This window comes from Gymnoscopelus braueri (assembly GCF_963280865.1).
Source record: "Gymnoscopelus braueri genome assembly, chromosome: 17".
Classification (NCBI taxonomy): Eukaryota; Metazoa; Chordata; class Actinopteri; order Myctophiformes; family Myctophidae; genus Gymnoscopelus; species Gymnoscopelus braueri.
In genome coordinates this window covers 36479532-36550439 of record NC_137617.1, presented here as the reverse complement: position 1 = coordinate 36550439, position 70908 = coordinate 36479532, and the positions used below count along the sequence as shown (strand labels likewise).

Sequence of the window (70908 nt, the reverse complement as noted above, 5' to 3'; positions counted from 1 at the left end):
ACACACACACACACACACACACACACACACACACACACACACACACACACACACACACACACACACACACTTCAGCTCAGGAGATCAATTTGATCCAGCTCTGCACTGCTTGGCTGCGTCTTAATCCTGTAATACTCTGGGCATTCTCTCGCAATTGGAGTGGCCTGTGTATTTCTGTTTGTGTTGTGTTTTTTTCTTTTCTTATTTCTTTTTGTTTCTTTACTCAGGGAACATACTGTAAACTGCAATCAAACAACATCTTGCTTTTCACGCTCGTTATACTCACACACGGAGGGGAATTCAATCTAAAACAATCTGACACACAGAATCATCAGTCCGTGTCGTCTTATATATATATGTATCATGGAGGATGTGCTGTGGTAATGACGGACTTGTCACGGTTCAACAGAGAGATATACCAAAGGGAATGGATTCACCACGCATGCTGTAGCAAAACCCTCACAAATTGGCGTGTGTATGTCGGGGGGCCGGGAGGGGCGGGGGGGGGGGGGGTGTTAACCCATTAAGACCGTAAACACATCTGTGTCATTTTAAGATTTATTTGGCTATTCAAAAATAGCAGATATACAAGCTCATAGCGTGGCACCGAGTGCCGCGCTATGAGCTTGTAGATCTGCTTTTTTTTTGTTTTTATTGTGGAAACTTTGTGCAAATCTTTGAATATATGTTTTAAGACGAACATTTTTAACTCCGACCTGTGCTTCTGGGGGGTCCCTGGAATAACAACAATAATACATAAAATTTTGGGTGGTCCTTGACATAAAAGTTTGAGAACCACGCAACATGCGTTTTTCAGAAAACTGTTAGGATTTAGAAGACATTAGTAGAATTCCCAGAAGCAAAGATCTGAGTTGCAAATGTTTGCTTTAAAATATATATAATGTATACTCAAAGATTTGCACAAATGTTAAAGATTTTTCAAAAATAGCAGATCTACAAGCTCGTAGCTCGAGCTTGTATATCTGCTATTTTTTAATAGCCAAATAAATAAATAAATGACACAGATTCTTTCCCGGTCTAAATGGGTTAGGGGAGTGAAAGAGGTTGTGAAAATAAGTCCTCAGCTGTTTCCGTACGCAATCTTGTTTCATGTTCAAGTTGAAAATGCAATGCTTTGCCTTTTCTGAAGCCGACAGGGTCTGGGGGCCGGGCTAGATATCGCTAGGCTCCGCTTTGCAACACTCTAATGCATTTCTGAGTGCTTGAAACGGCAGTGGGTGTTCGGCCATTTCTGTCGCGTCCCCCACTTATTTTTCCTTTAGACCCCCCTCCTCTCATCCTTTTATACTGTCGTTTCCTAAATCGGTGGGATATGCCTGATTTGTGCTCCGTCGTATACGTACAGCAGAGTGTGTCGCTCGCCTTGAAAATAGCAGATCAGGACATTATCTCAAAGCCAGAGGTGTAAAGTAACTAAGTACATTTACTCAAGTACTGTTCTGAAGTACAATTTTGAGGTATTTTTTTACTTTACTGGAGTATTTCCAACTTTCTGTACTTTAACTTCTACTCCACTACATCTCAGAGGCAAATATTATACTTTTACTCCACTACAATTATTTGAAAACTTTAGTTACTAGTTACTTTGTAGATTTGGATTATTATTACAAAACATAAATTACTCACTTCAGCCCTATATACATTCAGTTTGAAAATAGCCGATTTACAAGCTCACGATGCGTCGTGATGCTTGTAGATCTGCTATTTTCATACATTTTGAACTTGTTAAATGGGACATTCTGCACAGTAAGTACTTTTACTTTTGCTTTAAGTATATTTTGATCTTATGATGTTATGATTATGATGTTATGATATTGAGTACAGTACAGAAATGTCAAAACTCCATAACGGGTCTGCCGCAGTTAAAAGCCTGAGCCTACTTTTTCCATCACTGGTTATTTTTTACCGCGTGACAACACGGTCGTACCACAAAGCAAGAACTGGGGCTTTAACTCTTAAAGCCCGGGAGAAGAATCTGTGTCATTTTTAGATTTCTTTGGGCTATTCAAAAATAGCAGATCTACAAGCTCATAGCGCGGCACCGAGTGCCGCGCTATGAGCTTGTAGATCTGCAATTTTTTTCAAATCATGAAAGTTGTGCAAATATTTTTTTTCTTTTTCTTTTTTTTGCGGACATTTGTAACTCAAATCTTTGCTTCTGGGGGTTCCTGGAACTAAATATTTTACAAATGTTCGCTTAAAAAAATATATAATCCAAGATTTTGCCACGAATTTTCACGATTTTTTAAAAATAGCAGATCTACAAGCTCATAGCGCGGCACTCGGTGCCGCGCTATGAGCTTGTATATCCGCTGTTTTTGAATAGCCCAAAGAAATCTAAAAATGACACACAGATGCGTTCCCGGTCTTAAAGGGTTAATAAACACTGGGAAAGGAAAGCAGGACATGGCTCTCAAAGCACTGGGTTCAAACGGCAGCGCGGGGGAACTGGGGCACCGTGATGATGACACAGTATAAAGGCATCAACGCTACGCAGTACGCACCCCCTGCTGCTTCTCAGTAACTACAGAGAACTAGAACAGAGCGGAGCAAGAGTCCCAGCAGGCCCTGTCTGTCTGTCTGTCTGTCTGCCTGTCTGTCTGTCTGTCTGTCTGTCTGTCTGTCTGCCTGTCTGTCTGTCTGTCTGTCTGTCTGTCTGTCTGTCTGTCTGTCTGTCTGTCTGTCTGTCTGTCTTACTCAGTGGTTCTCAATCTGTGGGTCAGGACCCCCAGGGGGTTTCCCCACATGATTTGGGGGGTGGGGGGGTCCCTGGATAACAGTGAAGTGACAATTTAAGGACTTGTAAGACCTTTGTAATACCTAAAAGAAAAGAAAAAGACCATTACTGCAGCAAAAGTAACTAGAAGGTACTGTTCCTGAAGAAACAGTGTGGGATCGCTAAGAATGTTGATGGTATTGAGTATTGATAGTGTTAGTAGAGTTAAAGGTTTGAAAGGTTTAAAGGTTTTAAAGGTTTTAAAGGTTTTAAAGGTTTTAAAGGTTTTAAAGGTTTTAAAGGTTCTAAAGTTTTGAAAGGTTCTAAAGGTTTGAAAGGTTTAAGAGGTTTGAAAGGTTTGAAAGGTTTAAGAGGTTCTAAAGGTTTGAAAGGTTCTAAAGCTTTGAATGGTTCTAAAGGTTTGAAAGGTTTGAAAGGTTTAAGAGGTTCTAAAGGTTTGAAAGGTTCTAAAGGTTTGAAAGGTTTGAAAGGTTTGAAAGGTTTGAAAGGTTTGAAAGGTTTGAAAGGTTTGAAAGGTTTAAGAGGTTCTAAAGGTTTAAGAGGTTCTAAAGGTTTGAAAGGTTCTAAAGGGTATTTACTTTAAATTATTTTTAGTCACTTTATTTACTTTAAAGTATTTTTTACTAATTTTTACAACTTTTAAGTATTTTTACTATTTTTTTCAACTTTTAAGTATTTTTACTCATGTTGAGTACTTTTAAGTATTTTTACTCAGTATAAGTACTCTTAAGTATTTTTAATCAAGGTACTTACTTTAAAGTATTTTTAGTCACTTCATTTACTTTAAAGTAGCTTTTACTAATTTTTACAACTTTTAAGTATTTTTACTCTTTTTATCAACTTTTAAGTATTTTTACATTTTTTTTCAACTTTTAAGTATTTTTTACTCATTTTGAGTACTTTTAAGTATTTTTACTCAATATAAGTACTCTTAAGTATTTTTACTCAAGGTATTTACTTTAAAGTATTTTTAGTCACTTTATTTACTTTAAAGTAGCTTTTACTAATTTTTACAACTTTTAAGTATTTTTACTCTTTTTATCAACTTTGAAGTATTTTTACTATTTAAAAAGTGAAATATCTCTAAAAGTACAAATTATTTCAAAAAATTCTAATGGTAGCCAATATAGTATTTTTACTCTTTTTATCAACTTTGAAGTATTTTTACTATTTAAAAAGTGAAATATCTCTAAAAGTACAAATTATTTCAAAAAATTCTAATGGTAGCCAAGTAGGCTGAACGTTATAGAGTTGGAACGGAGTTTCTATCTAAAAGTATGAATTTCTCCATTGAAATGAATGGGAGTTTTTTAGAAGTAAAAAGTGAAATATCTCTAAAAGTACAAATTATTTCAAAAATTCAAATGGTAGCCGACATGTCCTGAGTAGGCCGAACGTTGAAGAGTTGGAACGGAGTTTGTAGCTAAAAGTATGAAGGACTAGTTAGCCGTCAAAAAACGGTCCCAAAAGCGGTGAAGATAACAGTAGTGTGATCGCTTTAGCGATCCCACAATCAACAAACTATACTATACAAACTATACTATAGTATAAAAACTGGTCAGGGTGCCCGCTGGCCTAGCGGTCCAGGCGTATACCACAATAAGCTGGTAATCCAGCTTGACAGCGTGTCGCGGGTTCGACCTCCCGATCCCAACAACCTTTGCTGTGTGTCACCTCCCCGTTTCCTGACAGCCTACTTACTGTCTTGTCAAATAAAGGCATAACATAAAAAAAAGAAAAAAACATTGCCCAAATTGTCAAATAATGTTGGAAAGAGGCAAACATTTTGAAAATAGCTGTGAGCTTGTACATCGGCTCATTTTCACACTATTTATCCGTGTCAAACTAAATGTAATGCCTCAACTCCTACGATTCCAAATGCTTTTCAGCTTTTCAACCACTGGTCTAACTGATTGTCTGTCTGTCTGTCTGTCTGTCTGTCTGTCTGTCTGTCTGTCTGTCTGTCTGTCTGTCTGTCTGTCTGTCTGTCTGTCTGTCTGTCTGTCTGTCTGTCTGTCTGTCTGTCTGTCTGACTGTCTGACTTAACTTCACAGTCCATTACGCTGCAAAAGATGACTGCTGCTGAGGGAATGATGGCACGACACACACAGGCAGTGGTGGAAAGTAACTAAGTACATTTACAGTACTTAAGTACTGTACTTAAGTAGAATTTTGAGTTATTTATACTTTACTTGAGTATTTCCAATTTCCAGTACTTTTACTTCTACTCCACTACACCTCAGAGGCAAATATTGTACTTTTACTCCACTACAATTATTTGAAAACTTTAGTTACTGGTTAGTTTGCAGATATAAATTATGATATTATGAAACTTACATTAACCACTTTAGCCCTATATTTTATACCTAGACTATTTGAAAATAGCAGATCCACAAAGTGTTGTATCGCTATGCTTTGTGAGCTTGTAGATCTGCTATTTTCAATCATTTCAGTACTTTTACTTTTGGTACTTTAAGCACATTTTGATACTAATACTTGTGTACTTTTACTCAATACATTTTGAATTCCGGACTTTACTTGTAACAGAGTACTTCTACTTTGCAGTATTGATACTTTTACTTAAGTAAAACATTTGAGTACTTTTTCCACAACTGTGCCCACAGGCCTCAGTGATCTGATCTGATCTGATGGGATGGGTCCAGCCCAGAGCCAGGACATCTAGAGCACTGGTTCTCAAACCTTTTAGCTTGAGAGTTGAGACCCAAAAAAAATAGTTATATAATGTGACCCAAACTAGTGAAAATAGCCTACAAGCTCACAACTGGTCGCATCGCGTTGTGAGCTTGTAGATCGGCTACTTTCAATACTTCTTAAAAATGTGTTTGCGAATGTATGGAATTTCTTGGATTTTTGGCATTTATTTATAACATTATTTTAAAAATGTCAGAATTTCATCGTGTTGCAGTGTGACGCGTTGTGACCTTTTAGATCTGTTATTTTCAAAAAGTCTTGATTAATGTTTGATTAACTATAATATACTACTAATATATATTTGAAACATTTTAACAACACAAATCTTGTATGGGGGTCCCTGGCACAAAATATTTTCAGATGGAGGGGGCGTGGCCAAATACATACAAATTAAACTGACATGTAAAAGTTTGAGAACCACTGATTATAGAGAACATACTGTAGCCTCTTATTAGAGACATGGTCAACAATGACACGTCCAGGCCATCCGTCAGCCAGTGTTTATTCCATCAAGACATCAAGACATTTTATGAAGCTAAAATGAGTTCTAAAATGATGAAATCTAAAATGTCCACATCATTATACCCCTGTCTTGTATCCTGCAGCTTAACCCATTAAGACCGGGAATAGTGTCATTTTTAGATTTCTTTGGCTATTCAAAAATAGCAGATATACATACATAGCTCGCTATGAACTTGTAGATTTGCTATTTTTGAAAAGAATGGCGAAAATGTGTGCAAATCTTTGAATATATATATTTTTTAAAGTGAACATTTGTAACTCAAATCTTTGCTTCTGGGGGAGGGGGTCCCTTGAACAAAATATTTTGAGATGGGGGGGGGGTCCGCGGCCAAATACATATAATTTTGGGAGGGTCCTTGACATGAAAAAAGGTTTTAAGCCCCACTGATATACAGCAACATTCATTTTTTCAGAAAACTTTTTTTTGTTTGTTTTTTTGGATTTAGGGCGCGCTCTCACCGCACTTTTATTTTACCTCTGGGGCAGAATCTGCCAATGCATTGTCAATGTAAATGCGTGGATTCACGCAAGAGCGGATTTTTCCGCTTGTCGCGCAGACCTTGCGTTTATCTGCTCTACGCGACTTGTCCATTGGAAGCAGAAAACTGCTGGAGGCAGGAGCTGATTTTCCCCCTCTGTCCAATCGGGTGAGTTGAAGGCGGACCGTCCCAAGATTCAGGAAGCACCATGGTGCTCAAGGCAGCAGGCGGTGCGGGCTACGGGGACGGTCTTGAATGTGAGTGACAGGTGCGTCACAGCGTTTTTTTGAATCCGCTGGCTGCAAAAAACTGTGGCCGCGCACAACCTGCGTTTAACAGCGGCTAGCCAACGTTTGGTGAGAACGCGCCCTTAGAAGACATTTGTAGAATCCCCCAGAAGCAAAGATTTGAGTTACAAATGTTCGCTTTAAAAAATAACATATATTCAAAGATTTGCACAAATTTTCACGATGTTCTTTCAAAAATAGCAGATCTACAAGCTCATAGTGCCACGCTATGAACTTGTAGATCTGCTAGATCAGCCAAAGAAATCAAAAAATGACACAGATGCGTTCCCGGTCTTAATGGGTTAAGCGATGTTTTCACAGTAAATGTTGTCTGTGGAATATCAATAAGGGTCGGGATAAATGCTGAGGATGAAGTGTGCATGATTGCTGTCCCGAGGCTGAGCATCAGTCTACGAGGCATAGCCGCTGCACTTAACCACATCAATCCCCTACTCTGGGCATGTCATAATAAGACAACATTTGGCTGCAAACGAGCTTGTAGATTGGCTTTATATTCGATGAAGACATTTGTTGTAGAAGGGGGGGGGGGGGGGGGACCATGTGTAGACCCATGTTTAGACCCCTGGGGGACCCCCCCCCCCCCCCCCCCCCCCCCCCCCCCAGACAATGAAGTATATAGGGTTTAAGACGAGTGGTTAATAAACTCTACACAATGTGCGATTCGCGTGACTGAGTGGATATATATAAACACAGCCTTAAGGATACCTTGACATGAGCCTGGGTTTAATTGCAAATGAAGTTCTCACTATATCCCCAATGAATAAATCAGGATTATGCTAGTTTAGACGTGCGTGTGTGTGTGTGTGTGTGTGTGTGTGTGTGTGTGTGTGTGTGTGTGTGTGTGTGCGTGTGTGTGTGTGTGTGTGTGTGTGTGTGTGTGTGTGTGTGTGTGTGTGTGTGCGTGTGTGCTTGTGTGCGTGAGCGTGCGTGCTATGAGCTTGTAGATCTGCTATTTTTTTCAAACAAATCTTTGGATATATTTTCTAAAGCGAATTTTTTCATGTCAAGGACCCGCAAAATTATATGTATTTGGCCACGGACCCCCATCTCAAAATATGTTGTTCCAGGGACTCCCCAGAAGCAAAGATTTGAGTTAAAAATGCTAGCTTTAAAAAATATATATATTCAAAAGATTTGCACCAAATCTTCACTATATAAAAAAAAAAATAGCAGATCTACAAGCGCGTAGCGTGGCACTCGGTGCTTGTAGATCTGCTATTTTTGAATAGCCAAAGTATAAAGCGAGGGACACCCATTAGTGGGTTGGCCATCCATGCACGTGTCCTTTAAGACCCTGTCACATTGCATGGAGTAGATGAGCCCCACTGACAGAGCAAACTGGGCTATATTATGCACTTGATGGATCTGTGCAGCAAGGTGAGATGCAGATTTCTGCTGTGACATTTCTTTTAGCCTGCGTGGATTTCTCTGGCGAGATGTAGAGAGGGTCACGCTCTGGCACTACTTAGCAGCACTCACAGTTCTGCTGGCCATTAAAAAAAAAAAAACATATGTGGACATTTGAGTTTATTTCAGTATATGAGGACAGACTCTTGCATATCTTACTCACTATTGCAAAATGTCTTCTAATCTAAATCCTAACGGTTTTCTGAAAAACGTATGTTTCTATATCAGTGGTTCTCAAACTTTTTCATGTCAAGGACCCCCAAAATGATATGAATTTGGCCGCGGACCTCCATCTCAAAATATTTTGTTCCAGGGACCCCCCAGAAGCAAAGATTTGAGTTAAAATGCTTTAAAAGAATATAAATATATTAATTTGCACACATTTTCTCGATTTTTCAAAAATAGCAGATCTACAAGCTCATTGCTCAAATCAAAAAAGTGACACAGATGCGTTCCAGGTCGTAACAGCCTAAGCAAGCCCTATTTGTATAGTTGGACGATGTTGTCTTGCAGTGAAAAGAGCTGATCTAAAAGCTCAGGTGAGCCTGTAGATCTGCTATTTCCACTATACCTTTGAAAACAAAGTTTTTGAACGTTTCTGGTTTATCCGTTGCCCTGCCACATTGCAGGGCAGTGAGCTATATGACCGGACACGCTTGGAATGGAAATGAGCAGCGTTTGAATAATCTTGATATTCGGCGCCAGTGACTGAGAGGTTGCGGGGGAGAGAGAGAGAGAGAGAGAGAGAGAGAGAGAGAGAGAGAGAGAGAGAGAGAGAGAGAGAGAGACCCGGCGAGGGGAAAGGAATCATCAGTGGCGTTCATGTGTCGCTTAACCCATTAAGACTAGGAAAGCATCTGTGTCATTTTCGATTTCTTTGGCTATTAAAAAATTGCAGATCTACAAGCTCATAGCGCGGCACAGAGTGTCGCGCTATGAGCTGGTAGATCTGCGATAAAAACAAAACAAAAAAAACGTATATAATATTTTTACAAATCTTTGAATATGTATATACATTTTTAACTCAAATCTTTGCTTCTGGGGTCCCTGGAACAAAATATTTTGAGATGGGGTGGTCCGCGGACAAATACATATCATTTTGGGGGTCCTTGACATGAAAAAAGTTTGAGAACCACTCATATTACAGCAACGTATAGCAAATATTTGAGTTAAAAATGTTAGGCCATATAGGCCTATATTCAAAGATTTGCGCAAATGTCACGATTTAGAAATAAATAAATAGCAGATCTACAACCTCATAGCGCGGCACTCGGCATAGCTTGTAAATCTGCTATTTTTGAATAGCCAAATAAATCTTAAAATATGACAGAGATGCGTTCCCGGTTTTAATGGGTTAACCGTCAGGGCAGCCGGCTGAGGTGAGGAGATAGACGTTAAACTCGGAGGAGCCCAGTCAGTCAGTCAGTCAGTCAGTCAGTCAGGCTTGCGGCCAAACACTGTCAGGCTAATAACCGCTGAGCTGAGCCAGGTCCGCCAGGACCAGCACCCACATCTGGATAGTCAAGCTCCATTACACTCCCAGCCCTGTTTTACACCGGCTTCCATTACGGCCTTGTTGACAAATGGCAGCAGAGGTGGTTGTCCGTGATGTGAATCACATAACTCAAGGGACCCCCGCACCGTGAATACCATACCATACCCCCCCCCCCCCCCCCGGCTCAACCTCTCTCTATCTTCCCCCCTCCCTCCCTCTCATTCCCTCTCTCTCTCGCTCTCTCTCACTCACTCTCTACTGTCAGTGTTGCCATGTCTGCTTATTATAAGCGACTTTGGCCTTGGTTTTCTGCGAAGTTGCCTGTAAATATTGGTAGTTGCTGGTTGCAGTTTTTTGGGCTTAATTGTTTCTGAAGTGTAGTTGCTTATTTGGGCTTGCTGTCTAATGTTTTTAAAACCAGTGGTTCTCATACATTTTCATGTCAAGGACCCCCCAAATTGTATGTACGTGTCTGCGGACTGAAACTATTTTGTGCCAATGAGGCTGGGTGAACTGCAGTGGCACTGTGAATAAGTAATGAACCAGATACATTTTTTTCCAACATTCTTTTTAAAATAGCAGACCTACAAGCTCATAACTCATCGCAGTGCGACACGTTGTGAGCTTGTAGATCGGCTATTTTCGAATAGTCAATGCATATAAGCGGCTTCAATAGTCGCTTCTTTTGGGCTTGTTTTCATAGACCTGGTTGCTTATTTCTCTCGCAAAATCTGGCAACTATGTCTACTGTAGCTCTCCCTCTCCATCCCTCTCTCTCTCTTTCTCTCTCCATCTCTCTCGCTCTCTCTCTAACCTCCCCCCCATCTCTCTCTCTCTTGCTCTCCCTCCCCAATGACTCCCGAGCTGTCTCCTGCCTGGGAGTCGCAGTGAACTGTGGCAAGGGGGCCAGAATGGAATACAGTGGGGATGGCATTAGCTTTCAACCTTGTTGAAGGGCTAAATGTAGCCTCAGTCTGGTGTCCTTGCTGCTGTCACACTGCTGCTGTGAGGAGATAAGGACTCCGGAGCGGACCGAGGCTCCGGCATATAGGGCTACTTTAGTTTTTAACAGGGGCTGGGTGAACTGCAGTGGCGCTGTGAATAAGTAATGAAGCGAGTTTTATATGACGGACTGCGCATCAATTTTTTCTTCCTTTTTCTTTGCGGAAATATCCGATACGTTGTGTCATTTTGTAATAACAAAAATCCCATTCCCCATATCATGGTTGTATTCAATGCGCGATTTAAAGGTCGTAGTAATTATTTTCTTCACTACAATATTTCAGCGCATCACCTTTTAGAATGATCATTTCTTTTAATTGCCAAAGGCTTTTTTTTAAATGTCACACAGAGACTGAGGGCTTTATCTTTATTAAAGGTCTTTTCTGCGGTTTAAATTTCCTATGAGCGAGTTTAACCCATTGATACCTGGAACGCTTCTGTGTCACTTTAGATGTCTTTGGCTATTCAAAAATAGCAGATATACAAGCTCATAGCGCGGCACCGAGTGCCGCGCTATGAGCTTGTAGATCTGCTATTTTAGAAAAATCTTGAAAAAATATTTTTCAGATTTTTTTCAAAAAACTGTTGGGATTTAGAAATTATTTTTAAGAATCGCCTCAGGTCTTAATGGGTTAAAATCCCCCCACCCTCTAGTGAGAGCCAGGCTATACGTACAGTATTTGCCCACACAGAGTACAAAACACCTGATGTTGGCCTACAAAGCAACCAAAAGTATAGCACCCCTACTGTATATCTTCAAAGCCCGATCCAACCCAGATCAGCTAACACAGGGAAGCGGTCAGAGAACCTTCCCTAAAACATCCGGGACAACGCTCCACACGTCTCTCAGACTCTTCTCCCTTCTGGCTCCCAAACTGTGGAATGAACTCCCCATTGCAATTACTGTGGAACTGCAATTACTGTAGAACTGCAGACTCACTCCCAGTTTTCCGCCGTAGCCTGAAGACTCACCTCTTCAGACTCCACCTTAGCCCGTAGCACTTGCCGTAGCACTTGCCGTAGCACTTGCCGCATACTTGCCCTATAGCCTTGATGACCTTGCAGGCTTATGCAAAGGCTAAGATGAAACTTAGATAGCATGACATGTAGACAGATGCCAGGTCATTTGTAGACCTGGCATCCTAGTGTGTATAGTTTCAATGTACAGATTATAGATTTTTTTCAGCTTAGACTGAAGATAGATTACTATTTTCTATGCATTTGATGTATTACCTGGTGTTTGCCTTGCTTACTGTAAATCGCTCTGGATTAAGAGTGTCTGCTAAATTGTCAATTGTATTTGTACCACAGAGATGATCGATTGATTGAATACTTTATTAGAGGTTTGCAGAAAAAAAGCACATGAAGGTACAGTTCAATACCAGGTCAGCTAATAGGAATAAAAAACCAAGAAAGCCATTGGCATGTTTCCATTGGGGTCCTTTGTACTCAATTCATAGTGATGAATCCAGGCAAATGGGGGCTATTTGTGGCATAACAAACAGCAACTGTTGCCTTTCACAGCGGTAGGACCAGTGCAATATCCACTGTGAAGCAGAAATATTTACCTTAAAGAAACAGCCTCATAGGTAAAATTCTAAAGGCCTGCTGTGGCTGTGTGTGTGTGTGTGTGTGTGTGTGTGTGTGTGTGTGTGTGTGTGTGTGTGTGTGTGTGTGTGTGTGTGTGTGTGTGTGTGTGTGTGTGCGTGCGTGCGTGCGTGCGTGCGTGCGTGCGTGCGTGCGTGCGTGCGTGCGTGCGTGCGTGCGTGCGTGCGTGCGTGCGTGCGTGCGTGCGTGCGTGCGTGCGTGCGTGCGTGCGTGCGTGCGTGCGTGCGTGCGTGCGTGCGTGCGTGCGTGCGTGCGTGCGTGCGTGCGTGCGTGCGTGCGTGTGTGTGATGGATACCCCGCCCTCAATCTTTATGGCCTTCCACTGGCTTTTTGCCTGTCCTTGTGTGGGCCGCAATATCTCTGATAGTGATATACTGCATATTCAACGCACTGCCACAGCACACTGCTAACTAGATATAGGCAAGCCTGCGTGTGTGTGTGTGTGTGTGTGCGTGCTTGCAAGTGTGGTTGTGTGTGCGAGAGAGGGAGAGAGAATTAGGTTTATTTACCGGGCTGAGTTACTGAAATTAACCACAGGGGGTGTATTTCTTCCAAACACACTTGAGGCTTTGAATGCTAAAAACACATAAGGGGGGGGGGGGGGGGGTAGTCTGCACTCTGCAGTGGGTATTGATGTAAAATGCTCTTGGACCAAAGCCAGAGCCGTGAAAGGCAATGAAAGGAAAGCTGTCAGAACCTCCCCCTACCTATAACCACCACCCGCCTCCCCCCTGTTGTTAACTCAAGGTTGTATTTTACAGGAGCCGCCCGTATCTGTCTCTGTTGTTGATGTTATGCTTAGTAGATATGCACTTTATGTCTGCCGGAACTTTAAGGACATTTAAATCACATCTGTCCTTTGACTTTGACGTCCCCCCACCACCACCACTCACCACACATACTGTACACACACACACACACACACACGCACACGCACACGCCCACGCACACGCACCCACACGCACTGCCGATTTGTCTGCTCTGTGAGGCTATCGTCGTACTTCACGGCTTATGCACAGCTATTTAGAGGTGGATTAGGAGGACATTGTTGGGCGTTTGCTCGTAAACACAGCAGGGAGACTGCGTCCTCCTCCTCGTCGTCGTGGTTGGGACATCCGCCAACTCACGGAAGTAGCAGCTGATCATCCTTTAGTTAATGGGCCCCCATAATCCTCTGTGAATGTCTTGTGTTGTCCCCCTGGGAGGAGCTGGAAGGGGGATTGTGTTTTGCAATCAGCGTGCATTAAAGAGCTGACAGTTTAACTGCTGTTGAATGCTGTAATAAACCAAGCAGCTATTTTGTGCACTGGATGGATGGAAAGCAAAAATGAAAAAAGAAGTGTTTTGGTCTCTCTCTAACAATGACTCTTTTTCTCTCTCCCTCTCTCTCTCCTGCCCGTCATGCCATCGCCACAGGAAGTAGAGGTCAGTGACTCTGTTTTGCATTTTTTTTAACTTTCTCTCGAAGGTCGCCTTTTCAACAAACTGTAAGCGAGGGAAAGCCTTCGTTGTTGATGTACTGTAGGCTGTAGAAGTCATCTGTAGGGATGGGACTATTAATCGTTAAAAAAATGATTGCCACAATAATCGTGAGAATCGTAAATTTTTCATATCGTCCCATCCCTAGTCATCTGCCCTTCTGTCAAATATAGCTCACGTCTCAGATAGAGAGATCTACGTGGAAATCTATAATCACCATTATCACTTCACTCCAACAAGCTAAGACTGCTGCGCTGTTGGGCCTCTCTGCACCAACAAAGAGAGAAATGGGTCAAAATGCATACAGCAAAGCCTGCTGAATTTTTATTATGATTCTATATCACCAGGGACTCTGATCTTAAAAAAACTGAGTTAGTTTGCAAATAGTCCCTCTGCAGCAGTAAAGGGAGCCAAGATAGGCCAAAACTTTCTTAAGAGATATACTGGAGCTCTCGTCTTCTCGCCCCGGTCATTTAGCTTTGAATGTTAGAAATGAATCTCACTGTTTTGGTATGAAAAGATTATCTTGATATTTCAGTCACAATTCTTTGTCCAGGATATTAATCTGTGTCTTTGTAACTGGCACAGTTGTATTGACATTTTTTAATCTAGCATGTTTCCTCTTCATATCGTTGCTCTGAGGTTCAGCAGCGTGACGGCTCATCAAGCATGACATGAATTGCACGGTGCTGTGTATTGAGTGCGGCAGTAATAAATCCTGAATCTTTGTTTTCTGTGGAATCTGGTAATTATCAAGGCCACTGACGCAAAATATGATTTCTCTCCAGGACGACTACATTAAAAACGTGGAGGAGAACGCAGGATCTGACGAAAGTAAGTTGAAAAGACTAATATCTGCAGTCACATTTCTGTGACATTTGCTTTGGTCTTTGACATTCAAGCGATAGAAGGCGGCGTTAAGGGAGGAACCTAAAGATCATTTCATGTGGCTTCAGAAGTGCAACACGGTGAAAGGTTCCTCGGCTGCTCACTGATCGATTCACAGCCTCCATGCGTTGTGTGCACGGGCACACTGAGGCCACGTTTACACACGGTAACGTTCAGAAGAGAAAAACGTCACAGTGCCGTTGCGTTCTCACTTTTTGTTCTGCGTTTACACGAGTGTTGTGTGGAAAAACCGAGTGTAGTTGGAGACGCAAATGTGATTGAAAACACTGTAGTGTGCATGCCAGGTGGCTAGGTCGGCGGTGTGACGCGCTGCGAGATATACCAGTCACGTGTAACGCCCGGGATTCGAACCCGGGTCTCCTGCGTGGAACGCCAACATTTTTACCACTAAGCCACAGGAGGAGATATTAGACTTTCAGGCCATCAGGCTGAGGTTGTGAGCCCCTCTGCTACACACGCATGCGTAGAACCACTTCCGTTGTACTTCCTATCACAGTTGTTTGTTTACAGCGATGTAATAGCATACGCTGTGTGAGCCGACGAGTGCCGTGACGTCACACGTTTTGCGGTTTCCCCCCGTATTGACTGTTTACATGGAGACGAGACGCGCGTCTGGAGCGTTTTCAAAGAATTCCACTCTGGGGGGTTTCACTTTTTTTGCGTTTTCAACCCACGAAAACGCTGTTGCCGTCTGAACGGAAGGCACATGTGGTATTTTATTTCGCTGTTTTCTCTAGAGACCGTTGTCGTCCAAACAGGGCCTGAGAACGCGCTCAAGTGTTTTCAAAGATGCTTGTTCTCAGGTCAATACTTTTAATATTTAAATGGCCCTCAGTAGAGTGACCAATTCGAACATTTCCATTGACTGAAGCCTGCCTCTGTTCAGACGCAACCAGCATAATCAAAGCTAAGTGCTTTCCCCCTCTTTTGCATGCCTGCCTCTAGCCCACAGAATCCATCCTGTCATAGGACAGTGCACATTATTTAAGTGCTCTGCCTTTTAATTGCAGCATGGTGACTGAGGTCATGCGGCTTCTTGCGATGCCAGTCCATGTTGTCAGATCACTTATGGTTGATGCTGGTGGTGGTGGGGGGTGATATGGGGGCGATTCAGAGCTCTCATGATTGATGCTGGTGGTAGGGCTGGGTAATTAACATATCAAAACCGATATTTAGATTTGAAGTCATATCACCCTGCCCTAGTGAGGGTGAATGTGGCGATTCAGAGCTCTCGTGGTTGATGCTGGTAGTGGAGGAGGTGAAGGGGGTAATTCAAAGCTCTACTGGTTGATGCTGGTAGTGGAGGAGGTGAAGGGGGTAATTCAAAGCTCTACTGGTTGATGCTGGTAGTGGGGGAGATGAAGGGCAGTGGTGTGCTGTGGATTATTTAACTAGTGGAGCGTTACGTCACGCGCACACGCTTGCGAGCGCAGGAAAAAATGACGCTTCACCGGCGCATTTCACTGTTTTATCGCTCCTTCAGCAGCCGCTGCTTCTACATTTCGGCACTTTTTCGGCGATAGTTCTGTCTTCTTTAACTTTCTCCACGGTGCCCTGTGCTTCAGCACCTAAAGCCCTTCCGTTAAGCCAAGGCTGGACCGTAGGCTATGCTTACACCTACAGTGCTTACTTAGCAGGTCACACAATGGACCATTGATATGCATCCAGCCAGGATCATTCCTATGTTAGGTCGCCAGCTTTTGTAAGCGTTGGTAAGAGGTGCGAATGCCGAATGGTTGTTTTTGATCGAGACGAGGTAGATAGATGCACGTGGGTATATAATACGCACGTGCAGCTCTGAACTATTGGAGCGGAGCCCCACCTCCAGTACACCCCTGGTGATAGGGGTGTAATTCAGAGCTCTCCTGGTCTGATGCAGGTGGTGGAGTTTGTCTGTGGAGGAGAGACATGACGTGAGCCTTCACTCGCCTCCATTAGTGGCTGTCCCAGGTTGAAGAGCCTGCTATAATTGCCTCTGCTGTTGAGGGCACAGCTCTGATCTCCCACCAGGCTGCATTTATACCTCTGTGGAAGTCCTGAGAGAGGAAAAAGAAGAGAGAGAGAGAGAGAGAGAGAGAGAGAGAAAAAAACACATCCATCTTCTCACTTTGAGGAAATCTAATTCAGACAGACAACCTGTGTGTATAGCGGCTTCGAGGTGTTGTTCGGTGCCTTGGTCTGTTTTGTGTGCCGTGGATGAAAAAGACATGATGTAATATGTGAAGCGTGAATCATTTAAGGATAGGCTATAAAGTACTATTTCATACACGCGGTGTCCAATTTATCAGGCCCTCGAGGATAACTGAGCGTATTTTTCTGTTGAGAGGCGCGCGTGGGAGGTGTACGCTGTACTGTACTGTACTGTACTGTACTGTACTGTACTGTACCGCCGCGTCCTCACACAGTCGCACTCTAACCCATAAAGAACTGAGGTCCTACAAATGCCTTCTAAATCCTAACAGTTTTCTGGAGAAAAAAAAACGTATGTTGCTATATATCTGTGGTTCTCAAACTTTTTCATGTCAAGGAACCCCGAAATGATATGCATTTGGGTGTGGACCCCTATCTCAAAAATATTTTGTTCCAGGGAACGCCAGAAGCAAATATTTGAGTTAAAAATGCTTTAAATATATACAGTATATACAGTCAAAGATTTGCACAAAAATGGCAAATCTACTGTAGAAGCTCATAGCACGGCACGAAGTGACGCGCTATGAGCTTCTATATCTGCTACTTTTGATTTGAATAGCAGATCTGTAAGCTCATAGCGCGGTACGAAGTGACACGCTATGAGCTTGTTGTAGATCTGCTATTTTTTAATTCAATAGCCAACCAATGTGCTATACAGTATATGTCGCTCAAATCTAAAATGACACATAGATGCTTTCCCAGCTTTAATGGGTTAAAGACGTTCCAGACTCGCCTCAAAGGAGTGAGATGAGAGCGGTCCTAGCTCGCCATATTATCCCAGTCAACAGAAAGAATAGCTGATTCTTTGCCCCCCCACCCCCCACCCCCCGGTGGCCTCATCAAACTATTGCGGGTGAGGTTCATTTGAATATCATCATCGATTCCAACTCCCGTCGGGGGCTCATTTCTGCAGAGCTGATTGATAAGGGCCCTCTTCATCGCCAGCTCAATAACACGATGAAAAAAAAGAGTCCTGCAAGGTGTACTGTAACTGCTGCTATAGCTCTATATCACATGAGACCTGACAGGAGGCTTCGGAGAGCTCCGTTGCCTTTTAAAGTAGAGCTGATTGAGATGTCAGTGCCAGTGCGTGCAGGTAGAACCAGCAGTGTGTACACAGTGTCCTATTGGAACAAAGCAACAATGTGTTAGTACTAGGGTTCAGTTAGGGCTTCTACACTAAAAGCATGGCTTTAAAGGGATAGTTCACCGCCAAAATGACTTTTTTTTCTATCGATTAGTCACCCCATGGGGACTTCAATTCATGGATAAAAAAAAAAATCCGCATTCCTAAGCCTTTGTGTCTCCAATAGAGCACCGAAGTCTGACGTAATTTACTCATCCTACCTGGGTCGCGTTTTTTTCCCCCCGGTTCTGAATTCCCATAGACGTGTTTAATATTGCGTCAAATAAGAACTGTGTTCCAAAAATAAACAAATGCCCCCGGCGGTTTGACTTTTATGGATATGAAGCATCAACTGACGGTGAGAAAACGCTAATGTTACTTCCGCCAAATTAGTTAAAGTTTTGCCAGAAACGGACTGTTTTAAATATGAGTGACTGGACTATCATAAACGATACAGAACCTCCTCCATGACAACATCGCAGAGACAGTTTGTTTATTTTTGGACCACAATTCTTATATGAGACGATTCTATGATGACCCAATGTTATTCTCCATAGAGAAATTACTTTACGACCCCGGGGATGGACGAGTGACGTCAGGACTTCTGTGCTCTATAGCGGAGCCGCTGCTTACCGGTCCCTGGTCAACAAATTATTGGCTTAGGAATGCGACAAAAACGAAAAAATATCCATGGATTCAAGTGTCCATGGGGTGACTAATCGATAGGAAAAAAAGTAAGTTTTGTAGGGGTGAACTATCCCTTTAAGATTTCCATTCACTGGAACAAAGGGTACAAATTAGAAACAAGAATTTGAAAGGGTGTCCAGTCCACTGATGCTTGGTCATAGTGTACAGCTCAGTGGTTCTCAAGAGTGGGGTCCAGGGACTCTCAGGGTTCCTTGAGGTGGTTCCAAATGGACCACCCTTACAGGTCTGTAACTCTGAGACTTATGGGGGTCCTTGAAATGAAAGGAGTAGTTCAACCCAAAAATTACTTATTTTCAATCAATTACGCACCCCATGAAGCATTGGATTCATGGAGATTTTTTTTGTTTTTGGCTAAGCCAATAATTTGATGATAATAATAATGATGCGTATGTATCCGGTAGGAGACACAAAGGAGACTCTGTGGGTAATCAAATGATTGGCTCAGGAATGCGACAAAAACTAAATAAATATGCATGAATTCAATGCTTCATGGTGTGTAATTGATAGAAAATAAGATTTATTTTGGGTGAGCTACTCAAAAAAGTTTGAGAACCATTGGTGTAGATAAAATAGCAAACTAGCAACAAAAAAAAACATATATTATACGGTATATGACATAAATAAGGCAGTAGTCCTTCCCGCAGCTGGACCGGGTTAGCTAACCCGATGCTCCTTGCTGCATATCTCTCCCTCACCTGTACCGTCTCCCTCTCACTCATCGGAAATAATGCAGAAATGCTGAAATTAATCCCCCCCCCCAAAAAAAACATAGCGTGTAATATTTCACATTACAGTGTCATCCACCTGCCATGACAATAATTAAAATCCCAGTGAAATGTCACCGAGATGCAGGATGCTGCATACACAGCTCAAAAAGAAAAGCTACAGCACAGTGCTGACAGGCTGGTAAATCTGAAGCAGTTACTGCATAACCCATTAAGACCTGAAGCCGATTCTACACGTCTCCTAAATCTCAACAGCATTCTGAAAAATGTATGTTTCTATATGGTTCTCAAACCTTTTTCATGTCAAGGACCCCCAAAATTACATGTATTTGGCCGTGGACCCCCATCAAAATATTTTGTTCCAGGGACCCCCAGAAGCAAAGATTTGAGTAAAAAAAATTCGCTTTAAAAATATATACATTCAAAGATTTGCACACATTTTCACGATTTTTCAAAAATAGCAGATCTACAAGCTCGTAGCGCGACACTCGGTGCCGCGCTATGAGCTTGTATATCTGCTATTTTTGAATAGCCAAAGGGTAAAATAATGCTTTTTAGCTCAAATCTAAAAATGACACAGATGCTTCTCCATCCTTAATGGAATAATAAAAAGATTGTGACCACATTCTTCCTTTACACACATTTTCATTACATCTTCCTCCCGTATGGATCAGTAGATTTGAGATACAAAGTAGACGAATGGTCAGCAAACTGATTTATTTTTGACTGTATATCACCACATTGCATCTTCGCTGAACAAATTAATGTTGTTTTGTGTCATCATTCAGCTTATTTTTTATCTAAAGGCTTGTAGTCACTATATTGGATGTTATTGTTATTAATCAGAATAGAGATTAGTTCATACCACAGATTTGTGATTAGACAAAACCCGATTTAAGTCTTTGTTGTATGATGGTGTCACATGGCAAAAATTGCCAATCTACACAAGCTCAAAATGTGCCACGGACACGGAACGTTGTGAGCTTGTATATCTGCTGTTTTCAGCACACGCCACCTCGTACGACAGAGCATAAATTAAAGGTAGGGTAGTGATATTTTTTGGTTAAAACAAAAAGGGTTTTGTTAAAGGTTAGTGAGTTCTCTATCCCGATTGGATAAAATAGGTATCCTGATCAGAAAATGCATTTTCTGTTTAATAAAGAGCTGGAGAGACATGTAGACTCCTGTTACTGAACAAACGCTCTATAGCAATGAGTACTATCAGAATATAGAGCTATCTAAAACACTTATTTTAACCAAAGAAAATCACTTACCCTACCTTTAAACATCCGAAAAATCGCAGCGGTCTGAATTAGCCTTTAAATTGTTTCCCTCCTCTGTTGTATGGCATTCTGCTGTTTTTGCTTATCGATTGCATGTAAAGCATCCCTACTCTCTTATATGCCAGCTTTTTTTCTCTTAACACTGTGTTAACATTTACTCAAGTACTGTACTTAAGTAAATTTTTTAGGTATTTTTACTTTCACTGGAGTATTTCCAATTTTCAGTACTTTTACTTCTACTCCACTACATCTCAGAGACAAATATTGTACTTTTACTCCACTAGAATTATTTGAAAACTTTAGTTACTAGTTACTTAAATAAAACATACATTAACCACTTTAGCCCTATTTTATACCTAGGCTATTTGAAAATAGCCGATCTGCAAGCTCACAACGCGTCACATCGCGACACTTTGTGAGCTTGTAGATCAAACGTGTTCATGTCAAGGACCCCCAAAATGATGTGTGCAGATCTACAAGCTCATAGCGCCGCGCGGCACTCGGTGCCGCACTATGAGCTTGTAGATCTGCTATTTTTGAATAGCCAAAGTATAAAATATGGATAAAGTGGTTACACATAATGCGTTCCCGGTCTTAATGAGTTAACCCTGTGTCGAGACAAATGGCAGGAATTAAAAATCAGCAGTAAATGTTTGTGGGGGAAGAGTCCTATCTATCACGCCTGGACAGATGCTCAGGGGCTCCACGTTCAGAGGAAGTAGTGTGGAAGTTCTCGGTTCCTCCTTAACAGCTTCAGACTAATCTCTGCACTGCTCTATGTTCCCATAGAAACAAAGCCCCAGCATGTTGATAATAGTTCCGGTTGCTGATTAGCGGCTCTCTCGTGTATTCATGAAGCACTCCAGGAAGCCTCCTTCAAACTCATACTCGCATAGCTTAGAACCAAAATCTCTCCTGAGTCCTTCACGTTCGTATTCGTATTCGTATTGATATTCATATTCACATTCATACATCACACCCCAAATCCTGTACAGACGGACAGAAATCGAAACCCCGACGTGGGAAGATCCTAGCTGCCATTGAACAGAGCCACCCTGCCATCATCTCCCCTTGCCTTTGTTTACGTCTGGTGTTTACATCTTTTAGAACCAGTACCAGGCCGGGAGGAGTAAAAAAGCCATTATATATTTTAAATCCCGTTGTAAATAATCACGCCAACAAAAGGGTATGAGCTGAAGCTAGGCACCAGGCTGAATGTGTTATTATACTGCCATCAAAAACATATCACAAAACGCCGCTTTGAGTTTGAGGGTCTGTTTTCTCATCCCCAGAGCGAGCTTTCCCTCTCTGTTCTCTGAGTTGTGAAGCGAGCAACGGGGATGACGGGGGTCCTCCCTCTCTGAAGGCTTTCATAAAACATTCATTTGTATCAGAGTGCACATTAGGTAAAGCATTTCAGCTTTAATGCACAATCAAAGTCCACTAAGGACGCGCTATTAGGCTGCAGGAGAACGCACTCTGACAGACATTCTAAAAGCCCCCGAACAAAAGAATGCATCGGTTGACAGTTTTAAATGAATTTTCCCTTCAACTATGTGCTGTAATTACCGTCATATCTGAAGTGTGATTCATGCAATTACATTTAATTGGGCGGGAACAAGTTAAATCAGTGCAGAGCTTTCGTTCGTATAATTACAACTTTAAAATCATTTTGAATGCTACTAATTGTGAAGGATAAAAGGATGAAAGTACAATATGGTATTGTTATAATTTTTGAAGCTCTACTATAAAGCGAAATAAAATCACAGTTCAATTTGTCTTAATCCAATAAGTGAGCGTTTTTAGGGGGGACAACTACAATTGATCAGCTACAGCGACATTCCAGGCAACTCTGTGCTTCCAATTTTGCGGCAGTTTGCAGAAGGCCGTCTCCTCTTTCAGAATGACAATCTCCCCGTGCCCCTCACGCTTTGTTGAAGAACTTTAATGGCCTGCACAGAGCCTTGACATTAACCCATTCAATCCGGGAACAAATACTGTATTTTTTATACCTTGGGGTATTCCAAAATAAGAGATATACAAGCTCGTAGAGCTTGTAGATCTGCTATTTTTGAAAAAATCTTGAACATTTGTGCAAATCTTAGATTTTTTATACATTTTAAAAATATATATTTATTTTACTCTCTTATTTGCTTCTGGGGGGTCCCTGGAACAAAATATTTTGATGGGGGTCCGCGGGCCAAATACATATAATTTTGGGGGTCCCTGGCATGAAAAAGTTTTGAGAACCACTGATATTATAGCAACATCTAGGATTTAGAAGACAGGATTTGCAAAAATGTTCAATTTTTTTTAAAAATAGCAGATCTACGAGTGCCGCGCTATGAGCTTGTATATCTGCTATTTTTTGAATAGCCAAAGAAATCTTAAAGTGACACAGATGCGTTCCCGGTCTTAATGGATTAAAAACCCTATCAAACACCTTTGGAATGAACTGGAACACCAAATGTGAGCCCGGTCTAATCGCCCATTACCAGTGTCTGACCTTATTAAAGCTCTTGGACACTAATTAGAAGCACTAATTAGAAAGGGTGTCAGCTGACTTTTGGTTATATATTATAGTGTATATCAGATAGGTCTGGTTGACCTTGATATGGGTAAAACTTTTTGGTATGTGCTACCCCAGATGTGCTACCCCTCAGCCTTTTCTGGATCAGGCCCAAATATTGAAAGTATTCTTAGCCCACCAGTTTTAAAAGTTGTCGAATTTTGCATTATTTTCTTTGAACATTTCCGAACTTCTTTTGAACATTTTAGATGTTTTTATGTTTGAAAATATTTCGAAAGAATAGTAATGATAAAAAAATTGTAGGAAATATAAAAAGAAAGAGATATATATTTACTCGCAACCCACACATATTGGTCCGCGACCCACAAAGCATCTGTGCGATGCTGACTCAGGCTTTCTCACAGCTTAAAATTCTCTGGCCGACGCCGACCACAGCTTGTCATTGACTCTCACATCCATCTGAGGCCCGTGTGTTTCTCCATGGCCGCTCGCCGTGCGGGGAGGAAATGGATTGGGACGGACGGACGTTCTGACACACACACACACACACACACACACACACACACACACACACACACACACACACACACACACACTCTCTCTCTCTCTGGCGCGGCCGGCAGTGAGTGACCACTGTGCTGAGGAAGGTGGATGACCACATGCTATTTCCACTACAGTCTATCACTGTAAATGGCTCTGCCATTGAACCGCTCAACTCTCTAAAGCACTGTTTCCCAAACAGTGGGTCGGGACCCATCTTTGGGGTCGCGGACCAATTTGTATGGGTCGCAAGTAAATATTTCCTTTTTTTCCGTTTCCTGAATAAAAAACGAATAAAGATTTAAACCAAAAAATCACAACTTTTCAAAGGCGGTCAACGGTTGGATTTGAAATGACGTAGATCTACGTCAATGGCAGGCAATGTGTTAAGAAGTACTGAAAATAGCAGATCTATAAGCTCACAACGTGGGGTGAAGCGACATGTTGTGAGCTTGTAGATCGGCTATTTTTGGCTAATGTTGACCCCAGAATATGGATGCTATAGGGTTCAAGTGGTTAATATAGTATACAAAAACTGTACCCGGCTGGGTGCTCCCTTATTTGAATTTCAGGCACGGTAGTTGGCAGCCCTATGTTTGTCAAGCCTTCATCTATGAAGGCTAAACGTCTAATTTCTCTTTTGGGTCTTTGAGCTAAAAAGCTTGGGAACCACTGCTCTACAGGAGAGAAGGAGAAAGGAGGGAAAGAGAGAAGTAAAGGAAGAAAGAGGAACGGGGAGATGGGAATTAGAGAGGGAAGAGTGAAAATAGAAAGGGATCATTTATGCCAGTGGTTCAGAAAGATTTTCATGTCAATTGCCCTAAAATGTATACTGTATGTATTTGGTTGCGAACCCCCCATCTGGAAATACGTTGTGCCAGGCACCCCCATACAAGATTTGTGCTGTTAAAATGTTTCAAAAAATATCCCAAATCTTTCAAATTGTTTCAAGATTTAAAAAACAATTAACAATTGTAGATTGGCTACATTGTAGCCGACTGTACATTGTAGCTGCGAATTGTAGATCGCGGTGCGCCGCGTGGTGAGCTTGTCGAGCGGCTATTTTCCTGCGAAAGCCCCGCAATACGGATGCTGCTGGGGTTTTTAAGTGGTTAAAGAGACGAGCGAGAGAGCGACGGGCGGCTGGATAGGGTGACACAGAGCGGAGAGTTGCGTCACCTCCATGCACTTCATCGGGCCATGCAGTCGCAATTGCGGATCGGGAGGAGCCGAATAGCGATAAAGGCCTGAACCGGAAGTTTACGGAATGCACTAGAGTGCACTAGGAGGAGCGTTTGTCACTACTTCGAGTTCACATGAACCACGTGACCGGCGCTGTTTCTGCCCCCTCATTGACGCAACTCTCACAATAGAAGGCTCTGGGGTGACATGGAGGGAAGTGAGATGTGACAAGCAGAGAGAATGGGAACACTCAATCAATCCTGTCAGGCTTCTCAGGCTCTATGCACAGCAGACATTTCTCCTCTTCCTTACTTCCTTCACGGGTCTTACCAATGATACTAATGAAGGCTCTGTTCCATTTAGTGTAGCACGGTGGTTCTCAAACGTTTTAATTTCAAGGACCCGCGTAACTCCTGAGAGTGTACAAATGGAACATTTTGTACACTCTCTGAGTTACACTCAGAGTTACACACCCGTAAGGGACCATGAGGGTCCCTAGCTGGACCCCAGTTTCTTTCCAGTGAGCCAACATGAACAAAACAACACCCTGACTCTGTTTGACCAGAATGGAACAGAGCCTTCATTAGAATCATTGGTAACACCTGTGAAGAGGCATTTCTTTCCAATATGGCTGCCGTGCTACAGGAGACGACGGCATGCAGCCACTGTTGCCGTGTCTGCTGCCTATCATAAGCGACTTTTTGGGGCTTGTTTTTCTGAAAAGTCGTTGCTTATCTGGGCTTGCTTTCCTAAATGTTGTTTAAACCAGTGGTTCTCAACCCCCAATCTTTGTGTGCCAGGCACCCCCGTAACAGATTTATGTTGTTGAAATCTTTTGTTAAATTTTATTTTTGTATTCCCCACGATTTGTTTTTGAAAATAGCAGATCTACAAGCTAGCAACGCGTAGATTTGGCTATTTTCAAATAGTCAACGTCGAAGTCGAAGTGGTAAAACTGGTCGCTTCTTTTTGGGTTTGTTTACGTAGACCTGGCCCCTTGTTTCTGTTGCCAAATCTGGCAACACTGCATGTAACGCTATTGATGAAGGGCTGCCTCGCTAATGATGGTAAAGCCTCACATGTTTTCTGCAGTGCTGACTCCAAAATCAATGAGACTCATTTTGAGAGCACTGACGGATTATTTATTATATTATATAAAGCGTTTAATGGAGAAAAAAAGAGAGAGAAAAAAACAGGAAGAAAAATAACACATAAGTGCTTTTTCAGTCTTGTAAAGGATTGTTATTAAGTCGAGGAAGTCATTTTATACACCAAACGGAGTATGCATGATGAAGTAAAAGGGGAGAGAAGAAATGACAGTACTTCTCTGCTTTCACCCAGCAGATGTATGCTCAGATGGCCTTTGATGAGTGCAGCGGTGGACAGTGACAAAGTACATTTACTTGAGTACTGTACTTTTTTTGAGTGTCTGTACTGTGCTTGAGTGTTTCAATTATTTGGAAAATGTCTCAATTTGAATACAGCAATTCATTGACATTAACCCATTAAGACCTGGAACGCATCTGTGTCACTTAATATTTCTTTGGCTATTCAAAAATAGCAGATATACAAGCTCATAGCGCGGCACCGAGTGCCGCGCTATGAGCTTGTAGATCTGCTATTTTTTTTAAATCTTGACTTTTTTTTTGTTTTTTTTCAAAAAAACTGTTAGGATTTAGGATTTTAAGAATTGCCTCAGTATGGGTTAAAAAGAAAATGTGCTTTTGAATACCTGTATGTATTTTTTTAAGTCAAGTACAATTTGGCAGAACAATTCTAACGTGTTTAGTAATATTTAACCAGGAATATCGACTATACTTTGTGCTGGGGTTGAGTACTTTGTCTACCGCTGTTCATAGTGCTGACTAAAAGCGTCCAGCGTTGATTGGCATCTCTCATGACCTCATGCTGTACCTGTTGTGTGTGTGTGCAGCTGTGGACACCACCAAGGACCCCTGTCAGAAGGTCAAGTGCAGCCGCCACAAGGTGTGCGTGGCTCAGGGTTACCAGAGGGCCATGTGCGTCAATCGCAAGAAACTGGAGCACAGGTAGGTGGAGCAGGCCTGCCAGGCAGGCAGGGCGACCCGCCCTGACGAAGCTATTTGTGTCACTGTGTGTGTGTGTGTGTGTGTGTGTGTGTGTGTATGTGTGTACCAGTATGTGCATGCCTGTACTTGTATAACTATATTTATGAGGACCAAACATCCCCACAAGTATAGTAAAATTTGAGAAATAGCCAATTTTCCTTGTCCTCACAAGATAGTTTTTTGTTTTATGGTTAAAAAAGACCTTTAGACTTAAATTTACAATTAGGATTAAGATTGGGGGACAGGTTGGGGTTAGGATTAGGCATTTAGAGATTAGGTTTAGGGGTTGGGTTGAGTGAGTCATGCCTGATACTTACGCCAGTGTTGCACACTGGAAATAGCAGATTTACAAAGTTCACAAAGCATCGTGAAGTGACACATTATGAGCTTGTAGATTAGCTATTTTCAGCTTTAGGTTTAGGTAAGAAATTGGCACAAACAAAAAAACGTCTTTCATAAAATAGCTGTCCTAAAATGTTGGATGTCCTCAAAAGTATAGAAACACAAACAAACGTGTGTGTGTGTGCGTGTGCGTGTGCGGGTGCGTGTGCGTGTGCGTGTGCGTGTGCGTGTGCGTGTGCGTGTGCGTGTGTGTGTGTGTGCTGGTGCATGCACCATATTGTTAGATGTGTGCATGGGTAGGAAGTTCTGCAGTGTGGTTGTCAACAGCCAGTAGCCCTGTGTGTGTGTGTGTGTGTGTGTGTGTGTGTGTGTGTGTGTGTGATTTGCGGGGGCTTTGGGTACAGTATAGCTCAGGGGTGCCCATTACGTCGATCGCGATCGACCAGTAGACCGCAGAGGCTGCGCAGGTAGACCACCTGCAATGCCCCTGAAAAAAAAAAAAAAAAAAAAAATATATTTTTTTTTGCAGGCTCTAGGTGGCGCTGTGGCAGAAAACGGTGGCGCGGCGCTAAATGGGGGGGGGGGCGCCAGGAAAAATATTGAAACAGTCCTAATGCCTTAATGTTGTTATTTAGCCCCCATAGGTAAATGTTTAAGTATTTTCATTAATGGGATAATAATTATTTGTTGGTTGGTAAATAAAATGAATGAATTACATTTTTTTTTATAATAAATCGGTAAAATCAGGCAAAAATAATAATTAAATAACCTAATCCTGACCCTAAAACCGAAATAAAGTAACCAAAAAACGGAAAAGAAACTAACAAAAACCAGAAAAAAAACAAACAAAATCCACCCAAAACCGCGCAAGTTTTGCCCACCATGCCTACCACTCATGCACGCGCGAGTGGTAGATCACCTTGAGCTGGCAATTTCAATAGTAGAACTCAAGTTAAAAAAGTGTGGGCACCCCTGGTATAGCTGGACACAGAGAGAGTTGCGCGGCACTGTGACGGGTGACGGTGACACACAACAAGGTGGTCGAGTCTGGATTAATAGGCTGGGGCATCCTCACGGCCAGGGTTGCCAGATCTCCTTATTATAATTTCCCCTCAAGATTTTATTTGAAAATGTTGTGAGCTTGTTTATCGGCTATTTTCAAATAGCTGATGCATTATGTTAAAGTGCTCATGTGGCCCATAGTTGTTTCTTTTGGGCTGGTTTTCCTAGGCCTGGTTGCTTGTTTCTCTCACAGAATCTGGCAACGGCCCACAGGCTGAGAACCACTGCCTTTATACTTGAGCCTCAGTTCATGTCTGAGAGGTATGAAATACGGTGGCCATATAGCTTGTCCTTCTGGATGTCATTACCGTGGATTCACCCTTTAAGGTTTTCTGCACTGTGACAAACATCCCTGCCCTGCGTCGAACATTGCCACTCCCACAGAGACCACTTAGCCTTCTGCGGCTCACTCCACTGGAAGCTATTTATCTCTTCTGACCCGTATACAACACACTCACAGGAAAAAGAGGAGAGGAGAAAAACAGTGGCCACACTAGGTCCAATCTGAAAGGATTTAATGGAGTGAGTCATTGCTATACCTGCGAACTGAATCTGTGTCTTTTGCAATAAAGACGACGATGGGCAATGAGCACGAACGAGGGATCACGCTTAAAACGTCTTTGCATCGTTAATTGACAACCTCAGTCAGGAAGTCAACGCAGTAGCTGATGATAATGCCTGTGGGCTAAGCTCAGCGAGTGTTTATGAAGTCATTCACTGTGTCAGCGAGTGTATCAAGCAGTGTTGCCATGTCCGCTTATTATAAGCGACTTTTGGGCTTGTTTTTTCTGTGAAGTTGCTTGTAAATATTGGTGGTTGCGGTTTTTGGGGCTTGTTTTTCTAAAGTGTAGTTGCTTATTTGGGCTTGTTTCCTAAATGTTGTTTAAACCAGTGGCTCAAACATTTACTCTTCATGTGAAGATTAATATGTAATGGTCCACGTAACCCCATCTGAATATATTGTGCCAGGGACCCCCACACAAGATTTGCGTTGTTAAAATGTTTACAAAATATTCCACAATTAACTTTTTTTCCCCACGTTTTTTTGGAAAATAGCAGATCTACAAGCTGACAACGCGTCGCATCGCGATATCCGATGCATAATAGGTTTAATGTGGCTTATAGTCGCTTCTTTTGGGCTTGTTTTCATAGACCTGGTTGCTTGTTTCTCTCGCAGAATCTGACAACATTGCACAGGAGCTGATAATGCCTGTGGGTTACTCTCAGCGAGTGTATATAAAGTCATTCACTGTGTTAGCGAGTGTATCAAGCAGTGCAAGCTATTTGGGGCCATGGTGTCTGTTAGATGGATTATGTCCGTAGGGCCTTAACAGGAGAGTGTATTGGTTTATTATGACACCGTGTTCCATTGCAGGGGAGGCTTTTTATAATAGAAAGCGATACTGTGCAACTTTAGTAGGATTGTGTCAAGCAAGCGTGACACTCATAATGTATATGCTGGTGGTCACTCAGAAAGTAACCACTTAAACCCTCTCTACTTGGTAAATTGGACGTGATTTTGCTCTGGACTTGTCTTGGACCGCTTTTTTTCCGTCTGCACCTTTGTCAGAAATAGCCGATCTACAAGCTCACAACGTGTGGATTCATAATGGTTTAGACTTCTTTATTTAAACTTAAAAAATAAGACGTTTCAATCCATGGTGGATGTTTGTCAGGTCAATTTGTACAGTATAATTGTGCTTTCGATGTGTTCACCAGCAAGTAAATATATGTTGCCTACGTCTTTTTTCCCCCCCTCTCTTCCTCAGATTCCTCCATCAACAACCGAACGCCCCAGAAAGCAGCTGTAAGCCTTGCCCCGTGGTACCGTCCTCGCCGGTATGCGGTTCTGACGGACACAACTACGCTTCCGAGGTATAAACAACAACGTCTCTGTTTATCTTTCTCCCCCCCCTTTGACGAGGGAATATTGTTCTCAGCCAGAATACCTAACGCTGACTTTATAGCCCGCTGTCCTCCTCGTCTCCATAAAACCTTGGTTTCAGAAATGAAATGTGCTCATGTCATCATGTGAAATAATGAGAGGGGGCTCAGTCATATAGCGTTTCCCGCTGCGCTGACATGTATATGTGAGCGCGGCAGGGCCAGCGCGGTACATCACTGCTAGCAGGGGGTTGAGCGCTGGGCGCCGTGATTAATGGCTGACGCGGGCTTTGAGCGGCACCGCCAATGCACCGGCCACTGCCAGCATCCTTTATTGATTTATGTATAGTTTTTAATTTTGACCTTGTACTACGAGGAGGCGTTGGGGAAAAAATGACAACTCACTCCGCCGGACCACCTTTCACTAAGCGCAGTGTCTCATCTGAATGAGCAATCGCTTTTTCTGCAGTCACCCCCATAAATATTTTATCTGTCTCCCATGCCTCGGCCTCTCTCTCTCGCCCTCCCTCCCTCCCTTCCCCCGTCCCTTGTCAGTGGTGGAAAGTTACATCTACTCAAGTACTGTACCTTAACAGTAGTAGTTAGTAGGTACTTAAAGTAAATGTTTTTGGCACATAAAGCACTTTTACATTATATCCATTTTTCAATACTTTACACTTCTACTCCTGTACATCTCAGAGGCAAATATTGTTTTTTTTACTCCACAGCTGCAATTATTTGAAAACTCGAGTTGCTAGTTACTTTGTAGATTTAGATTATTACAAAACGTACATTAACCAATTAAGCCCTATTTTATACTTCGCCTGTACAAGCGTTCACAAGAGCTTGTAGAGCAGCTATTAATTGCCAAATTGTGAAAACATTTAGTACTTTTGCTTTGGTACAGTAAGTATGTTTTTTTTATAATGTGGTACTGCTACTTTTACTTATAAATTAAGAATCTGAATACTAGAGTTCCCACCGTCATGAAATTCCTGGAAATATTTTGAAATAAGAAAAACGGTTTTCAAGGCCTCGAAAAGACTTAACTTAACCCATTAAGACCTGAGGCGATTCTTAAAAATGTTTTCTAAATCCTAACAAATCAACAAAAAAAAATCAAGATTTTTCAAAAATAGCAGATATACAAGCTCATAGCGCGGCACTCGGTGCTATCTGCTATTTTTTAGTAGCCAAAGAAATCTAAAGCGACACAAATGCGTTCCAGGTCTTAATGGGTTAAAGTAATTAATCAACTGTTTTGGAAAATGTTTGGATATACATTGTTTTTGTTTAACATTGTGTGAAATAATGTGACATGGTAAAATGTAGTGCTGCGCTGAACGAGCTGCGTGAGTGAGTGTGGTATACAGGATGTCACGTGACAAAAATAATACATCTACAAGCTAACACGTTGCACCGCGATACCTTGTTAGCTTGTAGATCTGTTCTTTTTGTCACGCGACGTCATTGATATAACAGAGCCTCATTATTGGCATCTCATTTGCCAATTATTATTGCCAATTATTATTTTATCTCATTTCCAGGTCTGTAGCGATCATATGATCGCTACAGACCTGGAAATGAGATAAAATATTTGAAAAAGTTATGGAAAAGTTTTGAAAATTCATTGTTAAAAATGTGTGGGAATGTCTGGAGTACTTCTTCCTTCACTGTACCTCATTCCTCCTAGGCGTGTCACAATTATTACATAATCGTCTACAATAATCGCAATTATTTTTGCATAATCGTCATAGTTCTCCAAATTGAAAGCTTGCAGATCTGCATGCTTACAACGCGATCTACAAGCTTACAGCTTGTAGATGAGCTATTTCCGCTATTTTTGAATTATGTATAAAATGATTAAATATGTCAGTAAGTTATTTGTCATATCTGCCCTGTGCAATTTTCAATTACAAAGCCTAAAACTAAACAATGTAGTTAAACTAAAGATCAAGTCAACACATAGGGCAGAATTATACACATTAATCAAAATAGAAATAGCAATGTAGCAAAATAAAAGAAAATGTTAATTCTGATTCGTAACGTTCCAATGTTCAATGCCAGAAGAAGCACAACAAAATCGTTAATCGCAAATTATTCGTATGACAATTAATCGTCGACTTCAAATTATGTAATGGTGTCACAGCCCTAATTCCTCCCCCCTCTCTCTCTCTCTCTCTCTGTCTCTCCCCCTCCCCCTCCCCCTCCAGTGTAAGCTGGAGCAGCAGGCCTGTCTGACGGGCAAGGAGCTGAGTCTGAAGTGCAGTGGCCTGTGTCCTTGTGCCACCGCTCCCGCTCCCATCATCACACACCATCCCGACGACAGCAAGCACGGCAAGTATAGCCTATTCCCTGCTTTTTTTTTTTACCAGGTTCACTAAGACAGAGTTACAGGCCTGTAAGGTTTGTACGTTTTTTTTTTTTGGTTTCATTTAACCCATTAAGACCTGAGGCCGATTCTACAAATGTCTTTTTAAATCCCAACAGTTTTCTGAAAAAACGTATGTTTCTATATCAGTGGTTCTCAAACTTTTTCATGTCAAGGACCCCCAAAATGATATGTATTTGGCCGCCGACCCCCATCTCAAAATGTTTTGTTCCAGGGACCCCCCCAGAAGCAAAGAGTTACACGTTTTTGCTTTAAACAATATATATTCAAAGATTTGCACACATTTTCACGATTTTTCAAAAATAGAAGATCTGCAAGCTCGTAGCGCGGCACTCGGTGCCGCGCTATGAGCTTGTAGATCTGCTATTTTTGAATAGCCAAAGTGTAAAATAATACTTTTTAGCTCAAATGAAAAAGTGACACAGGTGCGTTCCAGGTTAAATTATTTAGTTATTAGTTATTGGTTATAGAGCTGTAAAAGTGCATTTGGTTCCCAAATATCAATAATTTAGCTAGAGTAGGAGTCCTTGAGGGGTGTTCCAGGGGGTCCCCGCTCCCCACTTTGAGAACTGCACCAGGAAGCGTATACTGTAGCTAGCAAGCACACAACGCTATGGCGGGAATCCTCGTGTAGGACACAACTCCAATTTCCTCCCCCCATGCGATGTTTACACTAACGGGATCAATACTGGCCAATCTCAGAGATCGAGGTTAGCTAGATTATCCCCCTGTGATGAAAACGGTCTTTCAATCATGTAGTAATTAATTATTTAGAGTGTACACTATCAGTCATTGCAACCAAACAGTATTGATCGTCCGCGGGGCTCCTGGGCGCATGTGAAAATGCCAATTGATCAAACGTATGAAATGTTACTCCTGTTTTCTCATCTGCAGACCCAAGTAGGGTATTTAGTCTGAAACTCAACCTGGATTTCTATTGGGGAAAAAACGTCGAGATGCTGGCGGACGGTTAATTGCATAAATTGTGTTTTTTTCTCAGATCACCAGATAACACACTTACTGTATGAAACGTAGGATTAAAGTCCAATAGACTAGAGGATCTTGTTTACAAACATTACTGTTCAGGGGCAAAATTGCTTTGTTTGCCGGTCAACATGTACAGTAGTCAACCCCCCAACATACCGTAATCAGCCAAAATGCTTTCATAATAATAAGAATTAAGGAATGTGTTTTGAATCTTGTTCTAAATGACCTGACCACAGCAGTAATGGAAGTTATTTAGTTTTTTGCAACTTGTTGAACAGGAGCTGTGCAGTGAATAACCCCATCCAAGCATGTATAGAAAATATATCAAACTGATCGATAGCATTAAATAACCACTTAATACATACAGCGAGTTAACCAGCTGTAGCCAATTTTCAATCCAGTGCATCTGCACACCAATAGTGGATAAGCTCGTATAGTGTGGCCTACAACAGTGGTTCTCAAACATTTTCATGTCAAGGACCCCCAAAATGATCTGTATTTGGTCTCAAAATATTTTGTTCCAGGGATCCCTAGAAACAAAGATTTGAGTTACAGATGTTTGCTTAAAAACATATATATATTCAAAGGTTTGCACACATTTTCACGATTTTTCTAAAATAGCAGATCTACAAGCTCATAGCGCGGCACTCGGTGCCACGCTATGAGCTTCTATATCTGCTATTTTTGAATAGCCAAAGTATAAAAGGTTAAAATTATTGTGATGCTATATTAACACATTTAGCTGGGGACCCCCTGGTACCCACCCCGCCAAGGACCCCTGGGGGTCCCCGGACCCCACTTTGAGAACCAATGGTGTAGCCTACAGTATATCTAGTATCAGCAACCAGGTTTCAATGCAATGCTCAATAATGAAGCTGTAATGTTACAGTAGTTGTGAAAACCATAACCGTACGGCTTTCCTTGCTTCCAGGTCTTTAATTACAACAGCATAGTAAACATGTTGACAAGCCTGCTATCTCCGTTCTGCTCCAAAAGTGTTAACAAAGTACGAATCCATTTTGTCACATTATCCGGTGCACATTTTCTTGGTACACTTTGTGTTATAATTGCTGCTATTCTAAGGTTAGCTTTCAAACAGCTTCTTGCTACAACTCAGAAGAAAAGCCATTTCATATGCACAGTGGTGTAAATTAACTAAGTACATTTACTCAAGTACTGTACTTAAGTACCTTTTTGAGGTACTTTTACTTTACTGGAGTATTTCCAATTTTCTATACTTTTACTTCTACTCCACTACATCTCAGAGGAAAATATTGTAATTTTACTCCGCATCGCGACGCATTGTGAGCTTGTAGATGTATTAATAACTGTATTTTCAAATGGCCGAAATGTACTGTATATAGGGCTGAAGCGGTTAATGTATGTTTTGTAATAATAATCAAAATCTACAAAGTAACTAGTAACTAAAGTTTTAAAATAATTGTAGTGGAGTAAAAGTACAATATTTTCCCACTGAGATGTAGTAGAGTAGAAGTAAAAGGAATTTGGAAATACCCAAGTAAAGTACAAATTCCTCTCATTTGTACTTAAGTACAGTACTTGAGTAAATGTACTTAGTTACTTTACACCACTGGATGTCAGTGTGGGGGAAAGTGAGCTGTAGTTTTGCAGCGAGGGAGCCCGGCCTTTCACACCACACTTCAAGTTGTGTTATCTTTACTGTGTGTCAGCGGGAACACTGTGATGCCATACTGAGCCCCCTCGGGGGCAGGTGAGACAGAATGCTGATGAGTACTGTGTGCTAAGGGTTTTTTCCAGTGGTGTAAAGTAACTAAGTACATGTACTCAAGTACTGTACTTAAGTTAAAAAAAATTGGACTATTTCCAATTTTCAGTACTTTTACTTCTACTCCACTACATCTCAGAGGCAAATATTGTACAATTATTTGAAAACTTTAGTTACTAGCGACGCGTTGTGAGCTTGTAGATCTGCTATTTTCAAGCATTTTAGTACTTTTACTTTTGGTACATTTTGATACCAATACTTTTGTACTTTTACTAAAGTAAATTTTGAATTCCGGACTTTTACTTGTAACAGAGTATTTCCTATATTGCACTATTGGTACTTGTACCTAAGTAAAGAATTGTAGTTTTTCCACCACTGCTTTACTGTATGTCAGCGGGAACACTGTGATGCCATACTGAGCCCCCTTGGGGGGCAGCTGAGACAGAATTCTGATGAGTACTGTGTGCTAAGGTGTGGTGTGATGTGATGTCCCCTCAGAGAGCTGCACCGGACAGGACCTGGCGGACCTGGGCGACCGCCTCAGAGACTGGTTCCAGCTCCTCCATGGCAACGCTAAGCAGAACAACTCTGGCAAACCCGGAGGCGGGACCACCGCTTCAGGTTAGAACCTGTAGTAGTAGTCATAGATATATATAAAGGCTAGATGACTCACCCGCGCTGCTGGCCAATGGAGTACGACGTTGCCACATGGCGGCCATCTTGAAACAGTCAATCATAACATTATGTCTATGGTGCATATACTTTAAAATAACCATAGCGTGCTCAATTTTCATCCGATTTTCAAACGGTTTGGTGTGTTGTAAACACCAAAGATGTAATAAAATTATAAAATTATAAAATTAATTAATTATAAAAATGATGATTATAATTATAAGTATGCAGTATAATAACTACATCTTTGGTGCAGCTCTTTAAAGGATTTCTACATATGATTTATACAATGTTTTGGTCTGGTTCCCTTTTTTTTTTTTACATCTAAACTTGCCAGAAAACACCCTTGTCTTAGACAAGGATTCACAACTTCAAACAGTATATATTTTTTGTTAAAAGCATTAAAAAAACATAAATGTAAATACGTAATTCATACCTACAGAGATTTCTGGAATGCATAGATAGATATACACATGTACATATTCAACAATGTGTTCATACGTGTCTAGATTTCCTTCACAGCGTTTTTTTGCCATTATGCAAAAAGCCAAGCAAATAGTTAACTGAGAAAATGCAATGCTCGATGCAAATTTTCCTTTTTTTGTGTCCTACAGTGCTGGACAAGAGCCTGGTAGCGAGCTGCAAGGATTCCATTGGCTGGATGTTCTCCAAGCTGGACACCAACGGTGACCTCTATCTGGATCACGGCGAGCTCGCAGCGATTAACCTGGACAAATACGAGGTCTGCATCCGGCCCTTCTTCAACTCCTGTGACAGCTACAAGGACGGCAAGGTCTCCACGGCCGAGTGGTGCTTCTGCTTCTGGAGGGAAAGTGAGTGGAAAGAAGGGGATCTTTTAGGAGGGGGGGGGGGGAGAACTCGGATCAATGCTGCTTGTTTGTTATTAACCCATTAGAATCCGGCAAAACATACGTTTTTCAGAAAACTCTTGGGATTTAGAACAGTTACTTAGGACGGTGTTTTCTCAAAAATAGCAGATGTACAAGCTCGCAGCTCGTCACTTCGAGCTTGTACATCTGCTATTTTGGAATAGTGTTGAATTTCTTTTAACACAAATCTTCTCTTCTGGGTGTCGCTGGCTCAAAGCATTTTCAGATCCGCGGCCAAATTTATATCAATTTGGGGGTCCTTGGCACAAAAAAGTTTGAGAACTACTGATTTAGAAGGCATTTGTAGACTCGGCCTCAGGTCTTAATGGGTAAAAAAAAGAAGAAAAAAAGACAAGGAACTGTTATGTGTGACAGTTGCTTTCAGCTGCAGAGCAGCTATACACTGTTCCTGCTTCTTTGTGATGCTAATGGCATATTTGTAATAGGAATAGTAGTAGTAGTAGTAGTAGTAGTTGTAGGGGTTCCTTGACATGAAAAAGTGATTTACGTAAGGGCTTATATTCTGTCGCAGGAGAAAATGTACAGCACATCTAGATGATACTAGATGATATGACAAGAATCATCAATCGATGGATACATCTTTGAGATTCAGACGTCAGACAGAGGAGGCCTGTCTACCTCGAACACATCATGCCTGGCACATATTGATGTATGTGTGTATTTATGAGAACATAGTCGACCGCTCAACATCTATAAATTGTACATTCAGATCAGCCAGGCCAGATGCCCCGCCTCTCTCAAAGCATCAAGAGACGCTGTCTGCATAGATGAAAGTTTCATATTCATAACAGGCACTATATGCCTTTGAGAAATGGAGCTGTTGGGAATAGAATTATTCTGCATGGCTATGGGCCCAATCCCGTGCCTATAAATATAAATAAGATGTGCTCTCTCTGATAGAAAACATATGCCATGTACAGATCCTTAACTCATTCAGTGCCAATGACCTGTAACACATACATTTTTCACTCTTCGCCATCCTATGAGGGATCCTATGACTTTGAGAGAAGGATCCGACTTAATCTAAAAAAAAAATCACCCCGTCCACTACAATGTTAAAGGATTTAGAAAAATATAATTTTCGCGGCTTTCTTGTTTTTGTCTGCGTATTTGGCGAGAACAAGCTATATTCAACAGCCAATAACTAAAGAACGGAGGGTCGTGGTGGCATGCTTTTTTCTCCCTATGGAAGCAGAGACACGTCTTTTGCGACACTCTGTGTGTCGATCGTCCTGGAGCGAAATATTCTGTGGAACGTCAAAAAGACTCAAAATAAGGTCAAAACGCTGGCACTGACTGCAGACTGTTCTGAAACACTCTGGCAGTGAATGAGTTAACCATATTATACCCCACATACTTCGTTGACCGGGGTCCCCCAGGGGTCTATACTAGTTGGTCCCCTCCTTTTTTCCCCCCCTCTACACCAAATCGTTTCAGCGAAAATAGCTGATCTACAAGCGTGCGACGCGTTGTGATCTTGCAGATCTTGTAGTAACATTTTCTGAGCTTGCTGAACATTTAATGTTCAACGATCATGACATGCCCAGAATAGGGACGCTAGGGTTTATTTGTTTAAATGTAAAATTACTCATTATGCAGTATGTCCCATTTCACAAGTTTTCAAATGTTTGAAATGTCTAAAAATCTTGTAGATCGGCTATTTTTTAAATGGCCAAAATGTATCTAGGGATGAAGTGGCTGATGTATGTTTTGTAAAAATGTATCAAAATCTACAAAGTAACTAGTAACTAAAGTTTTCAAATAATTGTAGTGGAGTAAAAGCTCAATATTTGTCTCTGAGATGTAGTGGAGTAGAAGCAAATTAAAGTATTGAAAATTGGAAATACTTTAGTAAAGTAAAAGTACCTCAAAATTTTACTGAAGTACAGTACTTGAGTAAATGTACTTTAATGTTACTTTACACCACTGGGCATTACCGAATGCAGCAACATTGGGAGAGAGGTTGACCGAGGCAGGCATCATCGTCAGCATATCAGCATCTCTCAAATAGAAGGGGCGAGATTGGGCATCCCTACTTCGTGCCCCTGCAGGAAATACTGTGGATTAATATTATTAGTGTGCACTGAACTGAAGACATTGGGGACGTGTATATAGCAATTTTACCCATGATAGAAAGTTCGGGCCAAAACCGAATCTCTCCAGACTCTGAAATAGGTAACGCTTTTCAAGCACTTTTTCAGAAGAGAAATAATTGCCTCGGGTTGTGGTTGACTGGGATCTGATGGATGTCTAATGTTTTGAAAGCCGGTGAATGTATATATTTTTGAAGTTTAAAAGGCAGGGTTAAAAAGAACCAAAAAATGGTATGGAGAAATAATAGAAGGTAGGGTAGACTCTAGGCCCGGGGTCTTCAACAGGGGGTCCGGGACCCCTAGGGGGTCCTCAGAGTCAGACTAACTACAGGGGGTCCGCCAAATCTTTTTGTGATGGGGAACATAGGCCGAAAAATAGCAGATCTACAAGCTCGTAGATCGTCTATTTTCTGAGAGTTGGCGTAGAGGGAAAAAGAGCAGACCAAGTACAGAGCCAACGGTCAAGTTGACTAAATATTGAGGGTTTAAAATGATACATTTAATAATAATAATAATAATAATAATAATAATACATTTTATTTGTAACACACTTTATATTTGAACCAAATCGGTGCTACATTTCAAGAAAAACATTATTAAAAAATAATTAACAATAATACTAATAAAAACAATGAAATTAATAAAATTCAGATCAATGGTCAACTATACACGGCTAAGAAAAAGTTTTAAAAGTTTAAAAACAAACACACATAAGGCATGAATATGTCCAGCTAGCTAGGCAAATGTCTTGTTAAAAAGAAAGGTTTTTAGTCCCCTTTTAAAAGCGTCAACGGACTGTGGTGCTCTCAGATTCCAGCATTCCACAGCCTCCTTTAGAGAGGAGGGGGCATTGCTGTGGATGCACTGATAGGTAAGGAGGGAGACCTTGAACTCTATCCTAAAGGAGACGGGAAGCCAGTGTAGCGAATATTAATAGAAAAGATAACATGTAAACAAAGAAACAAACAAAACATTAATTGACACAACGCTGACGATAGTGCTGTCAAACAAGTCTATGAAGCCATCTATAAGAAAAGGTTTAATCTGCAACACAATTTTATACAATAAGCAGTGGGGGTCCCTGCTTCATCTCTCTCTCAGCTAAGAGGTCCTTGGCCTGAAAAACGTTGAATACCCCTGCTGTAGGCGATGAGCGAAGACCTTATTAGCCAACCATTGACCCACAACTAAGGGGATGCTTTTCCCTTTTAAGTAGAACAGAAATAGAAACGTCATAGAAAGTTGGTGGCCTTCAACAAAGGATTCCTCAGAAACAGAGGGCAAGATTGGCAGCAACTTGTCCCCAAATCTCGTAAAAAATTCAACAGTAAATCCATCAGGTACTGGAGCTTTTGCATTTTGTAAAGGGCTGCTCTGATTTTCTCTTTACACCGAGGTCCTTCCTATTGCTCCATGAATGATTCAGTTACTTGAGGTGAATTTATGCTCTGAGAAAACAAGTTTAGAAAGACCACGGATCACCTCTGAAGTGTAAAGAGACGACTAAAATGTATATATTTTTAACTCATTATGAATCACTCATCGTCAGAAATCTTTTAATTGTGATCAGAGAAGAGGTTTTGAACTGTCTAATAATCTGTTGGGTGAGAACCTTGCCTGCCTTATCTGAATATTCATGCAGGCTAGAGAGAGACTCTAGCTGTTTTGTATGTACAGTAGGCCTGTCACAATGAATACATAATCGCAATTATCGATTATTATGTTGCACCTTCAGCCTTGCTGGAGTTTGTGTATTGATACGGCTCACCCTTTAAAACCGGGAAAGCGCCCGTGTCATTTTAGATTTCTGCGTTGGCTATTCAAAAATAGCAGATATACAAGCTCACAGCGCGTCACTCCGTGCCGCGCTGCAAGCTTGTACATCTGATATATTTTTTTACATTTTTGAAAAATCTCGAAAGTGTGAGAACTACTGATTTAGAAGGCATTTGTAGAATTGCCCTCAGGTCTTAAATGCCTCATCAGCCAGCAAGACATTGCTTAAACGCCCATGGCGCTAAGTAGTATTCGTTGGGGAGGATTTCTGAAATACCCATCATGGTCAGATAATACAATGCCTGCTGCAATCTCTAACCGAGGTCAGCTACTGGCTTATCGATTAGATAACAATCAATGTGAGAATAGGAATGATGCACATGGGAGAAGAATGTAATCAAATCGGGAGGAAAAGCCAGGGATGATCAGACATATCATTACCTATAGTATATACTGTACATATTAACAGGGTTCGATTTGTAAAAAAGCAACAATCACTTAAGCCCTATATACAGTACTTCTCGTATATAGGGCTTTTCACAAATCTGCCCAAAATGGGAATGCCAGGATTAATGTGGTCAACATAAACATTTGTATTACATTTTTTAATTGTGGTATTATCAACATAAATATCAAACATATCAGTCTACATGTACAAAAAAGGAAATGCATGTACTTAATTCAATCTGACCAGAAGCAGGGATAAAACATATCCCCACCGAAGATGTTTTTTTTTTAAAAATGCTTTTGATCATATCAAAAGCGGCGGATCCTCGTCCCCATCCCACCAAGCAAATGCAGGGCTGTATGCATATTGTATCTGTATAGTAAGGATTAGTCTTTGAATGCATTTGGCGAGGAAATCTTCATCTCCACATCTGTGGATAACCTTGAAGGAGTATGAAGAGCCGTTGGAGGTGAGATGCAGCTCAGCTATATGGTGCATTCCATTTTGATGCATGCCTGTCTAAGCTCAGCCTTGACCGGTGTCAAGGTTGCCCTGCAGCTGCTGAGCTCTGCACTCAACCATTGCCCTTCTAAAATGTGAGCTCCCCCTTATTTCTGGATATTTGTAAGATCACCAGTTTTTTTCTTACTTACATTTTTATACCATGATTTTGCAACCACATTTTTTCACCCGGTGGAATTGTTTAAGTATTCCTGGGCGCTACACTACCTCTGCCAGCCTAGGGAGAGCCCAGAGCCGAGTTCATGCCTCCTTCAATGCATGAGAGCTAACAAGCCTTCTTATCACCTGACAGGGGGGAGTTTCCCCGGTTGGACGTAGCACGTGGAAGGAACACGTTGTAGAGATGATGGCGGACCAAGTATGAACATAGAAGTCAAATTAAATATGGTTTCCAGTTCATAACCAAGTGGACGGGTTGGCTCATCGCAAAGACCCCCCCCTCCCCCTTTGGACAACAATCTCTAAAGGATCCTGCTTTGAGATAAAGGGGGAAGCCTTTATTACTCAATGGCATGCCTTCAGCCAGAAGACACACACAGGCTCTCTCTCTCTCTCTCTGTCTTGCTAGATAAGGGAAACCTTAAACTTTTATGACATGAAAAGAATGTCTTGCTCTTCTGCCACAGTGTGACACACTAACTGCCTATAGCCAAGACAGTGAGCAACAAAGCAATGAGAATAAACTGTTTACGTGTGATGTTTTGTGACTTTAAAATATATATTTATTGTCCTGTACTAGGACTACAATAATAATATGAACTTTTGTGTTTTTAAATGTGATGCTTCTCTTGTTAACTAGGCTTCAATGCTTACCGGCTCCCTAGTTGATATAATGCGGTCATGTTTAATACCTAGACAATTCTTACTTCATTGTGATTCCAAATATCCAGTCCAATGGATTAATAGGAAATCCCCAAGGTACTTAGCAGATAAGTTTAGTTTTTCATAATAGTAAGGAAGGTTGCCACACACAGCCGCCTTCAACACGCCCCCAATGGGCCAAGAAGGAGGAAGACCCCTCCAACTATAAAGAGGACTGGTCACCCAGTTCTCTCTCTCTCTCTCTTCCACCGTGCTCTCGATGACCAGGGGGTCGACTCATCCCTGAGTCCCTTCTTTCTGCTCTCTCCGGGGTGCCAAATCCCCCCACGCCTCTCTCCTGACAACGCAACAACAGAAGGTCGACGAGAAGTCCCTTCCCCCTCTCCACACGGGTGACACCCTGTTCTACACTACTGCACAGACACTAGCTATCCATGCTAGCCAACGCCTCAGGTCCACCCCACGAGAAGAACCACGGGCCTACGTCCAGCCAAAGCCAGATGCCTGCTCCTGCTCCTGCTCCTGCTGAAAAGCTGCTCCGCTCCTTCTAACACGTGGGCCAAAAGCCACACATCCTGTCTCCTCAATCCGAGTTGAGTGGAGACTGAGGACGCTCTCCAGCCAAAGCCAGATGCTCCTAGATGACAACTGCCTGGACACTAGCTAAACCTGCTAGCCACAGCCTCATGGTCTCTCCACCAGAGACCAAAGAATCATCTTCGCCCCTCCCCCAATGGACAGGCGAGCATAATGCATTTCACATGTGGGGTGGCAACTGAGTGTAGTTTTGAGGGCAGATTAGCTATTTTTGATCATTGATCTTTCTTTTTTCTTTATGAAGTTAATCCCTTCTTCTCCTTTAGTATATTAAAATGTGGCCATTCGATCTGATCAGATTGTAGATCTGTTATGTTGTATATTGTTGAGATTTTAACCGGTTTCATCACCTTATGAAGTATTGATCTATTGTTCTTTTCCCCATTTCATTGGTTGTTTTATTATCCTAGGATTTATCTTAATAAACACATTATTTTGATATAAACGAAGGTCCTTTTTCCAAGTGATTTCAAAGCAAATATTTCCAATTATTCCCTAACCAGAACCCATGCATCATACTGTGTCAAAGATTCTTGCGTAGCCTTTTTCATGGTTGTGTTGAGGTGCAAATTAATCCCTTAATTTGCACAATTCCTTAATTTTTGGTGAAAATTGATATTTTGATTTTTCAGAAAATATTTTCAATATTTTCATAATTATCATTATTGTTTCCCATAATTATTACCCCATGTCCGCTACATAAAGTGGTGCCCCGTGTGAGGCACAGTCCCTGATGTCTGGTTAGAGAATAATTGGAACATTTGGAAATCTTGGAAAAATTGCCAGAGAAAATCTTTTGTTTAAAATAGGTCTCCCTCCTGAACATCTAAATTCCTGTGGTGATAAGAGAACAAAGGGCACTTTAACCGTGCCCCTTCTCTCCACCCCCACAGATATTTAGAGAACTCATGCTGGCGTCATCTAGTGGCCAACTTGCAGAATAATCTGAAGCTCGTGAGTTAGGGGTCTTGCGGAATCATCAAGCCTGTTGGAATAGCGATCTGACAAAGAGCTAAATTTAAGTCCATGGAGTCTCCCTCCGTGTGTATACACTAGTGGCGTGAACAAATCCGTTACTAGAATAGTAATGTCAAAATATCCTACATTTGATACATTGATTAATATATCTGCATTGAATTTAGTTTGATATTGTAATTACTGGATGCCCCTCTCCATTGTGAGGAAGTTTGAAATACAGCATTCTTCACTTCCTGTAGAGTAAAAACAAAATCACTAATCCTTAGTGTAACCAATAACTACCAATAATTAAACTGCTAAAGTTGGTAGGTAGAAGTGAGACTGTCACACTTATTTTTTTAACTGGATACAAGCAGACTTGTGCGCCAGTTGTAACTTAGTGACACATAGCGGTACACACATACCTAGCCCATCCCCTTTTGAACACCCCTTAAACAGGAACAGAAGGGGGGGGGGCGAGGAAGCCTGGTCCTTGTCTTGCATGTCATAAAACCACAGGCAGAGACAAACAGTAGACCACCTTTGTTTTGTTCATACTAGTGACTGGCTTGTAGTAACTAATTGTCCATACTTTGGCAGTGTAAACACTTCTATGGTAAAGGGCCGATGTTATTTAAAGGTTAATACACTTTGAGTTTGGGTATAGTTTCTCGTTCTAACTCTATTCTAAGACTAACCTGTAGTATTGTACAAATTGTTTCCCCTTTTGTGAAACAACACAGTAAATCTGGCGATTGCAAACGATTTTCGGTTATAATTGCGTTAATTTTTCAATGTCTCGCTTTCCAAAGATCGTTTGCAGATTGTTCACGTTTATTCTGAGGTTTTTATAAATGGATAAAATTATTTGAATAATAAAAAATAAAAAAAAAAAAAATTTTTTTTATTTTTTATTTTATTGAAGTTTTTTTTTTGGATTAATTTTTGGAGTTTACTTCCCATAAGTGAGACTTCCCTGTCGAGTCCGACTGATTAGTCATAGAAAGAGCGAGTAACGCAACAAGATGTCTGAGCCCTCCACTCCACCCAGCTACACCGATATAATCGGGCAGTTAATAACATTGTTTACAGTGATATTGGGGTTAGTTTTAATATACGTAGATCCTTTAAAAGGGCTACGTCACGTGTTACACTCAATTGTATACACAACAAAACGTGCTTTGGAGTTTCTAACAGACAGCCTTGACCCTAAACTGCAAGACACTGTTCAATTTGACTTTGATAGAGATATGAGTCAGACTGGAGCATGTCACCTGGTTACACCTTTTAAAACAGCTAAAGGTCAAACAGACATAGAACAGACGGGGCGTGCTCTACAAACCAACACAATGCTGAGATCCGATTTAGGCCAGCAAAATACTCAGTTAGAAGTGGCACAACACCAAATAAAACAGCAAACTGCAATGTTGGATGCAGCCTTACAGGCCACACAACAGCACACAGCTATGCTGAATGCGGCAACAGGCTACATCACCATGCTACAGAACCTTAACATAGGATTGGAGCAAGCGAAAACGCAACAAAATGGTGAGATAACCTTAGCCAAACAGCAAATTGGTCAACTGCAAGACACTGTCATTGAACTACAACTGCTCATCGCAGAAAACTTCATGCAAAACAGTGTCAAGTTACAAATAGCACAAGACAGTGTCACTCAATTGCAGAATAGAACTGAGCTCCTCGAGAAGGGTGATTGGATCAGTGAGAATGACTTTGCTAAAAGGTTCCATGACCTCCAAGGCCAATCACAAGCACTCTCTGGTCAGCCTCACTATGATCATTACCCTGTGACAAAGCAGCAGCCTCTGGTAGATAGACCACCCATTCGAGCTGAACACTATGTCCAAGGACACGCCTCAAATGGCTTGCCCGCCATGTTACCGTCTTTCCAATCTTTTCAGAACATACCTCCGGCGGTCGGGCAACCTGCCCTCGAGCCATATGCCTGGGGTTATGCAGCATTGAATGCACCAGTACCCCTACCTCAAACCACGGGGGGGTGCGAGCCGGCACATCTGCTGAGTAATACCGACTTAGCCAAAGTTGCGAAATTCATCCCAAATTTCGACCCAAAGCCCGGTGAATCTAAAGACACACACATTTACTTAGATGATATAGATTATCACTTAGCAGAATGTGGTGTAAGTGACACAGATACCAAGGTTAAATTGATTTATCAAACCGCAAACCGCGAGGTAACTGGCTTTATCAGGCGACAGACAGACGAGGTCCGAGCAAATTGGCCCGTTCTGTGTCAAGCGATAATTGAAGAATTTGCTGACCACCGAGCTTTAGGAGGTCTCTTGTCCGCCGTGTCCGTCTGTCAACACGAAGGTGAAAAAGTTAATCTCTTTTATAACCGTTTGAGGATTGCATTTTTTGGTAACAAAAATGTCCCGGATATGGAGGAAAATGTGAATTTCAAGGATTTGTTCTTGAATAATTTACACCCTTCCATTAAAAGGCACATTCCTATTGGAATCAATTCTAAAAAGCGTGCAGCTGATTTACGCAATCTGGCACGGCAAGCTTTTGATAGAGAATGCAATGAACCTCAAAGGGCATCGCATAAAATTGTTGACGCCCAAATCGATAGTTGGCAGCCCAAGAGACAGGACGACCATGTTTTATACAGGGGGGACGACCACCAAGCTCCCTCCTGGAGATGTGCTCGGTCCTCCTCAAACGACCGCGGTCGCCCTCCCTCACGTGATAACTCTGGGACAAAACATGAGAACCCTGTTGAGTGTGTAAAACAGCTCCCAGCTGAGATCCCCAAACAATCACGACGGCAAAGAAAGGCACGCGCACACGCTGCCACACAAAATTCAAGCCCAGTCCGTGACAACAAGAATTGGAGAAGTCCTAATCGCGTTTAGCTCACCTTGATAAAAACCAAAACCACGGTGACTATTCTCAATGTATGTTTCAGATGACACCACTTCACAACAGTTCGTGTTTCATCTGTAACATCAGGGGGGTCCGGTATATATATATGTCTGTTGTTTTCAAAATTTAAAACTTTTTGTCAAGTTAACTGCTTGATTCCATTCCATTGGCGTTAACAGGTTGCAATGTTTATAGACATGCAGCAAAACTGCATTGACATACAAACAAATGTATAAATGCACCCCATCAAACTGGTAAAATAGTAAAGAGTCAACAGTCAAATGTGTTCATAAAAGGTAGATCAGGTTACTCAAAATAACATGGCCTCTCCCCAAGACGCTTAACAAGTTCATTTTGTGTCTCACCTAACTAACCTCCTCAGTCATTCTATGATAATGAACACTGTCTGGTTTGTGTGCTTGAATATTTTACTAACCCTAGGTGGATTAAAAGCATGCTACTAACAAAGTACACTGTAACTCCACCCACATTTAGTGTGATTTCCCCTCTTTATCCTACCAAAAGTGTATTACACTGATAGTGATGTATGATGGTTGCTACAAGAACCCAGTTAACAGGAACTGGACCAACTAAGACTTGTAGTGTTGTTCAGTCAATTCAGCTATATAGAAATTCTTGTCTCTGCACACAGGATGTGACTAAGGGGAGGAGCAAGACCCTTGTTATATAGGTTCTCAAATCTGCAGCAACTTCTTAACCTTAGCTAAAAACCATACAAACTTTAACCTGTACCTGTACCGCAACATTTCGACTCACACCATCGTGAGCAGTACACCTAGGCCCATTTCACTATAGGTAACCCAAAGCCTACCTGTGAAGACAAAACTACATATAATCGTTGTGTGAATGTTTAGGAGTTTTTCCCTTTTTGTTCTCCGATTTATAATGTTTTCTTAGGTGTTTGTGATTATCCTAAAAGCCCTCTCAGAAAATAGTAGTCAGACAGTGACTGCCAATGCCTAATAGGTAATTTTCTTTCAAACAGTCGGATCCAGTGTCACTAGATCAGCTTAAGGAAAGAGTTGCCATTGACATGTGAATGCAGATGCTATGATTTCTATGTTCCTGTTGTCCTCTCACATTTTCTTTTGTGTTATCAAAGGTCGTGACGTCAACGTTCCGTTTCGTCTGACATTGATAACTAGGGGAGGTCTGTAGAGATGATGGCGGACCAAGTATGAACATAGAAGTCAAATTAAATATGGTTTCCAGTTCATAACCAAGTGGACGGGTTGGCTCATCGCAAAGACCCCCCCCTCCCCCTTTGGACAACAATCTCTAAAGGATCCTGCTTTGAGATAAAGGGGGAAGCCTTTATTACTCAATGGCATGCCTTCAGCCAGAAGACACACACAGGCTCTCTCTCTCTCTCTCTGTCTTGCTAGATAAGGGAAACCTTAAACTTTTATGACATGAAAAGAATGTCTTGCTCTTCTGCCACAGTGTGACACACTAACTGCCTATAGCCAAGACAGTGAGCAACAAAGCAATGAGAATAAACTGTTTACGTGTGATGTTTTGTGACTTTAAAATATATATTTATTGTCCTGTACTAGGACTACAATAATAATATGAACTTTTGTGTTTTTAAATGTGATGCTTCTCTTGTTAACTAGGCTTCAATGCTTACCGGCTCCCTAGTTGATATAATGCGGTCATGTTTAATACCTAGACAATTCTTACTTCATTGTGATTCCAAATATCCAGTCCAATGGATTAATAGGAAATCCCCAAGGTACTTAGCAGATAAGTTTAGTTTTTCATAATAGTAAGGAAGGTTGCCACACACAGCCGCCTTCAACACGCCCCCAATGGGCCAAGAAGGAGGAAGACCCCTCCTTCCAACTATAAAGAGGACTGGTCACCCAGTTCTCTCTCTCTCTCTCTTCCACCGTGCTCTCGATGACCAGGGGGTCGACTCATCCCTGAGTCCCTTCTTTCTGCTCTCTCCGGGGTGCCAAATCCCCCCACGCCTCTCTCCTGACAACGCAACAACAGAAGGTCGACGAGAAGTCCCTTCCCCCTCTCCACACGGGTGACACCCTGTTCTACACTACTGCACAGACACTAGCTATCCATGCTAGCCAACGCCTCAGGTCCACCCCACGAGAAGAACCACGGGCCTACGTCCAGCCAAAGCCAGATGCCTGCTCCTGCTCCTGCTCCTGCTGAAAAGCTGCTCCGCTCCTTCTAACACGTGGGCCAAAAGCCACACATCCTGTCTCCTCAATCCGAGTTGAGTGGAGACTGAGGACGCTCTCCAGCCAAAGCCAGATGCTCCTAGATGACAACTGCCTGGACACTAGCTAAACCTGCTAGCCACAGCCTCATGGTCTCTCCACCAGAGACCAAAGAATCATCTTCGCCCCTCCCCCAATGGACAGGCGAGCATAATGCATTTCACATGTGGGGTGGCAACTGAGTGTAGTTTTGAGGGCAGATTAGCTATTTTTGATCATTGATCTTTCTTTTTTCTTTATGAAGTTAATCCCTTCTTCTCCTTTAGTATATTAAAATGTGGCCATTCGATCTGATCAGATTGTAGATCTGTTATGTTGTATATTGTTGAGATTTTAACCGGTTTCATCACCTTATGAAGTATTGATCTATTGTTCTTTTCCCCATTTCATTGGTTGTTTTATTATCCTAGGATTTATCTTAATAAACACATTATTTTGATATAAACGAAGGTCCTTTTTCCAAGTGATTTCAAAGCAAATATTTCCAATTATTCCCTAACCAGAACCCATGCATCATACTGTGTCAAAGATTCTTGCGTAGCCTTTTTCATGGTTGTGTTGAGGTGCAAATTAATCCCTTAATTTGCACAATTCCTTAATTTTTGGTGAAAATTGATATTTTGATTTTTCAGAAAATATTTTCAATATTTTCATAATTATCATTATTGTTTCCCATAATTATTACCCCATGTCCGCTACAACGTTATTCCAACTAGTTCCTTTCCCCTCCATCAGGCCCCCAGCTGACCAGGGGGAAGCAGTATAGAGACCAGGATTACTGAGGGTACCTACGCACCAGTAGTACTGTAGCCACGCTATCATGGGTCTGGGTCGGTCGGCGGGTTGGGTTTAGGCACCAGGGATGCGTGAGCGCTGGTCTAAGCACCATGTCATGTCGTTAGTTAATAATCTCCCAGAACTCGGCACATTCGCCATTTTCTGCATCCTCAGTTTCTGACGGCAGCTTTCTCTAGGTTGCCATTCTGGTCCTTGGCTTCAGTTTCCCAATCGCCTGTTTGAGTTCCAAAGTGGTATGTTCCATCAATCGATTATATATGCCCTTGATTTTCTGAATAGTGGCAGCCATCTCGGTTTGTGTTGAGCGCAAACGCTGTCTCAGCTCTTGAGTCTGAACTCCCTTTTTAAAGGCAATGTTAGCCTTGGTTGAAGGGTATATTCATAAGCGTTATCTTATTAAGACACTTGCTATCACATTGATCAGACCTTTAACCCACCAAAGGCATGGCCCAGATGACATTGATCCCTTCCACAATTATTCAGCGCTGGTATTTATATACTTTGGAGCATGATTGAAATAATTTTCCTAATTCATCACTGACCCTTTAAGTCAGTGGTTCTCAAACTTATTCATGTCAAGGTACACAATGATATGTATTTTACTGCGGACCCCCAGCTCAAACAAATATTTTGTGCCAGGAATTTTTTTTAAATAGCAGATCTACAAGCTCATAACGCTGCACAAAGTGGCACGCTATGAGCTTGCATATCTGCTATTTTTGAATAGCCAAAGTATAAAATGGTTAAAGTGGTTAAAATGATAGTGATGCTAAATTAACTAATTTTGCTGGGGACCCCCTGGTATCCCGCCAAGGACCCCACTTTGAGAAGCAATGCTTTAAGTAGCCACAATATGAACAGGAATTGTTGATTAAAGGGGGGGGGGGTGCCACTCAGATCCACCCCCGTGCTCTCATAGTCACCTTTACTGTCTTACCTTAGCTCAGATTTTGCATTGCAAAGATCTTTAATATTAGCACTCTGCTTTCTGTCTCTGAGTAAGAGCTTTTGATGAGAGAGTGGGTGTGCATGCAATGATTCTAACATCTCCATTAAGCACAGCCTGGATAGTAACTAAGTACATTTTACTCAAGCACTGTTAAAGCAACATTTTCAAGGCACTTTTGCTTTACCTGAGTATTTCCATTTCCCGATACTTTATACCTCTACTTCACCACTCCTTAGAGTCAATTAAATATAGTGCTTTTTTACTCCACTACAGTTATTTGACTTTAGTTGCTAGTTACTTTGCAGATTTCTATGATTATTTCAAAAACCCAACATTTTATACTTTAAACTCCAGTACTTTTGAATAGGCCTACAGGCCTTTTGCTAGTAACAGAGTATTTTCATGTTGTGGTATTACTACTTTTACTTAATTAAAAAACTATCTGAGTACTTCCTCCAGCGCAGTTCACTGTATCTCACTGACAACACATCCTCTGGCTGGCTCCTGTCACCTCTATGTGAATGGCTGACTTCATCCAGACCAGAAATGTCTAAAGAGAGCTGTCAATCAGTGTCATGTCGGTTCAGTCTTCTGAGTTCCCACTAGGACAGAGATGATGTGCTCCTCTGAGCAGCCAGGCAGATACACCAGACCTGGCAACCAAGTCTATGAAAACAAGCCCGAAAGAAGCGACTTGAGCAATTTAAACCTACTACACACATCGACTATTTGAAAATAGCCGATCTACAAGCTCACAACGCGTCGCGGTGCGATGCGTTGTGAGCTTGTAGATCTGCTATTTTCAGAAGAAATCTTGAAAAAAAATGTTTAAACATTTTAACAACACAAATCTGGAATATTTTCCGATGAGGGTCTGCGGACAAGGGTTCCTTGACATCAAAATGATAGAGAACCACTGGTTTAAACAACAACAAAATGCCCAAGCAAGCCCAAATTAAGCAACTACACTTTAGAACCAAGCCCAAAAAAATAAACCGCAACCCGCAAACTATATCCCATATTTACAAGCGACGAGCCCAAAGTCACTTTTAATATGCAGACATGGCAACACTGCCTGCGATGGGTTATACTGTACCAGTGGTTCCCAATGTTGTCTCATCATGGTCCACTTGAAAATCTTCAAAGTGTTCGTGGCCCACGCCGCCCACCCATCATCAGATGGGCCAGTTTTTGAAAGTTTTTGAAATGTTTGGACATTTTCGCCTATAATGACATGACCAAAATAGGGATGGATCATTTTATTAAATTATGGTCATTGTTTATAATCGATTAAATTGATTGGTTCGATTAACTGTTGCACCCGCATAGCTCTCAGCCAATAGGCCTGCCGCCCTGTGTCCATAATCTCTCTCTCTCTCTCTCTCACCGTTCGACAAGCTCTGGACAAGAATCGATGGGGCTGCGATTCTAGAATGAAATATGAGAATCCCCACACAAATCGATACGGGCAAACGCTGTAATTATGAAGAGCATTGATTGAGATAAAGTTTGGGGTGAGCAGAGCAGTTCAAGGTTGTCATCACTTTTTGTTCTTCTTTTGTTCCCTCCGTCCCCCGCAGAACCACCCTGCCTGGCCGAGCTGGAGAGGATCCAAGTCCAGGAGGTGGCCAAAAAGAAGCCCGGTATGTACCGAGTGTTTCTCAACCACGGAATAATTCAAGTACAAAATGTGAAATAGATTTTGGTTGCCTATAATATGGATTTAATTTGTTGCTGTCGGGTGGAGAGACTTGTCCAGAACGTTCCTTTTTCATCATTACTTTAAAAACATTTTAAAATGGTGAAAATAGCCCATGTGCAAGCTCACAACGCGTCGCGATGCGTTGTGAGCTTGCACATCTGCTATTTTCACTATTGTAGTGCGACACTCTTATATGATGAAGTAGGACGTTAATTTACCATTTAATTTGACAAAAACGTAAAAAAGTTGGAATGTGGAGATACAAGGTTTCTGCCAGACAGCAACGATATGGATTAAATTGCAGTGTTGTTTCTTATGCACACACAGTATTCCTGACATGCAGGCGTACTTGTGTTTACTCGGGTACTGTACAACTTTTAGGTACTTTTACTCTACTTGAGTGTTTCCATTTTTCAGTACTTTATACTTCGTTACATCTCAGAGGCAGGTATCGTACTTTTATTACTCCACCACAATTATTTGAAATCCTTATAGTTATTAAATTTACTTTTTAGATTTAGATTGTTGTTACAAAACATACACTATAAGTACATACAATTAAGCCCTACTGTATTTGATCATTTGTCATTTTGACGAAAATAGCCTTTGGAACTTGTAAGTATATTTTGATGCCAATGCTTTTGTTTTACTCAAGTAACATTTTGAACACATCCCATTTACTTGTTCCGCCGCTGCTGACATGCATGAAAACCAGCTTGGTGTTTCCATAGGAATACCGTTGGTATCTAAACTAAAAATAGTTTATACTGCTTAATTGGTCAAGCGGTTACGTGACCGCCGGCCTAGCGGTGGCGGCGTGCCTCCGCCTTCTGCTCGGTGGCGTGTGCCAGAGAGGAGTACTCCTGTTAAAGGGATACTTCACTTTAGGGCCGGGGACACATTTAAAAAAAATATTAAAAATAAATGAAAAAAGTTATGGAAAATTCATGGCCCCCTCACGCATTAGTAGGACACTCTAATGCGTGAGGGGGCCATGAATTTTCCATAACTTTTTTCATTTATTTTTAATATTTTTTTTAAATGTGTCCCCGGCCCGAAAGTGAAGTATCCCTTTAACCCTTTAAGACCGGGAAAGCATCATTTATGTCATTTTTAAAGATTTCTTTGGCTATTCAAAAATAGCAGATATACAAGCTCATAGCGCGGCACCAAGTGCCGCGCTATGAGCTTGTAGATCTGCTATTTTTGAACATTTTTGAAAATTTGTGCAAATCTTGGAATAGATATTTTTTAAAGCGAACATTTGTAAAATGTGTTTGTTCCAGGGACCCCCAGAAGCAAAGATTTGAGTTACAAATGTCTGCTTAAAAAAAAGAAATCTAAAATGACAGAGATGCGTTCCCGGATTGAATGGGTTAACAAGGTGCCTAGAGAGGAAGAACAGTGGCTGGAGGGGGGAGGGGGGGGGGCTGATTAAACCCAACACAAGCACAGGGGTGGGATTAATCCCTTATCAGGGGGCTGGGGATTAAAGGGGCAAGCCTTGGCTTTAGGAAAGACCAAGCCTTCTTTATAGCACCACGGTCGGTTAGCCGAGAGCCCTCGGACTGTCCGAGGCAGAGGTTCTCAAACGTTTTAATAATCTCAAGGACCTCCAGTTTGCTATGGATTAGGCTACGACGTCCCATAGCGGGGGACCTTACGGGTCCGTTTGGTTCCATTTGTACACTCTTGGGAGTTACTTCATTTCAGAATCAGAATCCGTTTTTATTTGTCACATCACAGTTTTACACAGGTGTAAAGCCGTGGGTGAAATACTTTTTTTTTCTCTGTGCATATGCTCCATCATTCTGTAGTATTCCGTGAAAGGAGAGAGGACAGAGGTAGTGTGAGAGCAAAGTGAAAATCGAACCCGGCAATAGTTCAGGTGTAGGCACGGCAGGCAGGAGGGGTAGGCTACCGTGTAATTGCTACACACTCAGACTCACTCACCCCCCCCCCCCCCCCATTCTCATTCGCTAACAAGTTAATGCATACACACACACACACACACACACACACACACACACACACACACACACACACACACACACACACACACACACACACACACACACACACACACACACCCCCACATACACACACACGCACACACACACACACACACACACACACACACACACACACACACACACACACACACTAGGCCTGACCTCGACTAAGTCGACTAGTCGACTGGTTAGTCGCGGGGGGTCCGAGTCGACTGCGTGTCTCTTAGTCAAATCTAGTCGGATTTTTTTTTTATTTATTTTTTTTTTAAAGGCCAAAAATGTTTTTTATTGATTTTTGGCCAAGTCTACACCTGCAACCACACGTAACTTCCACTTTATTCTTCTTATTCCTCGTCTTTGTATTGGTATTGTTTGTGTTGGAGCGCCTCAGTGCGGCTGCAGAGTTCATGTGCAACCTCTTCCAGAGAGAGATAGAGACACTAGAAACTCTGCTGGAGACACAAAACAAACTGTGTAGACTTGGCCCTTTGAAATAAAATGTATTCTGGTCCTAATTTTTTTTTTTTATATTAGTCGACTGCCAGTCGACTATTGGCAATTAGTCGCCAATTAGATTCGAATAAACAAATCCTTAGTCGGGGACAGGCCTAACACACACACACACACACACACACACACACACACACACACACACACACACACACACACACACACACACACACGTGTCAGTCGGATGGCCTCTCCACGTTCAACCTCACTCATCTCCCTTCATTCCCATTCACCAACAAGCTAACACCCACCACACTCCCTCATTCCCACAGTTCAGTCAGGCAGTCTTTTTATGCAGTCCACTATTCACTGTTCATTCTACATGCTCAGCTTGGTCTCGGCTCGTTGTGCAGTCTGTCACCGTTCAAACTCCCTCCACCTCCCCGGCCTCCTCCCTGTGGCATTTAGCTTTCATAATGTTAATGGATGATTCCGTGGATTGGTCCATTTTAGTTCCATCTAATCATCATTTGGTTCCTAACTATCAAAAACTGTTGCTGGGGCAGTGTTAATTTTGATGGTAAGTTCTGATTTAGTCTTAGCCTTTTGAATAACACACCATTTAGTTTGAGTCCTATTTTAGTCATCTGAAATTGTTTAGTCTTAGTCTAGTCTTAGTCGACTAAATATCAAAATCTTAGTCTTAGTCAACAAAATTAACACTGGCTGGGGACCCCCTGGAACTGCCTCAAGGACCCCCCCCCCCGGACCCCACTTTGAGAACCAGTGGTCTTAAGGACTGATGATGCCTCAGCAGGGATGTCAGGCCAACTAAAGGCATGCCGTTGGGCATAATAAATGTACTGCAGCGCTTCTCCGCCGTCTGCGGCTCCAAGATCCGTGACATCCGTCCTCCCATGATCCCCAGAGGCCATCTTGTCTTATCTTTCTCTAGATTCCTTTCCTTGGCGAGGGGGAGACGGAGGTTTTTTTGGGGGTCAGGGGCGTCACTCCACAGCATACGTTAAGTGGCAGCAGGGTTTGACAACACAGCGTCCAGGGGGAGGCTGGAGCAGTGCAACACCGGTCACTGGGCTCAGTGGGCTGTCACCGTCATTTACTGGTGACACTCACTCTCTCTCTGTAGACCTAAAACAAACATAAACAAAGCTGTATGAATACATGGCGTGAGGTTCACCCCCAGCTTGGGAAATGGGAACCATTGGTCTAGGGGGGTGGCAGTTGGCATCCGCTGTGGACCCCAAAATGACGCCCCCTGCTGGAAGCCTCTCCGATGTATTCTCTGACGATAATGCTCTGAGTTGTGTGGCTTTACCACATTCAATCTCACTACGCTTTCTCAGTTATGCTGCACTTAACCACTTGAACATTCGTCCAAAAACGTGTCGCAGCCCTATAGCGCTGCTATTTAGACTACCGGGGTTTAAGTAGTTAACTGATGCTGGAGATGAGTGCAGCATAACTGAGAGAGCTGCACTATGTGTGCAGAGGCAGAAGGTGTTAAATATTTAACAATCAAGTGTGTGCGTGTGTGTGTGTGCTTGTATTACTATACTTGTGAGGGCCAAATGTCCCCACAGGTATGTTAGACAATTGTGAGGACCATTTTCCTGTTTTTTTATGGTTTTAAAAGATCTTTAAAGTTAGGTTTACAATTTGGAAAAGATTCAGGTTGGGGTTAGCTTTAGGGTTAGGATTAGACCTTGAAGGTTTAAGGGTAGGGGGTTGGAGTTATGCCCGATTTATACTTAGGTGACGTGTATCGAAAAGCGCTGATCTACAGCTTTAGTTAAAGGGTTAAAGATTAGGGTTAAAGTTAATGTCCTAGAGTCTATAGCAATCCCCCCAAAAAAGAAAACACAATATCGATTGATTTGTTTTGAAGCATTTCATAGATTGGTTTGTTTCCAGTGGGAACACATTAGAAAGCTGAACAGATGCACAGATGTAAATCCCGGCCACTGCATTTGTTTGGGTAAAGCGTGGCTTGCTTCCTGATCTAAGGCCCGCACACTTGTAATGCCAATGTTGACACCTTCTGAATGGCCTCTATTGTAATACAAACGCTGTGCTGTGTGATCCTTTGCAGGGATGTACATACCGAGCTGTGATGAAGACGGCTACTACAGGAAGATGCAGTGTGACCAGGGTCGGGGAGAGTGCTGGTGTGTGGACCAGCAAGGAGCGGAGATGACGGGCTCCAGAATCAATGGCAAACCTGACTGTGGTAAGACTGTCTGTGGGGCTATGGGGGTGTGGACAGCCAGTGCATTCAAATGCACTCAAATTTTGAAATGCATTCAAATTTGGTTCTCAAAGTGGGGTCCTCCCCCACCCCCCCCCCCCCCCCTGAGGGGTATTTTTGTGTGGAAACGTTTTTCAAATATTTGCTTCTGGGGGTTCCTGGCACAATGTGGGAGTCCGCGGCCACATACATATCAATTTTGGGGTCCTTGGCACGAAAAAGTTTGAGAACCACTGAACTAGTGTTCACACACTGACTGTGGTAAGACTGTGGGGGGGGGGACAACTAGCGTTCACACTTAGGGCAAATATAGCAGAACCCACAGGCTGGAAGGGAGAGGAAATTGAAAAGAATGTCAATATATTAATGATAAATATTATTATTATTAATTATTGTGCCAGTTTAAACCGTTTCAACCCGGTGTCCCTGTTTTGTGCATTTCATTATTTTCAAATCAACAAAAAGGAGCAGACCAAGTACAGAGCCCGGTCAACTAAGTATAACAAAGCGTCTAAGTGGTTAAAGAGTTTGAACGCTGCAGTCATTAAAACAACAGTGACTCATACATTTTGTACACCGTGTTTTCAGACGAGGTGCTGGGCTACTCCGGAGACTTCGGCAGCGGCGTGGGATGGGAGGACGAGGAGGAGAAGGAGACGGAGGAGAACGGCGAGGAGGCGGAGGAGGAGGGGGAGGAGGAGGGAGAGGCAGACGACGGCGGATACATCTGGTAGGAGGAGGAGGAACCCACCCGACCCCTTAAACCGGAGAGCCTTTTTGTTCAAGTAGCCTCCGGCCCTGAAACGCTACGGGGTGGACCACGACGACTCTCTCCTTAAAAAAAAACGGCGAACGTGGATTTTTTTGTGAGATTTGCGCAGCAGCAGCGGCGGCGCTGAATTATGTTATCGAACTTCTTGTGAGTTTCCGAGGGTGCTGCTGGGCGGGTCCGGCTGTGAGGTGACCCGTTTGTTTTGTCTTAGATAATGTGTATCGCTTCATTCTTGTTTTTTTTCCCGCCCCCCCCCCTCGAGTAACGAGCAAAGAGAGCTTTATGTTTGGCTATTTCCCCCCGTGAAGCAGGACCCACTGAACCACTGTGTACAGTCCACCAGGGGTCCCAGTCTGGATAGGGTTGCCAACCGTCCCTCGAAATACGGAATGGTCTTATTGAACTGATAAGGCAGTGGTTCTCAACCTGTGGGTCGGGGGTCCCCCAGATGACAGTGAAGTGACAATTTAAGTAACCTTTTTAATACCAAAAAAAGACCCCAAAAAAGCAAAGAAAAAGACACCGTTACTGCATCAGAAGTAATCAACAAACTATGCTATAAAAAACTGGTCAAACATTTGGCCAAACTGTCAAATAATACAAGAAAGAGGCAAAATAAATAATTGTCGATCTGCTATTTTCACATTATTAAGTTGAATGCCTCAACTCCTACAATTAATTCAAGTGCTTGTCAGGGTGGGGGGTCCCCAGTTCAAATGTGATTATTTGGGGGGGGGGGGGGGGTCATGGCCTGAAAAGGTTGAGAACCACTGTGATAAGGGACACACTATTTGGGGGAATCAGTCAATGACACGCATCTTACGAGGTTCAGACAGCTCACATACTATAATACTGTATATGCCGTTAACCACTTAAACCCTCTCTAGACGTAGTAAACTGGACATGTCTCTGTACTTTTCTGTCTACACCTAATCTCTTTGCCAGAAATAGCCGATCTACAAGCTCACAACGCGTCGCAACGCGTTGTTTTGGCTAATGTCCCCCCCCAGAATATGGACGCTGGGGTTCAAGTGGTTAATATAATATATTACACAAAAACTGTACCGCGGGTGGGTGTCCCCCCTATTTGAATTTCAGGTAGTTGGCAGCCCTATGTTTGTCCAGCCTTCATCTATGCATTATAGAGATTTATTTTCCATTGTGAACAATTGCTTGAATTGTACAGTAGAGCCACTGCCCTGCTGGAACGACTTATAACGTGAGAGAGATTTCTCACATTGGGTGATGCTGCGTTCTCACTGGCGGCTACGAAAGATACAAAGATGCAATGCGACGTACAGTAGCATATCTGTCGCAGAGTCGCTGTTGAAGGGTTCATCAACACGGACATTGACGTCAAGCACGCGTCCGTCCGTCCGGCGAGCGAGAAGAAATATGAAGGAAAATATAAATCCTGGGGTTAAAAATAACACAGAACTGGCTGAGGGAAATAATAATTATTTGTTTTCATGTAAAAGTATCAATACTGCAGTGTAGAAATACTCCGTAAAAGTCCGGAATTCAAAATTGACTTGAGTAAAAAGTACAAAAGTATTGGTATCAAAATGTACTCGAAGTACCAAAAGTAGAAAGTACTCATTACGCATCGCGGCGCATTGTGAGCTTGTAGATCGGCTATTTTCAAATGGCCAAAATGTATATCAGGGCTGAAGTGGTTAATGTATGTTTTGTAATAATAATCTAAATCTACACAGTAACTTGTAACGAACGTTTTTAAATAATTGTCGTGGAATAAAAGTAAATTATATTTGTCTCTGAGTTGTAGTGGAGTAGAAGTAAAATTATCGAAAATTGGAAATACTCCAGTAAAGTAAAAGTACCTCAAAATTGCACTTAAGTACAGGACTTTTCAGCTACAAGCGTCGGGCGTCGCTTTGTATCTCCATGTCGCTGGCTTCCATTGAAAATGAATGGTATAGCCTCTGTAGCTTTGTAGCTGGCAGTGTGAACGCAGCATTATAGAGCTATTATATATATTACCCAATGGGAGACATCGAAACGAGTGTTTTAAAAACAGAACAGTGCAGTGTGGTTTACTGTAGGTATTCCATTACAGATATATGTATATAGATAAATACTGTATCGGTGACGTGTGGAGATGAGCGACGAGGATTGTGATCTGTGGACTGTGGTCTGACACCCACCTTTTATGATAAAGGTATATAAATGTATGCACCTCCTAACAGTTTATGGGCCCTTACATGCTTTATTAATTTAGTTAGTAGGCAGGACTTGGGCTACTTTATTCAAAACCTGTAGAATGTACTAAATCGTCCCCAGACAGCACCTAGAAACTGGAGCCCGACCGGATGCTAGATTCTTGGGTCCAATCCTGATTTTTTGGAGAGTGCTAGACCGCCGATTACCAATGTTTTGACCGATATTTAGTCTAACTCAATTTGAAATACATAGATTTAATTAAAGTTTCTATTTGAGAACATTTAACTTATAAGCAGATACATAGAAATTATAACTTTGATAGATTAATAAAATAAATTAAGTATATATTAAAAACGTACGTATATGAAAAGAAAATGTAACTATAATCCAACAATAAACAAGCAAATTAGTACATATAAAATGCACACATGAACTGAACTTTATTTTATTTAACCGCTTAAGCTCTCAATTCAAATATTTTCAAAAATGGTGACACATTGTGAGCGTATGTAGATCGTCTATTTTTGAAAAATGTTGCCTTTTTATTTTATCGGGACACATCGGCTGCATAATTACCGATACCGATGTCGCCAAAAATCTAAGAATCGGTCGGGCTTTACTAGAAACCACTAGTTTGCTCCTGATCCCCAAACTGCTTTACTCTGAAATCACTTCAAAGAATGTGCCACACAATGTTTGATTCTAAGTATGCTACTTGAAGCTGTGTTTTTGTGTTTATAAAATATGTATGTATGTTACTTGAAGTTTCGTGTGTTATACTTGAAATTCTCACTGTATTTGTGTTTTTCTATGAGTAAATTGTTGCCATTTGTTCATTCATGCTATTGGTAGGCCAGACAATTGTTTGTTTTTAGTATTGCATGTTGATAGTAAATACGAATGTACTTCTAGGCTGAGCACTTTACTATTAAAGGCAATTGGGCCAAGCTGTCTTGTATTTTTTATTATACTTATTTCTCATACCCACGTTACCCAGATTTATGCAATCAGGTCACACATCGGATTCTATTCCAACTAATTCAACGACGGAAATTTGCAAACGGGAAATGAGGTTGGAACACAGCTAACACGTTTTATTCCAAAGGCCTCTCAGTTGCAGTTTCCAATGGTATTTAATGATGACTATTTTGTAAGTCATTATGCAAGCATGTTTCTGGATAATGAGACCTTCAGGCAAATTAAACGTAAGTGTGAATTTGCAATATAGAGACAGGTCTGTCTGCGAATAGAAGGTTGACCGCGGGCGGTGATTTGAGGCAATACTCTATATCACAGACTGCAATGGGTTTCAACTTTTCCCTCTGGAGACCCACATTTTCAAAATGCAAAATTATTCTCGCAAAAACTTTGCTCACAAGAGCCTTTAACTAAGTCATAAGAGGCAACATTTATGGTCGAATCTAAGGCCGCCGAAGCCCTGTGTTGATTAGAAACAAATGTACATAGCACATAGCAGATCTACAAGCTCTACAAGCACACAACGCCTCGCGTTGTGTGCTTGTAGATCGGCTATTTTCACCTATTTTCTACGCCAAAACAGGCGATCTACAAGCTCACGTGTCACATCGTCCCTGGTTGTCAGCTTGTTTGAGTAGTTCCAACTCTTCCTCGTTTTGCTGGGGACCACGTGGAACCCCCCCCGAGGACCCCTGTGGGAACCTGCATACCACACTTTGAGAACCGCTGCTCTATTAAGGCTCTAAAGCAGCTAATATACAAGCTTACATGTTCAGTCTACAACTGGTTTTGGGCCCAGCGCCAATATTCATTTTTTTTATTTGGTTTTCTAACACAAAGTGTCGAACGTGGGTTGTCATCATGCCAACATATTAGCAAAACAAATGCACAAATGCCAGTAAATGCCAGGAAGTTGAAAATAAACTATATCGTCTCTGTCGGGTGGAAACCTCATGTCCAAAACTGTTACTTTTCAGGTTTCAAGGTTGTATATCTGCTACTTTTGATACTTTTTAAGTATGGCATTAATGTACGAAAAGAAAACACAAATATATAGGGATGAGAGGTTTCTGCCCGACAGCGACACATAGGCTATGTGAAAAGTAACACTTTTCTGTGAAAAGTAACACTTTTCTCTAATAAAACAGCAAACACAGCTTCTGGGGGACAAGTCCAGGAGGGGCCCAGCATCTGCCCCTGTGACTGAAATGACAGGTGCAGGACTGTACAGTATGTAATAATAGGATGTGTCTTTGGTCCAGGCAGCCGCAGTCCAGGCCAGTGGTGAAAAATGAATTTCTTACTTTAAGTTAAAAGTATCAATACTGCAATATACAAATACTCTGTTACAAGTAAAAGTCCGTAATTCAAAATGTACTTGAGTAAAAGTACCAAAGGTATCATAATGTACTTAAAGTACCAAAAGTAGAAGTACTCATTAGGCAGAATGTCCCATTTCAAGTTTTGGGCTGGGTCAATTCATCATGAATGGAATTTTATTTTTATTTTTTTGTCATCTGCTGCCACCTTGTGCTACAAAGGTACATTACACCAGTAGCCTTGCTTCCTCATCTCAAAACATTGACACGCTTCTTCAAAACAGTTTAAATGTTTTTTTTTGTATACTGTTCTCTCACCACAGCAAAGTGCAGAATCCACACCATCATCATCATATGGGCATGTGGATGAGCAAACGTAATGATAATGATAATTAATTTATTTGTATAGAGCTTTTCCAAACCTATTTACAAAGTGCTTTACAGAACAGGGTAAAAGAGCAACATGATAAACATTAGAGATAAACTACAACAAAAGATCAGTGAATAAAATAGCACAATAACTACAAAATGTGAGATAGTCACATACAGATATAATCAATATGGAGAATTGTAAAAGGAATATCTATAATAACAATTAATTAAGGAAAACTTATACCCTGTTTTATTTTTTTTTGTGTTTTTTTTTATTTTTTTTAATGTATTAATTCTAGTGAGTACAGGAATGTGCCTGCACAATCCACAGCACAGGGCTGGAGTGGATGCGCAGCTAGTGATAGTCAGCTGTAGGCAGCCAGAATGCTCATTGTATTTAAGTCCTTTGAAAACAGAATGAAAGGTTGACCAACAGGCCTTTTCCAGTCAATACCATAGCAATGGTCAAGAGAAGAGAGAGATGGTATATGGGCTGGTTTATGCTATTGCATCTGACCAGGACTTAAAGGTAAGACAACATTTGAATTTTGTTTTGAGGAGTTAAGGCAAGGGTTAAATAGGTGAATATTTAGCCTACTGGTAGACGTGAAGGTAACGGGATAGGTGGGCACCAAGGAAGAGTGGGCACCTCTGAGTTAAATTGACTATTTTCCCCAAAATGTAAAAAAAAAAAAGTTTTAAGTAAAGTATGATTAGAACATGCTTAACATTCGACAATTAAGGTCTAATATTTCTAAATTTGCTACAAAACCTGTATATCCAGTCATTTTGGGTCATAAACAATAAGTTGAAGGATACAATTAAGTCCTGATAATGATGTACCATGCATTTTCACATCATGTATACCATTGTGTTCTCAAGGTGTGGTCCGGGGGGGGGGGGGGGGGGGTGGGGGTACCAGAGGGTCCCCAGCAAAATTTGTTAACACAATCATTTTAACCACTTTAACCATATTTTATACTTTGGCTATGAGCTTGTAGATCTGCTATTTTTGAAAAATTCCTGGCACAAAATATTTTTTTGAGATGGGGGTCCCCAGCCAAATACAAATCATTTTGGGGGTCCTTGACATGAAAAGGTTTGAGTTGCTTGTTTTTTTACATTTTACAAAATGGCCAATTTCACATCGAGGTGCCCAGATGTCCCTGAGTGCCCACCTTGTATCCTCCGAAATCAACCTGCGAGGCAACATTACATAACTGTCATTCATATCATGACAGTCATGGCGCAACTTGCTCCTGGTTTTGGCACTGCCTCCATTACAACCCGTACATCTACATAAACGTTAAAATTTCAAATATAAAAAGCTGAACCAACGGCTACGGATGTAATAAGTTGAAACGCTTGGGTCTAAGTACCTGTATCTTCTGTATTATTCAATAAAAAGCATTTTAATCAAATTGGTGGCTATTTTCTAAAAAAATCCCTTCATATGCTTTCAACTACGCGACTCTATTGGTTGGAAGGTGTATTGCACTCTGATACATTATAACCCTATGAGAAAATGGCTGCCGATCGGATTAAAATGCTTTTTTATTGAACAATACGGAAGATACGGGTACTTAGACCCAAGCGTTTTAACTTGTTACATCCGTGGCCGTGGGGTCAGCACTTTACATTTGAAATCCAAACGTTTATGTAGATGTACCGGTTGTAAATGTAAAAGAAATCCAAAACCAGGAAGTTGCGCCATGACGTTCGAGCGTCATGTGAACCATGGCAACATCGTCTGCAACTTCACCGCGCAGGTTTGAGTCAAATGAATACTTTAGTCAAACTTTAGGAAGTGTGCGCTGGTTTGCTTCTGCTATCAAGTATCAGCTGAGCTAAAGTACCCAGTAGTATAGCTACTATTCTATAAACGTGAAGTAGGATCATTGGGATTACATTGATTCTTCTTATGAACTCAGGGGATCGAGAGGGATCGAGTTGTAAGTAGAGATCACTGGACGACTGAATCGAATTGAACCGGCTCAGTCTAAAAATATACCCGCACCCCCCTGTTTTACAGAATGAATGGATTTGATTGGACAGCAGGCAGCAGAGCCTACCATTCACTGCAGCTGTCAAACTGTGTATTATTCTAGTGTAAGCGTGGGAGAGTTGATCACTTCTCTGGTACGATTTGAAATGAATCATAGATCAAAATAAAAAAACACAGTGTATTTGTTCTATATATATACACGAGTCACGACGACAGACCATTTCAGACGGCGGTAGCATTCCAAGGCAGGACAGCAGGTCATCAGGTTTGTGTCAATTAATTAACTTGAATTAATATCCAACTTACTTTGCATCAGTGGTGGAAAAAGTAGGTCCTACTCACATTTTGTACTTAAAAGTATCAATACTGCAATGCTCTGTTACAAGTAGAATTTTAAAGTCCCTATCCAAAATGTACTTGAGTAAAAGTACAAACGTATTGGTATCAAAATATACTTAAAGTACCAAAACTAAAAGTACTCATTGTGAATGTCACAAGTTCAAAATATATATAAAAAAAACATTTTGAAAATAGCAAAACTTGTAGATCGGCTATTTTTAAAATGGCCAAAATGGGTAATGTATGTTTTGTAATGATAATCAAAATCTACAAAGTAACTACTAGTAGTAACTAAGTTTTCAAATCATTGTAGTGGAGTAATAGTACAATATTTGCCTTTGAGATAGAAGTAAAAGTACTGAAAATTGGAAATAGTAGGCCTAAAGTAAAAATACCTCAAAACTGTACTTAAGTACAGTACTTGAGTACATGTACTTATAGTTACTTTACACCACTGCTTTACATAGACATTCATTTCACAGTGCACGAGCTGAATTTGATTTACGTAGACATTATGAACTACAGAGAATGTTCTTTGTTAGATGGGGAATATAATTATCCACCAGCCACCACATGTAAACTAACTAAACGAATAGTCTACTGTCAGTGATCTTCTGTGACAAAGTTCCTACCAAACCGCTGTGTAAAATGCACGTTTGTGACATTATCTTCTGATTTTTCTACAGGTAAACCATGGCTGAAGCGGTGGCAAAAGTGGCCAGGAGGATCAATGCGACAGTAGAGGAGGGAACAGATACTTTAGGTAAGTAAGATCATATTTCCATCACCTCCACACATAACACAATGCCAAAACCCTTGGTTTCTATTCTCAGATTTCACCAGTAGGTGGTGTCAAAGGCTTAAAAACTGTCACCAGTGCTAGTGCACATTTACAACCAGTGAAGGAAAAAGTTCTCACATTTCTTAATTAAGGATAAGTATCAATATCCTATTGTAGAAATGGTCTGTTACAAGTACAAGTTCGGTATTAAAAATTTACTTTAGTAAAAGTACAAAAGTATTGGCATCAAAATCTACTCAAAGTACCAAAAGTAAAAGTACTCGTATGCAGAATGTCCCAAGTTTTCAAATGTATAAAATATATAAAAAATCCTTCCACAAGAAAAATCCAGATCTACAAGCTCACAACGCATCGCTTTGTACAGCTTGTAGATCGTACTTGTAAAGGTACTTAAAAACTGATCTACCATCACTCTAAAACCCTCTCTCTAGATCTGTCAGACTGCAAGCTGATCAATTTCCCGGACGGCGTGTTCAAGGTGCTGACGAGTGTAGCAGACACCATTCACGTCGTCTTATTGAACGACAACGAGATGAAGGCGGTTTCCAGCAGAATCTTTGCAACATTCACCCAGCTGAGAGGTACTGTGTGTGTCATGACTATGATTATGAGCGGATTATTGAGCGTCAAAATAACAAACGACAGACTTTTCAATTGTGTTTATTTTACTCATCGCACACATGTCATCCATCTTGCAAATGCTTCAAGCTGTGATGGAAGTACCGTATATAGACCAGTGGTTCTCAAAGTGGGATCCAGGGACCCCCAGGGGTCCTTGAGGGGGTTTCAGGAGGTCCCCAGCAAAATGAGTTAATATAGCATAAAAACAGTTTAAGAAAATCTTCTACTTTTCATTCAAAAAATGTCAAAGAAATCCTGTCGCTATATACATAGCAACATCTAAAATGACACAGATGGGCCTGGACCTGCTCCAAAGCAGCCTGACAGGGCGTCGCGGGTTCAAGTCCCCATCCGGACGGCCTTTGCTGCATGTCACTCCCCATCTCTCTCCTCATTTCCTGTCAGACTACTATCCTATATCCAATAAAAGCTAGGCATAAAAGCCAAACCTTTAAAAAGAAAAATGACATAGATGCTTTCCTGGTTTTAAAGGTATTACAACGTATAGGCTTTCCCGGTCTTAACGGGTTAAGTGTTGAACATGTTGAACACGAGTGATACGTTGAACGTGACACCCCATGGTGACACCTGTAAATTCCCAGTGATATCGTTCTCCACTATCGTTATAGTTGTGGTGTGGACCTTTTTTTCCCCTTTTAAACAATATATTTATAGTTATCGTTGTGGTTGTTCTTGGTATGGACAGCCATGTGAATCTTGTTTTGAAATACCTTTACAGAGTTGGACGTGCACGGCAACGTTCTCACCAAGCTCCCTGACGCTGTGGCAGAAGCGGAGCATTTGACCAGCATCAATCTGGCTAACAACCGGTTTTCCGTCTTCCCCGAGAAGCTGGCTGAAATAAGAACACTAGAGAGCATCAACTTAGAGGGAAACAGCATCACTGGTAATTAATTACACAATTTATGACATCTCATACGACCCTTTGTCTGTAGAGTATCTATACATCTTTATTTGTTTTTATTTGCCCAGTTTGCATCTCTTTCCCCTCTGCTCTCACTCTAACTCTATCCTTTCTCTTCTGACGAAATACTTTAAAAATGATGGAGCGCACATGAAATCACCCACTTCTTTACACCTTGTAAACCTGTGATGTGACAAATAAAGCTGATTCTGAGTCCGTTTCTGATCCACAGAAATCCCAATGGAGAAGTTGCTGGCCATGCCAGCACTGAAATGGATCAACGTGAAGTCAAATCCTTTGGACCAAGATACTCTGACTGCTATGCAGTCCCCTCACACGTTTGACATCTTGTTCTCAAATGATGCCTAACTAAATTAAATTTTATTTATTTTTACAAACACCCAGGGACGTGATTGCATGCAGTGTGCCTTCCTTACAAAATATGTTCTGCCTCATAGCTAAGAATATATACATATACGTATATACTGTGCCTCTAAACATCCAACTGCTGTCCAAGAACCAAGAAACCAGAGGCGTGTGAACACAGGGTTCTCTGACCCATTGTTTGCTCTGTCCATCTGAACTGGCAGGAATGGATATTTTAGTTACCAACATTTTCTGATTCTGGGTCCATGAAAACAACATTTTCGAGGTTTTAAAGAAGAAGATACCATGTCGCTTTTTAAACACTTTTAATTTGAATGTTATATTATCATTGAAATCTTAGTGTTTGCCAATTATTTGGGGACCCACTTGCGGTAGCTTACCCTCGCGGCCCACCTATGGGCCCCGGCCCACAGGCTGGGAATCGCTGTTACCAGTGGTGGAAAGTAACTAAGTACATTTACTTAAGTACTGTACTTAAGTACAATTTTGAGGTATTTGTACTTTACTTGAGTATTTCCAATTTCCAATACTTTTACTTCTACTCCACTACATCTCAGAGGCAAATATTGTACTTTTACTCCACTACAATTATTTGAGAACATTAGTTACTAGTTACTTTTCAGATATAAATTATGATATTATGAAACATACATTTACCATTTTAGCCCTGCTTTATACATAGGCTATTTGAAAATAGCAGATCTACAAGCTCACAACGCGTCGCATCGCGACGCGTTGTGAGCTTGTAGATCTGCTATTTTCAAATATTTAGTACTTTTACTTTTGGTACTTTAAGTACATTTTGATGCCAAATTGCCAATACTTTTGTACTTTTACTCAAGTACATTTTTAATTCTGGACTTTTACTTGTAACAGAGTATTCTTATATTGCAGTAGTGGTACTTTTACTTAAGTAAAGCATTTGAGTACTTTTTCCACCACTGGCTGTTACAGATGGTTGGACACTGCCCTGTTTGAGTGGTGTAAAGAAGGGTAATAATAACATCAAACCAGGTGGAGGCCATTTTTATATGCACCTGGCCCATTTGACATGCCTTTTATTTATGACTTTTGATAGTATGACAAATATTTCTTGTATTTAAATATAAACTACTGGAAATGATACGGACTGTGCATTTTTTAATACTGAATTCGGTAGCTATCACTCGTATACACATTTTTATTAAGTTTACCGTATATCCTAGTGTCTTTGAAGCACTAAATAGTTTTCATGCCATTTTCTCATGCACTTGTATTAGTCACTCTAGATAAGAACCTCTGCTAAATGCCTAAACTCTCAACTACTGTAAGAGTAGCTTACAGTGGCTAATAATGATATAACGAGGGACCGTTCAATATTTATGGGAGGGGAAAAGAGTGGTCATGTTTTCCTTTTAGTCCAAGGGAGGGTCAACTTTTTAATTGTCAGAACTCTATTCAGTTGGTCAACGACTCCTGACCAAACAGCCAGACTTGTTTAGCCAAATGGATAGTGCTGCTGCTTCATGTGATATGATATATTCGGTCATATCATATCATGTTCCTTCATCAGTCTGAAACCTGAAAACATTTTCAAGTCCTCTCCCGTCACTTGGTTTGCCAGCTCTTTGCCTGTTTTGCCTGGAAGTCAAAGACCTTAAAGTCCAGCTGCATTGGTTTCTAGCAAAGACAGAGGCTGGTTTTGTGTCAGCCAATCACAGAGTGATCTGAGAGAGAGAGGGAGAGAGAGAGAGAGAGAGCGAGAAAGAGAGACTGCCCTGTGTCTGAACTTCAGAGAGAGAGAGAGAGAGAGAGAGAGAGAGAGAGAGCTGTGTCTGCAGACTCTGCACTTCACACTGCCAGGTAGATAGAGAGAGAGGCAGTGAAGCACATTTGTTATTGTATTGCCTATATATTTTCAGATGCATATTATTTTAGTGTATTGTTTAGAGAACGTTTGTAATGCACCGGCCGGCCGTCATCCTGGATTAGATTGGGAACAGAGCAGCAGCAGCAGGCCTGGGTCTCCATGATGAGAAACAGCTGGAGGAATGGGAATCCCACAGGTAGGTTATGGGAATAGGTGAATGAAATATTTGAAATACTGATGTAATCACCCATTACATTTTTGTTTATTGGAATTGGACTTTTAGGGACTTTTAACATTTATTTTTGTTTCTATCTATTTTAGTATTATATCTCCATTGTGACTGATCACGGATGTGCTCTAGGAGTGTGGAAAAACATATTTTTCAACAAAGTTGTCAATTTAATGCTCCATTCAGCAAAGTTGTAAATGTTGGGGTCAGAGTTCACCCATTTGGGCATTTCATGAATAAAACAGACAGACATCATTGAGGTGAGAGGGGGGGGGGGGGAATACTTCTATGCTATTAATTTATCTTTAAACAATTATCATATTTGAAAATTGAGAACTGAGACATCAGGTCTGATATATTTTTCTTTTAATAGCTTAAACAACATGGTTGCAAACAACAATATTAGCAGAAATTAGAAAAGGCTCTGTTAGTGATGGTCACTTTCTCTTTGGGCATGCTGTATGTTAGGCTATGTTATTTTAGTCAAACCACCAGAGATATTTTTGTACACAACCGTTC

At 41.5% G+C, this 70908-nt stretch overlaps 2 protein-coding genes across 2 annotated transcripts; both read left to right on the top strand.

The window, feature by feature from the left end:
* Positions 1-14543: 14543 nt before the first annotated feature.
* LOC308105114 (testican-2) lies at positions 14544-59058 on the top strand (the record flags this gene model as incomplete). The annotated part of the gene is made up of 9 exons (XM_080455746.1): positions 14544-14604; positions 26897-27011; positions 30224-30329; positions 32552-32675; positions 35963-36085; positions 36751-36969; positions 52761-52823; positions 57455-57592; positions 58199-59058. The coding sequence occupies 9 exons, from the start codon at positions 14544-14546 to the stop codon at positions 58342-58344; spliced, it is 1095 nt and encodes a 364-aa protein (XP_080311872.1). The 3' UTR covers positions 58345-59058.
* A 6006-nt stretch (positions 59059-65064) lies between these two features.
* On the top strand, positions 65065-68987 carry lrrc20 (leucine rich repeat containing 20). Its single transcript, XM_080454366.1, has 5 exons — positions 65065-65502; positions 66263-66339; positions 66810-66959; positions 67739-67906; positions 68157-68987. Exons 2-5 carry the CDS (start codon positions 66270-66272, stop codon positions 68291-68293), a joined length of 525 nt encoding a protein of 174 aa, XP_080310492.1. The 5' UTR covers positions 65065-65502; positions 66263-66269; the 3' UTR covers positions 68294-68987.
* The last annotated feature ends 1921 nt before the right edge of the window (positions 68988-70908 follow it).

Bases quoted from the DNA above. Each gene is read 5' to 3' on its own strand.
- lrrc20 (XM_080454366.1), top strand. From the start codon at position 66,270: ATGGCTGAAGCGGTGGCAAAAGTGGCCAGGAGGATCAATGCGACAGTA. The intron at 66,340-66,809 runs GTAAGTAAGATC...CCCTCTCTCTAG, and splicing joins GGAGGGAACAGATACTTTAG to ATCTGTCAGACTGCAAGCTG. The intron at 67,907-68,156 runs GTAATTAATTAC...TCTGATCCACAG, and splicing joins AGAGGGAAACAGCATCACTG to AAATCCCAATGGAGAAGTTG.